We start from the raw sequence: 72,089 nt of genomic DNA, 5'->3' as shown, positions 1-72,089 counted from the left end.
TGATATAAACGCAAAACTGGCTCACTGAGCTGACCTACTAGTCTAATTGCTGGCATAAAAATATCTATGGTTAGAATAATGCGTCGTATCCCTCACTTAAAAAAGAAATATTGGGGGACCCTTAAGGTTATTCGCTTTCAAGAATTGAACTCGATAACGATACCCTGGCCCTATTGCGTACTTCAAGCACTTAGCGCATGAAATCTTTTCGAACTTGGTATGCACTCACTATGTGGTCTGAAGGAAATGTGTGCAGCAAAATGTGTGCGTTTTCTTATGGCTGGCCACCTTATAACTATGAAGTCCTTAAGATAATCACATGTTCTGATGTCTGATTACAATACACACTTGTATCAAGAAATATTACTGTGATATTACATATTGAATTGTGAAGGCAGTGTACAGGACACATATGTGTTTGCAAAGCCTAACATTATTTTCAGTGCATTTTCAAGCAGATGAAATTATTTTCCCTGAATTTCCAAGCAGATGTGTGACTGTGCGGTAAAACGCCTGCTTGCCATGCAAACGGCCTGGGCTCGATTCGATTCACCCGCAAACAGGGAAATTTTTATTACTTTTTTTATTTGCATTTTTCTTGATTTTCCGGTTGCTCACAAAGTTCATCACTCCTAATCAACGATGCTCACGAAATTTTTAAAACTATCACGTTAAAACTGGCATAAAAGGGTAACAATGACTGATTCAATAAGGTTTTACAGTTTATGCAAAATCACATTGGTGTGATGTTGAAATCCCTAGGTCCATTATTAGACTACCAAATGTCATGGCTTTCACTTTTATGTCCGTTTAGAGGTACAGCAATTAACTGGCCAGAAAGTGTAAATAGATCTTTCTTTATTTGAAAACATGCAGAAGTATGATAAAATCGAGCTCCCTTTCCCTTGAGTAATTTGAGTTGTGTAGGTATATTGAAATGGTGTTTGAAAATATCAGCATCTGTGCCATCACACCGCTTCGCGGCAAAAGCTTAGTACAGAGTTTTGGAGAATTTCTGCACGTTGCCTGCTGCAGCTCAGACAATTGTTAATCTGGCTTACCACACCCTAAACTCTGGATTACCTATTCTGGCTTACCACACCTTACAATTGTTAATCTGGCTACCACACCATTAACCGGCTAAAGTGGGCCAGCCAGTGGTGTGGTAGGTTGTTAGTGACGCCAGCTCCATCTGACGACGTCTTTATCGCGTTTCTAATGCTGAGCGACAAGTTATCCAGCACGAAGTTGAAGAAATGCTCACAAAAACGTCATTGAACCTTCCTGCAATCCATGGGCATCGCTAGTCGCGCTAGACAAGAAGAATGATGGCAGCGGGCGCTTCTGCGTAGACTACCGTCACTTAAACAAAGTAACACGTAAGGACGTGCATCCACTGCCGCGGATTAACGATGCTCTCGACTGCCTACATGGGTCTGCCTACTTTTCATCTATCGACTTGCGATCAGGATACTGGCAGATTTCTGTCGATCATCGAGACCGTGAGAAAACCGCATTCATCACACCGGATGGACTTTTTCAGTTCAAGGTTATTTCATTCGGATTGTGTAATGCAGCAGCTACATTTAAAAGGATGATGGACTCTCTCTTGTGTGAAAATGGAACACATGCCTGTGCTATCTCGACGACGTCATCATATTTTCATCTACATTCGAAAGCCCCCTTAGCCGCCTAACGGCTATTCTTGAGGTTTCCCGGAAAGCAGGACTACAACTCAACTCTTCCAAATGTCGCTTTGGCCATCGGGAAATCACTGTGCTGGGCCACCTTGTCACTGCTCGAGGCGTGCAACCTGATCCTGACAAAATTCCAGTTGTCAAAGATTTTCCCATATCACGTTCCGCAAAGGATGTACGGAGTTTTATCGGCCTTTGTTCTTACTTTCGACGTTTCGTGATGAACTTTGGTGACATTGCCCGACCACTTACGGAGCTACTGAAGAAGGACATGCCTTTTTATTTGGGTACTGAACAAGCAACTGCCTTCAGCACCCTTGAAACATTACTTATTTCCCCACCCATCTTGGCCCATTTTGACCCGTCAGCCCATACTGAAGTTTGTACCGATGTCAGTGGACATAGAATTGGCGCTGTTCTCGCCCAGCGGCAACAAGGACAGGATCGCGTCATTGCTTATGCCAGTCGCCTCCTTTCTCCTTCGGAGAGGAAGTTTTCCATGACAGAGGGTGAGTGCCTCGCACTAGTCGGGGCAGTGGGAAAATTTGAACCATACTTGTTTGGCTGCACCTTTTTGGTGATTACAGATCACCATGCCTTATGCTGGCTGTCGTCCCTTAAAGAACCAGCTGGACGACTTGGCCGTTGGGCCTTGAAACTACAAAAATAAAGCTTCGACGTGGCATACAAATCTGGCCTAATGCACCAGGATGCCGACTGTCTATCCCGTCACCCCGTGGACCCACCTGACCTTTGATCACATGATTCTGACCCTTGTGTCTTCACCATGTCGGCTTTTACCGACATACGCAGGGAACAGCTCAGCGATGTCCACTTGCAGTCTATCATGCAGAGTCTACGTTTGCCTCACGTAGACCCGTCGCTACACTTGTTCGTTATACGCGATGACCTTTTTTACCGACGCAACACCAGCGCCGAGGGACCAGAGCTACTACTCGTAGTTCCTGCCACAGTCCGTTCCGCTGCACTTGAACAGCTTCACGACGCCCCAACCGCGAGACATCTCGGGGTCACGCCTACGTACGATCGCGTGTGGCGTAGATTCTTCTGGCCAGGCCTTTACCGTTCTGTGCGCCGATACGTTGCTGCATGTGAGTCCTGCCAGTGCTTCTAACATTCCACCTTGCCACCAGCTGGTCCGCTCCAACCAATAGATATATCCACCGTTCCCTTCTACCGCGTCGGTCTTGATCTCGTTGGACCATATCCTACTTCTCTCACTGGAAACAAGTGGATAGCCGTAGCCACTGATTACGCCACAATATACGCTATCACACGAGCGCTACCGACAAGCTGTGCTACTGACGTCGCGAACTTCTTGCTTCATGACGTATTTCTTCACCATGGCGCTCCTCGACAGCTGCTGACTGATCGTGGTCACTCATTTCTTTCAAAAGTAGTAAGTGACATCCTTCGCTCGTGTTCGACGCGTCACAAGCTCACTACGGCCTATCACCCACAAACAAATGGTCTTGCCGAGCGCCTAAATCGAACATTGACAACAATGCTCTCCATGTAGGTTTCCAAAGATCACCTTGACTGGGAAATTACTTTGCCTTATGTGACATTCGCGTACAATTCGTCACGCCACGACACCACTGGCTTCTGCCCCTTCTATCTGTTGTTCGGCCGCCATCCAGCGTTACCCTTCAAGACTCTTCTCCCATCAACTACGCAAATGGTTACTGAGTACGCCCAGGATGCCACTGCTCAGGCTCAAGTGGCCCGCCAATTTGCACAGGAACGTCTTCTTGATTCACAGCTCTCTAAGAAGGCCCGCTACGATAGCCATCACAGAGTAGTTTCCTACTCTCCAGGTTCATTTGTCCTCCTCTGGACACCATGCCGCCACGTTGGCTTCTCTTCGAACCTCCTGTCTCGCTACTCGAGGCCTTACAAGGTTTTACGCTGGCTTACCGATGTCACATACGAGATTGCTCCGTAGGACAGTCAGTCGTCGTCGTCCGCACCCAGTACTGACGTCGTCCACGTGACCCACCTCAAACCGTACATATCCGCGTATGATCCTACTCTCATTTAGGCGCCGAGACGACGCTGCCAGCGGCGAGGGGTTATATGTCACACGACATGGGCAACGAAAGAGCATCATAGACGACGAAGACGATGAAAAGCGACCGTGCTCGTGTTGTTGTTGCTGCTGTTCTTCCCTTTTGGCTTCAGCTGCCTCTGACTCTCCCTGTATATTTTGTAAATATATTTATTGCATTCGTTGTCTCACACCCGTGACAATATTCTTGAAGCCGTAAGGCCCAGCAAGCCAACCGACCAGCTGGGTCATGTAGTCCGTAAAGCCAACAAAGCGAATGATAATCTGTGACGATCTTGAACTGCCAGCCCTACGAATAAGGTCTCAACTTTTGGACGGCGAAAACAACTGCAAGACATTCCATTTCAGTGACCGTTAAATTCTTCTCCGCCTTAGTCAAAGTACGACTTGCATACGCCAGGACGTGCTGGTGGCTGTCGTGATACTGAACTAGCACGGTACCAACACCGTTACCACTAGCATCTGTATGCAGTTCCGTGAGTGCCTCCGGGTCTAAACGGCGCAAGAGGGGCCCGGAAGTAAGCAAATACTTCAGCTGCTCGAAAGCAGTCTCACACTCAACAGTCAATCGAAATGGGGCGTTTTCGCGGAGTAACACTATCAGGGGATGAGCACGCTGGGCGAAGTATTTGATAAAACGATGAAAATAAGAACACAGGCCCACGAAGCTACGGAGATCCTTCACAGACGTTGGTAGCTTGAAGTCTCGGACAGCGCTGATTTTTTGCGGGTCTGGTCGTATACCGTCCCTGTCGACTAGATATCCAAGCACAAGGGCTTCACGCTCACCAAACTGACACTTCTTTGCGTTTAAAATGAGACCAGCTTGTTTGACGCAATCTAGAACAACGCTAAGCCGATGGTTGTGCTCGTGGAATGTCTTGCGAAAAATAAATACACCATCGAGATAACACATACATATCTCCTATTTGAGACCACGAAAGATGGAGTCTATGAATCACTGGAAGGTAGCTGGGGCATTGCATAAGCCAAACGGCATAACGTTGAATTCAAATAACCCATCAGGCGTTACAAAAGCAGTCTTCTCTTTGTGAGACGGATGCATTGGTATTTGCCAGTATCCAGACCTTAGGTCGACGGACTAAAAGTATGCGGCCGAGTGCAGACAATCAACAGCATCGTCGATGCGTGGTACCGGGTACGCGTCTTTCTTCGTGACGGCGTTGAGATGGCGGTAGTCTACACAAAATGGCCAAGAGTTGTCTTTCATTTTTACCAATATAATATTAGCTGCCCAGGGACTTTTTGACTGTTGAATAACGCCTTTCTGCAGCATGTAGTGGACCTGATTGGCGATCACCTGCCTCTCTGACGGGGATACGCGATAGGGTTTCTGGCGTATCGGTGTAGCATCTCCCGTGTTGATGCGGTGGTGCATACGGGATTCGGGCAACATGGAACAACGCTTGTTTTGAGCGAAATCAAAGACTTTCGCGTAGCGTGTAAGCACCTCCTCGAGGACATTCTGCTCGGAAGAAGGACAAGACTTATTGATCATACGTTTAATCTCGGCTGAGTAGTTGGGTGCAGTCTGACTGATGACTGGAGACTCTGAGACCATTCTGACGTCAATTGTGGCCTGCTCCTCGAACGTTCCCAGTTTGAATCCGCCTAGTAGAACAACAGGCTCTGAGGCTGCGTTGAGCGCCCACAAGCAAGCATATCTGTCGATGGCTCTAAGGACAGACCATGGGACCAGCACATTCTTCTTGATGGTATTTTCATGATCAGGCTCCACAAGCCCAGTGCAGGGTCCCGAGCGGACATGAGAAGAGCATACGGGTACAAACACTGCTGTCTGACCAGGGATTGTCACATCTTCAGGCAATGAAAGCGCTTCCATGGGTATATTCGGAAAATCGTCAACTATTGCAGCGGGCAACGTACTTTGTAGAAGAATCTCTCCAGTTCCACAGTCAAGCGTAGCGCAGCATTCATGAAGGAGGTCTATCCCTAAAATGACGTCATGAGTTGCGCAAGCCAGTACAGTGAATTGAGCTCGGAAATTTTGTCCACCAATCGTGAGTACAACTGAACAAATACCAACAGCGCATAACGCTTCGCCTCCAACTCCACTAAAAGTTTATTTACGATTCCAGACGAACTAACTTTGTGACCCAAGAAGCGATGTTTGAAACCAAGACTCATAACCGAAACAGCAGCACCAGTGTCTACAAGAGCAAAAGTATCTTCACCGTCTATACACACACGCACTTTGTCCATCAACATCACAGCAAAAGGAGGAATTGGCGAAACCGACCATCCCCGCAACCGCACCTCCAACGGTCGCACCAGTTAGTTTCCCAGCTGACGCGGGGAAAGTGACCGACGACGTGGAGACGGCGACCGGCGAGACCATGTCGAAGGCGTCGTCAGGCTTCGCTCGGAGGCAGGAGACTCGCTGCAAAATTTGTTAGGCAATTGCTCTCAGGGAAGGCTGGTTGAGAGGTCCAGTTTTCGTGCATACGAGGCGGGTACATCGAAAAATGTGGCGGCACAGGCGTTTTGTACATACGAGCGAGATACGTCGAAAAACGTGGCGGCGCAGGCGGCCGTCTGGAACGGAAGTGCGAAATATGCCCTCGGAGACCGCATGTGTAGCAAACGGTGACTTGTCGGCTTACATTAGCAGGAGCAGAGGTGGCAGGAGTACGCGGAGACGGGTCATGCTCCGCAGGAACATTTTGTGATCACGCATAGTAATATTTTGGTAGAGACCTGGTTGACGACGGTCGGAGGTCCGCAGCAGCACGTCGAGATGATGACATCCGGTGGTGGCCACGACCCGTCGGGGAAAACGGAATCTGCGGGGTAAAATCTGCAGTTTCTGTGCGTGGTTTGTTTTCGACGTGGCGCTCTCGCAACCAGTAGGGAGGTGGTTCGGGGCACGTAACGAACGAGCATTGGTGGTGAACGTCACCTTCTTGAAGTCATACGAGCTCTTCTCCAACTACACGACGTACGAGGAAGGGAATGTCTTCGCAGGTGGCGACGTTCATACTTGCACCAGTGGGAACATTGTCCAAGCGCCCGAACTTGGGTAAAATTCTCCGGGTGTTCAACGCCTCGAACGCATGACACTGCTGCCCGAAAATAGAAGGAGTAGTCAAGTTTTCTTTCGTTATCAAAAATTGCACACGTCCTCGACGATGCCTTTAACAAGTGACCAACTTTGTCTTCGTCAGACATATTTGCGTTTACAATCCCGCCAAAGCTTCAATAATTCTTCAATGTAGGTTTGCACGTTTCGCCGGGCAACTGAGTCCTACGTGACAGCGTTTCCTCAGCTTTCTTTTTAATAGAACTAGTGTCCCCAAAGCAGGCCTTCAGTTCCTTCACAAATATATCCCAAGCAGGGAGGACATCTTCATGGTTCTCAAACCAAAGCAAGACTGTCCCGTCAAGGAAGAATACTACGTTCACGAGCTTCGCCGGTTCGCCCCATTCGTAGTAGCGGCTCACTCTGTCGAAGTGTTTTAGCCAAGCGTCCACGTCTTCGTCAGTTTTACCTGAGAATATTCGTGGCTCAGGTGCCCAGTAGTCTGGTTGTCGAGGTCAACGGCCACCTTGTGCCGTGTCGGTGGTACTTGTGGATGCAGTAGCGTAGTACGTCAATGGATTGCTGTGTCTTCGTTCATGCTGATGCTCTCCGGGGGTAGGCCAGCTAAGCGTCTGCTTCTTCGAACAACTTCTGCGGCGGGGTGCAGGATGCCAAGTTACCCAGCACCGCTCCACCAAAGCTGTTATGGATGTGATGGGTTTATTTACACTGCAAATTGTCAGCGCTCTACCGTCACTGCCGAATCACCATCGCTCGAGAGCGTCCGATCTCTTCTTCTGCAAGGTTCCTTTTGGCGTTGCATTAATGGTTGCCAGACTGGGAGGGTCGGTGTTGCCAAACTGCCGCTAAATTTGACTGCAAAATTTTTTTCTTGTAGTTGTGGCTTCTCTGTGGGGATTTGGTGCCATGCACGGTGCATTTCACGAACGAGCGACGCTGGCCGTTTTATTTACGGAATGAACCGCGCCAGGCAGTTGTCGAGCGTGGGGCTGCCGTGCAATTAAGAGGCCGTTTTAATAACCGGAATGAACCCCTTCTAGCAGAAGTTAAGTGCGGCGCTGCTGCGCAATTAAGAGGCCGTTTTAATGAACGGAATGAACCGCGCATTACAGAATTCGTTATATTTACGGAATGAACCACGCCTAGCAGAAGTCAAGCGTGGCGCTGCGGTGCAATTAGGGGTCCAATTTAATTAACGGAATAAACCTTGCCTAGCAGAAGTCGAGCGAGCGCTACTGCGCAATTAACAGGCCAATTTAATTAGCGGAATGAACCGCGCCTAGCAGAAGTCGAGCGCGGCACTGCTGTGCAATTAAAAAGTTGATTTAATTAACGGAATGAACCGCGCCTAGCATAAGTCGAGGCGCGTTCTCTTGCTGTGTGCGCAGCTGTGCGATAAAGATATCGCGTCTCAGTATTAGGGATGACGGAGAAAACTGAATAGAGTCGCAGCAGGTGGTGCGCTGCGCCCCTCCCTCCTTACTTTTCTGTTTTTTTTCTCTCAGCTGATCGTGTCGCGTCGACCGCGCGCCACGACGGGGGATGCTACGCTTTCTTTAGCTGTGTCAGCACAAGACATACCATTCGGACTCGTATATACTTGTGATGAATAAGCGTTTCAAGGCTGGTTAATCGGGGTACGTCGGATATGCTACGGCTATGTACGCCTGGAAGGCTGCTTTATCGAAGCAGATGGAGCGAATTAAGCGCGACTTGCGCGTACCTGTAAATGGGACCCGGCCGATGGGCCACCGTCGCTTACAGGGCCCCACCCACAATAAGCACAAATTGTCTCTCAGCTCAAGAGCGCAGAATAAAACAACAGGGTGGGTACATAAGAATAAAATAGCATAATATGTCTCACTACACGCTCATCACTCACGATATGGCAGGGATCCCTAAACGGGATATCGGCGAGCGATCACCTCCATTAATCGAAGGAAAGGATCTTTCACGTTGGGACGTGCAACAACCAAGTACGTCTCGAGAGGCAAAAAAGGAGCTTTGTCCCTGTCTACCCTGCATCGTGAGTGTCCCGCGGAGCTCGGACAGCTAGCTGTTTTCTGCAACCGTATTACCTGAAGTGTGGGTCTGCTCGTTTTTTTTTTTGCCGGGACGATTGTACGTGACGAAATACTGCATCCTGGGTCACCATAATTAAGCCAAGGTCCTTGCGTATTCCCCATTACTCGGATGTCGGCAGCCGCTTCTGTGCTGTTCCCGACTGTCTGCAGGTCAAACTGCCGCTCGAAGCGATGGCGTCTTGGACAGTCCAATAACGCGAAGCCTCCTGAAATGGCGACAATGTACTTTGCACAACCTACGTTACGGCATTTCATAAAGATTACGATCCTGAAGCTTAGAGATGGCGACCGAGATAGGGAGCACCAAATAAGGAAATTTAAGAGGTTTACGTGAGCAAGTTTGGCCATGCCTCGACGCACAATGCACCGAGGTTGAGTACGTGCCCTAGGTGGTGTACTGTTTACGTTATATGTGGGTCACATCATGTAGCATCACATAACGTCGTTCACCCTCCAGCTCAAGTCACCATTGCTGCGGAGAAGGAGAGGCACCGAAGTGGAGTACGTGACCTAGGTTTTGTACGATTCAAGGCATCTTCGCCTCTCCCGTATTTTCACACATATGCTCGAGTCGCGTCGGCGCCGTGACCCACCTTCTCTTTCTCTGCAGACACTCACGTCACATCGGGTCGGTGCCATGTCAACGTTAGAGGTCCAGAAAGGTTTTTTTATAGCCATGCTGATTTGCGGCGTCTTTGCCCATCCCGTTATTCTCTGCAGGTGCTCGCGTGGCGTAAGGGCTGTGGCCCATCCACTCTTTCTCCGCAGATTCTCGCGCCACGTCGGTGCCGTGATCCCCTCCCTCTTTCCCCACTGTAGCTGCATAACGTAGGCGCCCTGTCAAAGTTAGAGCGCGCTATCCCCCTTTCACTTCATGACCCTTATGAAATGCCCTAACGTTATCCATGCAAGCTACACTGTTACCAGTTCAGGAGGCGTATCGTCATGGCCACGCCAAGGATAGACCCCAGCATTGTCGAAATCGCCGACATCATAAGGTACCCTGCCGCGCAAGAGGCCTTCCTTCGCGAAATCGGACTGTTGCCAGCACCATCACTTCGACCGTCAGTTCGACCTCAGGCAGCCGGAACAATTGGGCGTCCACCGACATCTGAGTACAGGGGTATTTGCAAGGATCTCTGGTTTAATCCAGGTGAGTCAGAATGCGGTGAAGAAGTTTGACGTATAATCGCCCGGGAAAGAAAGAAATCAGACCTACATTCAGGTGCTATCGCTGCAGGAAACAGCTCTCCTAGCTCCTCTGGACGCAGGCTTTGCAGGGTAGGCAGGGCCAAGGGTCCTCTTTCGCCTGTCAAGACGTATTTGGTCGTCCAAACGTAAATCTCGCTCGACGCGAAATAATATGGCTCACGTACGCCATGGTGAAAGGGTTCTCATCAAAGAACACGAGAGAGCTTACAGAGAAGGAGTTTAAATTTAGCAACTCCACGCGGTCCTACTGGAGAAATTATATAAGAGAAGTAGCTCTCGAAGAGCTGCGCGCACAGCCGGCGATGAGTGGAGTGGGCGAGGTCGTCCAAATCGACGAATGCTTGTTGAGGAGTCGGCGCAAGGCGAATCGAGGTTGCCTGCTGACTGGCGACAAAGTTCCCTCAAGGCGCCGCAACAATTACGGTGGCATTTCTAACAAGGGCCCGTGGATTTTCGGCCTGCTGCACGTGCCACGAAGGAGTTGAGGCTGTTTCAAGTTTAAGAAGGGCAAGAGCGCACTGAATACGAATGCACAAAGAAAGAACATACACACACACACATAGCGCTACTTTCAACACTCTATTTTTGTGATCACAACTCTACTTATAGGGCACAACGATAAGCACAATTCATGCGCAGAAGTAGCCGCCACATTACTACGCATCATAATGGACACTAAGGAAATCAGATTCCTTCTTTGCCAGCACCATAGAAGGCATACTAACACACCTGTCACCCAACTTTACAATCGCTCCTGCCTCTTTTACTTCGCGTCTAAGGTGATTCCTATTTCTCGATAAAACCGCGCACGTGTTGAACAGGGGCATAAACCTCACTTTTTACAATGTATTTCTAAGAACCCACCTGCCCCGTTTTTTACATTGTTATGATGCTTACGCATCCGGTCATTCAAGCAATGACCGGTTTGTCCGACGTAGCAGTGACCACAAGGTAGCAGCAAGCAATACACCACACACACAGCGCACTCAACAGACTTAATTTTGCGATTATTTTTGCACCCCCAATTTTTGTTTGCATTTCTCGTCGTAATTTTCCACAACCTTTCCAACTTGTTTGGCGCTGAAAAGAACACGCGCACTTTGGCCCACTGGGCAATCTTTTTGAGATTATGTGAAACCGCGTGTACGTAAGGTGCGAACCCTTGCTCAAATAATCTCGCCGCATTTCCGTTTTCTTTTATGCTGAACCTCAAGATACATTCAACTACGGAGACAAGCAAAGCCTGGAGAAACCCGGCAACCAGCAACCTCTTCCTTTGCTGATCAAAACTGCATTGGAACATGTAGTGACCCGACTTCGTTAGGTTATTCTTGAAGCAAAGCTTCGTAATCACCCTCTTAACTAATTTGGATTGTGCTGAGTGGTAGAGAAAAAGAGGTTTACTTGCACGAGGTTCATGGTGCTAACAGGTATGATCGCAGTCGAACGACAGGTGAAGGTGCAGAAACCTTATGGTGCCATTCTGCGAAAGCTCATGCGTCACCTCTAAGCGCTCAAGACGATCCTTGATTACTGGTAATACGCCATTGAACTCAGCAACTATCTGCTCGGCAAGACAATTCACAAAAAAGAAATCATCTACATATCTAAAAGTTCTAACTACCTTAATACCATTCAACCTTTCCGACAGCTTCACACAAAGCTCAGCTAAAAACAAGTCACTCAGTCGGGGAGCCAGGCAAGAACCAATGCAGATACCTCTTTTCTGCAGCTGTGCACAATCCTCCCATAAAATAAAGGTAGTCTTAAGGTATCACGTCAGAAGTTCTAAGAAGTGCCCACATGAAGGTCCAACCTCGTTTCAAAATCCAATTACACCACCTTGCTGTTTAAAATCAAATTACACCTTGCTGTTTGAAGGGGATAAAAGGGATGCTGCCACCCTTAGTTCACTGATAGCCAAGCACATTCTTCCCGGGACGACGGTGTACAGCGACGAGTGGGCCGCAAACCAGTGCATACCCAGACTTGTGGATGCCAACGGAACACAGCTAAACTTTTACTGGCACACCATAAACCACAGTGTCAACTTCGTTGACCCTACGACAGGCGCCAACACGCAAAGGATTGAAAGTGAATGGCAAAAGGCCAAGCGCCGTCTCGTTCGCAACAGCAACAAGACGAATACCTCACTTATGCCGTCTCACCTCGCCTGGCTTTGGTGGAGATCATTTAACGTCCGTCCCAACGTGAAAGACCCTTTTCTTCGATTATTGGAGGTAATTGCTCGCCGATACCCAGTTTAATTGTAATTGGCGCGCTTAATGATGTAAACTAAGCCCTTGAGCTGAGAGACAATACACAATCATTTTTTGGAATTTTGGCAGTTTGTGCTTATTGTGGGTGGGACCCTGTATTCGACGCCATCTCGTCGGTGGGGTCCCATTTATAGATACGCGCAAGTCGCACTTAATTCGCTCCATTTGCTTCGATAAAGCAGTCTTCCAGGCGTACATAGCTGTAGCATTTCTGGGGTACCCCGATTAACCAGCCTTGGAACGCTTATTCATCACATGTATATACGAGTCCGAACGATATGTCTCGTGCTGACACAGCTAGGGGAAGCGTAGCGTTCCCCGTCGTACCGCGTCGCCGACGCGACACGATCACCTGAGAGAAAAAAAAGTAAGGGGGGAGGGGGGCAGTGCATCAACTTCTGCGACTCTATTCAGGTTTCCCGTCATCCCTAATACTGAGACGCGATATCTTAATTGCACAGCTGTGCACACAGCCTGAGAACGCGCCCCGACTTCTGCTAGGCGTGGTTCATTCCGTTAATTAAAAGGGGCTCCTAATTGCACTGCACCGACGCACTTGACTTCTGCTAGGCGCTGTTTATTCCGTTAATAAAATGGCCTCATAATTGCATGGCCGCGCCACGCTCGACTTCTGTAATGCGCGGTTTATTCCGTAAGTATTAACGAATTCTGTAACACGCGGTTCATTCCGTTAATTAAAACGAATTTAACTTCTGCTAGGCGCGGTTCAAATCGTTCATTAAATTGCCTCCTAATTGCACGGCAGCACCGCGCTCGACTTCTGCTAGGCTCGGTTGATTCCGTTAAATAAAACGTATTCTGTAATGCGTGGTTTATTCCGTAAATAAAACGAATTCTGTAACGCGCGGTTCATTCCGGTAATTAAAACGAACTCAGCTTCTGCTAGGCGCGGTTCATTTCGTTAATTAAATTCGCCTCCTAATTGCACGGCAGCGCCTCACTCGGATTCTGCTAGGCTCAGTTCATTCCGTTAACTAAAACGCATTCTGTAATGTGCGGTTTATTTCGTTGATTAAATTGGCCTCCTTAGTGCATGGCAGCACCATGCTCGACTTCTGCTAGGCTCGGTTAATTCCGTTAATAAAAACGAATTATGTAATGCGCGGTTCATTCTGTTAATTAAAACGGAATTAAAACGGCCTCTTAATTGCACGGCAGCACCACGCTCGACTTCTGCTAGGCTCGGTTCATTCCGTTAATTAAAGCGGCCAGCGTCGCTCATGCGCTCGCTAAATGCACCGCGGATGGCACTAGACTCTTACGGAGAAGCCACAACTACAGGAGAAAATTTTTTAGCCAAATTTAGCTGCAGTTGCGCAATAACCACCCCAAAGCCTGGCAACTAATTTATGCAACGCCAAACGGAACCCTACCCTCTTTTTCTTCCTCGCTCTTTCAGTCCGCGTTACAGTATAGTATATATATTGCATTCTCACTTTCAAGTTGACTTATTATGCAGTTTAACTTACCCTTCGTGGGTTCATCGATATGTTTCACATAATTACAGAAATTTACAAAATTTTATGCCTAAACATAGTTTGACACAATCTTCGCTAAAATATAGCCTTAAATTTATGAGAAAGGCAGTTTTTCGGTTCATCCGGTGGCACATTTTGGGACACTCTATGAGTGCGGCACTGCAGTGAGGGCTGTAGTTTTTCGCCAGACTTGCGTTCGCAGACGCCAAAATTGACACGTTATTTTTTATCACTTTTTGCATTGTTTTTGCATTTTAGTTAATACCTCTGTCACTTCGGTAGTCACCACGGTTACGACGACCGCCCTTAGGTCTATGAACTGTTTTTACACGACAACACAAGTTGTAGTTAGTCCGCTAACGACTATTTTCAGAGATGGAGGTAGGCAACCCCTGCTAGTGCTATGAACTGACAACATGGCGGCCCCCATGTCGGACGCAAGCAGCTCGGCTGCCAGCTAAATATCTAGGAAAACGCGTGTCAGCTGGACCTTTGCGATGACGGAGACATTGATACGGATTTTGGAAGATGCATTACGTGTGTAAGCATTGCCACGTAAGACTTGCTATTTTAAAGAGGCATCTACCTTCCCGATGTGGCAGCTACGCCTTGGATTTTCACAGAACGTAACTGCGCAGTTCTTGACCTGACAAGGTTCTCTTTGTCGCTGCTACAGTGTACTAGAAGGGGAAGTGTGTCGTGCGCGGCGCGCTACATTGGAAATAGTGCGAAAACAAATCGACGACACAGAGACAAGAAGGACACGAGTGCTAACTTCCAACTGAGTTCAATGCGCAGAGCGAGAAAATATACAGGGGAGACAGTAAACATGTGAGAAAAACCACATGGCACAAAGAGGAAAACATGAGTAAGACAAAAACAAAAACAACAAACAAAAGCACAGAAAAAAAGGCAAAGTCTATAGGGAAACGAAACGGAAAAGTAAAGATAATATAACTACTTGCGCACACCGAAACCTTCGAGGATGCTTAGTTCTTTCTCGGACAGAGACACGGAGGGCTTGCTAATGCAAAACACCTGTCCGCGTGCCATCTGCGCGGCCTCGACAATGACCCGGGTGCGCTCATCTTTGTGCTTGTACAGCATCGCTGTGTCCTTGAAAAGAGCAACACAATTGCACTTCGTGCAACTCCAGCTCTGTTTGCCCTCCGGCTCTGTTTTAAAATGTTGTACCGACATTCGTCTAGATAGAGTAAAAATGCAAGCCAAAGAAATGTGTCGTAAACTAGAGTTTAAACCGTTAGCACAGCATATCAGCAAAAGTGAGAAAATGGGCTCAGCATGTTTTTTTCTGCCAAAACACTTAAGGTTGACATGCCCTTCCGTATCATTGTGACAGAAAGTGGTACGTGGCAAAAGAGACTCGGCTTGTTTATTCACACCCATCTAAAGTGCCTGAAGATTGATGACCCATTTTGGATCAAAAACTTGCAGGCGCTGATAGAATTTTTCAAACCGTCAAATCAATCTAATCTTTTCGGCTTTTCGACTAACATAAAGGACCTATACTACTCCCTGCCTCACGATGAGGTATTATAAGGTATAAGGGATTACATGTAAATCTTCGGGGAATTGAACTTTCAATTAAAAACTGGCATCAGTGCGCAAGATTTTCTCGACCTCGTTTTGCTGTACCTTACCCCTACCTTCATTCAATGGAATGATTGCATTTATCTGCAGAAAAAGGGTGTTTCAATCGGCTCATGCATAGCACCTCTACTCAGTGATATTCTATTGGCAAAAATGGGCAAAAAACTACAGAAAAAGTTAGAAGGCTCGCATGTTATCAAAGTATTCGGATACGTGAATGATTTCTTGGTTCTTCTGAACTTTAGCCCCTCTATGTACTACTCAATTGCGACTCAGACGATAGGTGTCTTTTGAAGATTGTTTAAAGCCTCTTGTGTTGACACATGAAATATATAAGGAAAGGAAATATATAAAGGCAACAAGGTAGTTATAAAGTGGAAAAAACAGGTATCCAAGCCCACAGAGGTGAAACGGGGGCTTAGGCAGAGGTGTCCTCTGTCACCCTTGTTATTCATTATGTACCTACAAGGCTTAGAGGCCAAATTAGAGGGAAGTGGACTTGGCATCAACCTCTCTTTCATCAAAAAAGGAAAACTCATTGATCAGGCACTACCAGCATTAATGGACGCTGATGATATAGTGCTAATGGCCGTCATCAAGGAAGATTTGCAGAGATTGATGGACATCTGTGGTAATTAGGGAGATAGGTTAGATTTGAGATTCAGTAAGAAGAAATCAGCAGTCATGATTTTCATAATAATCAAGGTTGTTAGCTTAGGACACAGGAAGTCACGCTAGAGGTAACAGATTAACATTTAAACCTTAACAATTAAAATATGATATGGCCTTTTATCACACAACATATCTGTGGAACCAGTGAATAGTGGGTGATTACTAACAAGCTGAATGCATCACACAGATGCTTGCTATCGTTGTACACATTATGCCCAAATTGGATGCTTGCACTCCAGTGCCCACCAATGGCACAAAGTATTAGCTGAATGCGAGCCCATTACATCCTTTGAATTACTGAACACTAAACCTATAAATCATAGTAACTTCACCTTAGGTGAAACTCACCCTCTTGTTCTGTTCATTTGTTATGATTTTGTCCTTGCTTCATTCATGCAGGCTTTGAAGTCAAGCTGCAGCGTTCAGAAGATGGGAACTGCTGCGCAGTGTTAGATGTAACAGCTACCATGAGAAGAATGAAGCAACTCGATTCAGAAAGAGAAATAATCTTCGTTGACTGGACATCACCTTGCGATTCGATGCACAGCACTGTAACGATGATGCTGGCTGCAACAAAAGCTGGTGCTATAGCGATAGCCGTATTGATCCATAATTCCAAATCAGCTCAAGGATATACCGCAGCGTTCAGCCTTCTGAAGGAAACCTACCAACTCTGCTTTGGAGGATTGACAGTAAGTTACATTATCATATTTGTTATTAATAAGATGAAACAGACAATCGTGCCAAGGAAAGTATAGGATATGTCATCAGAAGTTTTTGTAAGGTAAATGTGAAGAAAGAAAAGTGGACGAAAAAATAACTTTCAGTTGGCAGGACCGAACTTGCGACCTTCAAATAACGTATCCGATGCTCTACCCACTGGGCTACCATGGTGGCTATTCACACATGCGCATTATATGTTGGAGCATCAGTCAGCGCTGCAAGTAGCCATGACAGCGAGTGCAGAACACTCTTTATGAGCCTGTTTGGCTTCGCATAGCACGTGATTTTATTGCGAGCAGGCAGCTCACAAATAATCTCTTACACAATACCTAAAGACACAAAGTCTGCCAGAACGAGACCCTCACTACGAACTAAGGCAAGAATTGTAAATTTAAGGACTCAAAGTTCACCCAGAAGTTCACTTAAAATTTAGCATTGCACTGTGACAGAATACGCAAACACGTCGTACATGTGCAAGGGTATAAATAACTAAGTCAAGTACTACTAGGGGAATTAGTAACAAGCAATGCGCTAGACAATGTTCAATGGCGAGTAGCAATTTACAGTTGCACACGAGGCAGAAAGTACACAACCATTGCATACTGGAAGTTTCACATATGGGGCAGTATTTTGGAGGATAACAAAGAAACTCGACAAGATAAGAACCACACAGCATGCAATGGAAGAGAAAATGAAAGGCAAAACATTATAACGAACGAAGGTAGCAAAGCTATTCAGAGAATTCGAATGTGTAGCAAATATCTGTGTTGACATCAGGAAAAAAAGGCTCTGACTGTGTGTTATGCTGCAAATGTCGTCGAAATACAGTATAGCGTTCTGTCTCGAGGCACTGCATGAGATATGGAGGCCATCTGGTAGTAATGTAAAGAAACAAGAGCTTGTGCAGATGCAGAACCCAGGGACACTGGCTGATGGCAGCAACACATAGTCTGCAGAGCGCTTTTTTGTGCAAGGTGAAGCGTAATGAAACACCCGCACTTTCGTGAATAGCGTCACAATTTCAGTGCAGCATAACAAACACTAGGGTCTTTACAATTACGTATCGATGTTTTTTGTAGTAAAGGAGCAAAGAACCTAAAACTTGCTTATTGAGGTTATGCCTCCTAGATGCATATTTGCTTTTTTGATCAACAATTTTCATAGGTATGAGTGCAGCCACCAGATGAAGATGGGTGGGTATTGAAGAAGCACCTAAACTTTCACTGGTTGGATGAATTGCGTGGCAGACTGACAGACCAAAATTTATGTGTTCAAGCATCCCAAGACACACTATAACTTTTTAAAAAATATATCAAGGTACGGAAAATGCAACTAAGACAGATAGTGAGTTACATGGATTACGAGATGGGCTTGGCAGCTGTAACACAATGCAGTTCGCTTATTCGTTCCTCTCAACAATGCAGGTGTTCCTTGTAACTGTCACTCGCCTGCTGATGCCCGGCCTGGCAATCACTTCGTTGGACCCATCATCAAACTGCACCTTCCTACCTGGCAATGGCGAAGCAGGCACTGTCCCGCCGCCCCTCCGCTACCGCTCCGACGCTGTTGCCTGCACCGTGGCTAGACCACTCCTCCCCCACTTCACCTTGGACAGCCCGATCGAAGTCAACATCACCACTACGAGCACCTATATATCGCGAACGGTAACCGGCGTCAGTTTGTGGGCTTGGCAGCTGTGACACAATGCAGTTCGCTTACCCGTTCCTCCCAACAATGCAGGTTAGTAAGCACAGCAGTCTTTACGCAAAAAAAATCAAGTGATTACTTTCTAGTCCAGCTGCCGTGCCCACAGTATCTTGTCGCTATCATTGCCGAGTGTTTATATGCCGTTTACTTCGTACTCTTGTTGTTATCTGGTGACGTTGAAACTAACCCTGGTCTGGAAATGAACGAAATTCTCGCAGAACTCGGAAAGATCAGCGCTGGACGAAACAAACTAATATCCTATATTGAAGAAGTAAAGCAGCAACTCCCCACAACCGACAAAACATTGTCGGATCTAGGAAAGCGTATGACCGAACTAGAACGCCATTACCAAAATATTTTGCCCATACGAGCTGACATTGCCGCAATTCAAGCCGACGCTACCGCAACCACGCACTTAGCTTCCGAACTTGAAAAACGGCTGGATGACGCAGAAAACCGGTCGCGCCACAACAACTTAATCTTCTATAACCTTCCAGATACTAACGCCAAAGAAAAAAAACTGAAACAGAAGAACTTATCATTAACCACTGTCTTGAACACTTGAAAATAAAAATTGAACCAAAAGAAATTGACTGAGTGCATCGCCTCGGCCGCCACACCAATGATCGTTGCCGCCCGATAATTGTCAGGTTCACATTCTACAAAACCAAAGAAAACACCCTTTCCAATGCCAAAAAGATGAAAGGAACAGATTTGAGCATTGTCGAAGATTATTCCCTCTCAGTTCGTGTTTCCCACCGTCATCTCTTTGCTTTCGCTAAGCAGAAATCAGGTAAATTTAAGATCCGTTTCAAAACATTGTATATGGGTTCCAAACGGTACATTTTTGACCACGGATCATAATCGGTTATAGAAGTCACATAGCGATCACCGCGCCCGCAGACTAAACCGCACCCTCGCCAAATCCAAACACGTAAGGAACTTTCTTTTTCTGTTATCTTTACTAATGTTCGTAGTCTCATGCCGAAGTGCCAACTCGTGTCGAACTTTGTGGCGTCTTCTAACAGTAATATTTTTGTACTAACCGAAACTTGGCTAACCGATGAAGTTACTGATGCCGAAGTGCTCTCGGACTCACCCGATTATCAGTTATTCTGCACCGACCACAAACGCGGCCGGGACGGGGGTGTGCTAATCGCTGTTGGCCCAGAAACACCCTGTTCTGCTGTCAAAATAAAATCTACCTTTGAAATTCTGTGGCTGGTTTGCTACGCTTCCCCACAAACATTCCTACTCGGGGAGTGCTACAGGCCACCGAGCACCAGTTCAGGTTTTTCACGTGATCTAAACAATATAATGAGCACACTCACGACCACCTACCCTAGCGCTCGCATTTTACTTTTTGGAGACTTTAATTTCCTGAAAATTGATTGGCATAACCCTGCACCCTTGTCGGCATACGATGTCGAAACAAACGATTCTACAGACGTTTGTTTGACTTTTAACTTATCTCAACTTGTGTCAGAGCCCACGCGCATATCAGGTGGCTGTGCTAACATCCTAGATTTATTACTAACCGACCGCCCAGATTCTTTATCGTCCATTTCATGCCTACCCAAAATTAGTGACCACAAAGTAATACATGCAGAATTTTCCTTCTTTTGAGCGGCGTGACAAACTCAAGAAAACAATTACCTTATACGATAAAGGTAATTTTGAGGCCATTAACAAAGAACTCCAAAACTCCTTTCCAGACTTCGAACATAGCTTTCACTCCCGATCTGTGAGCAATAATTGGGAGATTTTAAGCAATAAGATGAATTAACTAATTAGCAAATTTATCTCCACAACATCATTCTGTAGCACGCCACAGAAACCCTGGTTTACAAACAAACTAAAGAGACTAGCGAATAGAAAAAAGCGCCTTTTTCGAGCAGCAAAAGCGAAAGAGACGCATGAAGCTTGGGTGAAATACAACGCAGCCGAAAAAGAATATACTAGCGCTATTAGTAACGCAAAGTATACGTTTTTGAACCAGCATTTACCAGGCATGCTAACCCATAGCACACGTAAATTCTGACAGATCGTGAACCCTCGGTCTGCCAGCACCATCCACCTTACTAATGATTCTGGTCATATTCTCTCAGATGACCAATGTGCTGATGCTTTTAACAGCGCATTTTCATCTGTATTTACTAACAAATCTAGCGTACCTTCCTCTCCTGCCCCGGTGCTGTTGACATCCTCCATGTGCTCAAATGTTTTTTGCGCAGGTGGTATTTTAAGTATTATTCAAAACATGAAACTGTCTTCATCAGGTGGCGTCGACGATATTAACTCAAAAGTGTTAAAAAAATATTCATGACACAATCGCCCCATTTCTGTGCTTGATGTATGCGCAGTCGCTCTGCACAGGCATTCTTCCAGATGACTTGAACATAGGCAAGGTCGTTCCTATCTACAAATCAGGTGATAAGAACTGTCCATTGAACTACCGTCCCATTTCTTTAACAAGCTTTCCTTGCAAAATCATGGAACATGTCATCTACTCTCACATTGTAAACTTTCTAGATCATAACAACTTTTTTCACCCCAGCCAGCATGGTTTTAGAAAAGGATTCTCATGCGAAACACAACTAGCAATATTTCTTCACGATCTGCATGCTAACCTTGACAACAACTTACAAACTGACGCAATCTTTCTAGATTACGCAAAGGCATTCGACACAGTACCCCACCAAAGACTAATGCTAAAACTATCCCAGTTAAACTTGGACTCAAGTGTACTAAACTGGATCGAAGCATTTCCAACTAACCGTTCTCAGTTTGTGCATGTCAATAATAAATCTTCTGCTTACCTCAAAGTAACATCAGGCGTACCTCAAGGTTCAGTTCTTGGCCCCCTCCTGTTTCTGATATACGTCAACGACTTACCCCTCAGCGTATCCTGCAAAATCCGCATGTTTGCAGATGACTGTGGGATCTATGGGACAGTAACTAACATTCACGACTAAAATCTTTTCCAGAACGATCTTAACCACATTCAAAAATGGTGCGATAAATGGCTTTTGTCTCTTAACCCTAACAAATGCAAACTCGTTACGTTTTATCCGCCGCAAGAATCCTTTCATTTTTTTCATATCATATCGCCAACGTCCCTGTACAATCACATCCATCCTACAAGTATCTAAGTGTCACACTGCGTTACGATCTCACTTGGAATGCGCATATTACTAACGTCATTTCATCAGCAAATAAAACTCTGGGCTTTTTGAAGCGTCACCTACGTGATGCACCAAAACATGTAAAGTTGCTGGCATAATTAGTCCCTCATCAGATTGAAACTCGAATATGCCTCTTCCATACGGAACCCGCCCCAAGCATACCTCATTAACGACCTCGAATCTGTCCGAAATCGTACCGTTCGATTCATTCACTCCCAGTACTCATACGACATCAGCATTTCATCCTTGAAAGCACAATCTGGTTTATCACCCCTCTCTGTTCACCACGGTATCGCCACCCTTTCTCTCTTTCATAAATTTTTTCATTCTTCTCTCAATGCAGCTCCTTACATCCTCCCCCCGACATACATTTTACACCGCAGAAGCCATCCACTTCAAGTGTCCCGTTATCGCAACAGAACTGCCACTTTTTCGGCTTCTATTTTTTCCCGCGCCGTCAAGGATTGGAACGACCTTCCCTGCTCCATTGCTTCAACCATCTGCCCATCATCCTTCGCGACAAATGTTACAAATCACCTGTGCGGCGAAAGCTAACGTGTTCAAATGTTCTCTTTTCCTGTGTATCCACCCCTTATGTAATACCCCCTAGTGGGGTCCTTAAGGAAATAAAAATGAATGAATGAATGAAAAGAGATGAAGGAATACACAGGCATAAAAGGACATCAGCTTCTACTGGACAGGGTAATTTTGAAGACGTTAAGTGAGGCTTTAATTCTGGAATGGGCTTAGATAGACCAATAAGGATATTGACGTAAAATTTTTCACAGAAACTTTAATAAAGAAAAGCACTCTTTCTTTTAGAACAAGCATAAATGAACCACAACACATGAAATAATTATTGCCTTGATATATATTACGAGATAAACCCCAAGCCCTCCTGCCAGTGCAGGTCATCTAATTGCTTTTAAAAATGAGTCGTCAAAGTTTATTTTTCTTCCTATTTGCAGTACTGCCAGACATTAATGACGGACAATTCATCAGCAGAGAAAGCAGCTCTACAGGCTGTTTGGCCGTAAGCAAAGCAGCTTCTCTTTTTTTTTCGTGTTGCCCAAGCAGAGTGGCGTTGGCTAACGTCAAGCCATATTTCCATCCCAAATGATCAAAGGAGAGGCCTTATGGCTGCATTCAGGAAGGTTAGTGCCTCAAGCAAAACTAACACAATTAAATGGGGCTAAATTAGTAAATAAATAAAATAAATAGTTCGGATCAAATAATAGTTCCAATGCATGCGTGAGGTAACCCTTTGTAACTTGCATACAGGAAAACTATATTGCCCGAACAATTATCTCTCATGTAGACCACCATGCATGCCGAACTGGAATGTATCGCCTTCCACGTGGGCACGAGCAGAAAAATTTTGGGTCTATTTTCTTTTTTCGCTTTTCAAATTGTTAGTTGGCACTTTTGATGTCTCTACTTCTCTCCTAAGTTGTTGTTTGCATGCCCTGCCCATGAAAAAGTTGCACACAAGATGTGGTTGGGAAGGTGCGAAAAATGATACCTACAAGTAGCTTGACTGGCTCTACCTTCGACTACTTAGCAGTGGACACTATAGGCAAACTAAATGAAACATGTACACAGAGAATGTTGTAGCTGCAATACTAGCTTGTCAAAAATTAGTGAAACCATGCAAAAATAAATAGCAGTAACATTTAATCACCGCGACAGCACATTGCGCAAACATCTAGCACTGAGCCGCTATCAAAATAAGAGTACTGCAGAAAGCATGTCTTTTGGATCAGCAGCCAAATACAGTAAGCACTGATCCCCTATGGCAACCTTTAACACATCACGTCTTCACATACAAGCAGCACTTTCTCTGGAGCTTTTGCCCACTTTGTACAGTGTACCGCCCAACATTTTGCTTTCATTTCCAGAAAATTAAACTGAATCTCCGCAATATTACTTGCGCTTTCTAAGGAATCATTTAATAAAATTGGCATTTACTGATGAGGTATGTTGAGTTGAAAGAAATGTAAGTGAATCTTTTTCAGATAATGTATGCAGGTAATCATGAGTCCATGCAGGCCGCCATTGAAGACCTAAAGCTGCTGAATTCCGAAGCATACATCCAGCACGTAATGGCCTTCTTAGAGCGAAAAAGGAAAGAATGGTTGCTACTTTACCGCAGTAACTTGACAACACGAGGTCACAACACAAACAATTTCGCTGAATCTTCCACCAGAATACTAAAAGACATTGTGTTGTGGCGGACTGAAGCCTTTAACGCCATAGCCTTGATAGAGTCCATTTCTGAAGTTTGTTAAACGTACTTTCAGACAAATATTCTAAGGCATGCGAAAGACCGCATTTCATCCCATCATATATTATATGACAACCTGTTTAAGAGGATGCCAGAAGGGGCAGGAGAAACCAATATAGATCAGGCGAACCAGTGCTACAAGGTATCAAGCACCCAAAAGGAAGATGTTTATTAAGTTTTGCGGTGACAAGGGTATGTGTACCTGTCCAGCGGGAACCACAGGTGCCCTTTGTATGATCCAGGCGTTAGTCCACCAGAAGTTCGGGGGCATGTTCTCAAACTGCCCAACATTGTCCACAAATGACCGCCACCATCGCATGTCAATCTCTTGGACAAAATTGTCCCAGTATTGAATTTTATTTGTTCGATACCACCGACAGAACCGAACATTGAGCCAGCAGCCATACCATGTGTCAACACTTATGATGCTTATTCAAACAACGAGCACCATTCCCGTGTGCAGCTGCCCTCTACATCCGGCTTAAAGGAAGAAGACACAAAGCTAAGCGCCCACTAACAAGATTCACATTATCAACAAAAACAAGTTAAAATAACGACCTCCATTTCAACATACCTTTCCTTATCAGACATAACCAAAACAGTTGCAATGGTGTGCTTGCATATCAAGTGCCCTCAGCCATGCAGTTGTGCATGTTGCAACTGCAACAAGCACAGACTCAATAATGTTCACATGCCCCCCCCCTCAATCCCTGGGGTGGTTTTCTAAATCACTCTGCTGTCTTGCTAGTATCATCTCGCACCAGTTACCGACTTTTTCTTTTTTAATGCAATGTGTGACAGCCATAGGTCAGCGATCTCACTGACGAGCCGACTCACTTGGACTCGCTGAGACTCAGATTGAACCGCTTGTCCGAGTGAGTCCCGGTGAGTATTATTTTCGCGAGTTTGAGTCCCGGTGAGTCTGGTGGAAGAGTATTTTCGTGAGTGCGAGTCAGTTCGGCTCCCGAAAATTTTGGGGAGTGTGAGTTCGAGTGAGTCCACAGCAAAAAATACTATATCCTTGGTGAGTCTGAGTGAGTTGTGCACTATCTTTTGCCGGCTTAAGGTACTTATAATTGATCTTTAAGCATTATTATCAGCCTTACCCAGATTCGCGTTTATACTAACATCTACTAAGAAGCATTCTAAAGCAGTGTAATCATAAACTATTTCATTATCTAATAACTAGAGGCATCACCCTACTGAAACGCTCCGTAAGATGCAGAGACCTCAAGTACGGAATTATTGGAATATGGAAGACGTATGATGCGGACTCCGCATAAGACGTATGATCTTATGGAAACTCCCCATCTTATGGAAAGACGTATCATGCGGAAACTACTGAAATGTGGGCATGTTACGTCTGAATCTAGTGCAAAGCAATATATTGTGTAAATTGAATAGACGCCCACATCTTGAGTACATGCAATACTGTGTACAAATCACAATATTTCTTAAATGTGCATGATGAGGGATTGAATCATCGGCATCTTTCTAATTGTCGTGATGCGGAAGCAAAACTACCTTTTAAAGAAAATACATTACAAAACTACTAAATTAACATGCTAGCGATCATAAATGGTGGTTACAATGCAACACATTAATGCAGTGTTCTATGCAAGACATAAAGAACTTATAAAGTTATTATTATCAATAGAGAAGCATTATTATACACATCAGCCCTGCTACAGTCAATATATTTTTTATTTGTCTGTATGCTCCATCTGTAAATAGTGACCTTGCAGTGTTGATTGTACACAAAATGAGGTGACTGCACCGTAATTTCACAAGCTCCACCTAAGCCATAGGATGGTGGCACAAAACACAATGTAACAGCAATTTTAGAATGAAATGTTTAAACATAAATAATAATCATAGCACTGTGAAAGTGTGGCGCTGTGTTTATCTCATGAATGCCTTGTGGAGATCAGCGAAATGCTGCTTGAGGCTCCGGCACCACAGTAAATTTCGAAGGTCACTGCCATAGAACCTATGTGTCCTTCATAGGCACCTGGAAATGAAAATAATTGCACAAATAATGTCAGAAACACATGTTAGCACAATAGTTCACATGCACAAGAAATATAACACAAAGAATGAAACTTAAAATGTAAGGCACACAATCCTTCATGTTATGCATATGTGAATAATAGAAGAAATAGGTGTATAAATTAGTTCTGCCACATTAAAGAAAACAGCATGCTTATCATAGTGAAAATAACTAGTTTGTCACGATTTTCAATGGTAGAGATAATCAATTGATATGTCCTTAGGAGAATTATGATTTAAAAGCTTCCTGCACAGTAAATCTTTAGGAACTACCAGTGAAAGCTCTCAATGTACATTTAATAGTGTGAGCATGTACATCTGCTGCCTTTATATTATACATTTTGTGCACGAAATTGTCATCTTGAACAATTTTAGAGGTATACCTATGCAAATTATGAAGGTTAAAATCACCATGAAAGCAAGCAGGATCAGGCAGGTGCCATTAAAAGTCTGTGCAAGCCAGATATCTATAACCGAACTGCACACATATAGGGGAGCAAGAGTAACAGAAATTCGGCTGCTGACCCGCATGTCGCGGTATCAAACCCCGGCTCCATTTCTGATGGAGGCAGAAATGCTGTAGGCACGTGTGCTCAGATTTGGGTGTACGTTAAAGAACCCCAAGTGGTCGAAGTTTCCAGTGCCCTCCACTACGGCGTCTCTCATAATCATATAGTGGTTTTCGGACGTGAAACCCCACATATAAATAAAAAATAACAGACATAAACTGCCAACAGAAAAGTTGGGTGCATGTGCTATCTGTAAGTGCTTACACCTTACTACATACAGCATGCTCATTCCATTTTATATACTGATATTGAAAATAACTGCTCTATTAGGAATGAAAAAGGTAAGGTAGAAATGAACGACTCTACAAAAAGTGACCCTATTATGACATCACGTTTTCTTATAACAAAATTGACTAAGACTCTCAAATATCATTATGCAAGAAAAAAATCTTCAAAAGAACAATGAAGTTTGAAGTCATAATTTTTAATATGGCTACTATGACTATAACCAAGAAATCAACCTCAACATGGCTAATGTTAGTTTTAAGGCCTATGTTCACTAGACAATGAACTATACCACAAAAAGCACAGCGTTCACGCAAAGCACAACACAAAAAAAGCAGTCCTTTTTGTTATTACCTACAATGCCTTTAAAATGGTATTTTTACCTCTACTTTCCGCTTTTTATCTAAATAACTGGTGTGAAACAAGTTAGCTGAAAATGCACTGTGCCTACAAAACCTGTTGGTTGAATCTGAATTTTTAAAAAATGGTGAAGCTTGCACTAAATTAGGCTCCACAAGCCTTGGAACACCGAGACTACATGACTCTTAGGACTACTTTGGTTACTTGTAATTTGTTTCTGGGCCTAAGCAAAAAGACAAGGGCTTAACTGAATTGCTGCTAACAAACAAACGCTTTCGAAATTGCCCGAGCGTCAAAGGATGCTCAGCCATTTGTTGTTTTTCGCCCTGGGCTATTCTACACCAAACATACAAACAATACTGCCTGGCAAACATCACAGATGCATAGTTCAAAAAATTATGGTAATTTACTCTGCTGAAAATAGTTATTTGCAGAAATGTTTTGAAGAGGAAAAAGTAGTGGTCACGTGGGTACCTTCAGAATTTCGCAGAATGTCGTGCGGGTGTTATTTGTGAGAAAAATTTCAAAGTACCGCTTTTTCTTGTCATATCAAATTTGATCTACATAATAAATAAAGTGCTTCCTAAAGTATTTGAAGCCGAGTAACATTAGTGCAATTTTCCCGCTACATAGGCTTTGAAGAATTCAGCCAAACTGTTTATCGTTTGCATTTCTTGTATGGCAATACTGCATTTTGTATGAATATTTGAGCCACAATTACTCAATGCACAGAAGTTATATTTCACTAAAAAAATAATGTTTGGTCCAGATTACAAATATCACTATATAATTGTTCTTGTCCACATTGAGATGCAATTTGAGCTGTATGTTTGTCTAATTGAAAATTACTTTTATGTGTAAGTTGAAAGCAATTAAACAGTTCTTGTTACATGGCAAGTGGTATCATTACAATTTTCGTTTAATTGAGGAAAATGAATTTGGAAGTCTCCAATTGAGGGCCATGGGGAACTTCGGACGGAAGCTGTCTTATATCAAATGCAGAAAACAGCCATCATAAGAAAACTTCAAAAATTCATTTCTACTTTAAGACAAAGTGTAATAATATAACTTGCCTTATAAAGAGAACTGCTTCCTTGCTTTTGATGTGGCGAAAAAATTGCACTAATATTACTGAGCTTCATGCACTACACACAATCACCTTTACTTAATACCTAGACCGAATTTGGTGTAGAAGAGGCAGTATTTTTGAAACACTTTTTACTTTTTACAAACAACACCCAGACGACATCCTGGGAAGTCCAGAAGGCACCAACATGGCCTAATATTTTGTTCTCTGCGATATACTTTAGCATTTTGCTGTTTTCAGAAAAATACAGTAAACGAGCACAATATTTTTTAAACACATTTAGGACGGTTGGCAAAATGGCTGGGATGTTTGATGCATATTTGCCTCACTGCCAGCAATCTTCCGAAGCTCAAGCCATCCCCTCTCTGTTACTGCCTCCCTCACATACAATGCCTGCATAGGAAAGAAAAAGAAAGGCAGGTCCGACAAAGTTCACAAGGCAAGATATTTTCATGTTGGATAAATTCATTACCATAAACAGCAGCAAAATAACATTCATTTTGAGTAGTCCAAGACACAAGCTATATACCAGCATACTAAGAGCAAAGCACAAACTTTTCATTTGAACATGTGTGGTGATAGACAGGAAGCACTTATTGCAAGACTGATCAGTCTGTAATTAACTGAATGAAGTACAATGCACTGTTCAATCCAACACCACATAGGCATGTTTGCTATAGCAAAGCCATGTGTCATTGATTCATGCACTAGATGGGACAATGCAAATGTAAAAAAGGTGAAAAAAGAAAACAAGGGAAAAAAGAAGAAAAGGGGGATGCAAAGTAGGAGCAGTGTAGCACTACTTGAACTTTGCATTCCCCTTTTCTTTCTTCTTTTTTCTTCTTTTCTATCATTTATTTTTTTTGCTTCCCTTATTCCCAACCTCCGACAGGAGAACACTTTGTATCAGCGCAACCTAACTAAAAAGAAGCAAGGGCTGCACTCTTCTGCGTTATAGGTTTTTTTTTCAGACAAACATTTCCAACAGGCACACACGCCTACACCAAAAGATGATGTCATTACTGACCCCATTCAAACTAGCACGCCAAGGATGGCAAGGTGACTTCTAAAAAATAGGTCCTCCTATTGCAACATCGGCCAGCCTGTCTGAGGCACTTCCACTGTTCACCCTGATTACCCCACTAGATGTTTCCATCTGTCGACTCACATCTTCATTTTGGATAACACTAAGACGAGCATGAATACGCACGAAAGTTTAGTGATGTATCATGTATCAGATTAAGCAACTCTGTTAAAAAATAATTGATAGCTTGCTTCCAGGCTTTTTATACTGTAGCCTGAAACTTCGTAATGTCTTCTATGCACATGAACCAGATTGACATCGTAATGCACAACATGCTTAAGAATACTGCGAGGAACAAGATAACGACAAAAGGACCAGCCACCCAAATTTTTCGCTGTACATGTTTATAAAATGTTCATGTACCCCAAATGAGGTACTTATGATACAAGCCGAAAAAACCTACAAGTAGGGCCTTGGAGTCTTCTCGAAGTAGACGTGTTGCATTTTTTCTGTGGAGGGCTTTACACCCATAAGTGAGGAACAAAACTCCTGTATAATGAAGAATGTTGGCAGCTATCAGTTATAAAAAAACCTAATGCAGCTAATCTTCCCCGACACATCTGTACATTTAGAGAGGTGACGTAGCTTCTGTGATTGTGGAGTAACTCCAACAGGATCAGTGCGAAAAATGGCACTACTTGTCTAGACAAATGTCCAAACAGGCCTGCCCGACTCCCTCTAGCCATCCCGGCTGAATCTGACACAAGATTTCTTACCTGCTGGCTGGACAAAAACAAAACCACTGAAGCACTCACAATACACAGCGTGAAGTTCCTCTGGAGTGGTCAACTTCGTCTTCTGCAATGAAAGAGCAGCACAGTGTACTGATAAGGCCCTCCTTGCAATGATTTTCAATGCCACACAGTGACCTTGCTGTTCCTGTCGAAGAGAGCTTCGGGAGCTTGGAGAGTGCTTGCTCTTTTCTGGGGGTTGCTGCCGCTCCTCGTTTTCTGCTCAAGGTCAACCTGCTTGATTGATTGATTGATATGTGGGGTTTAACGTTCCAAAACCACTATATGATTATGAGAGACGCCGTAGTGGAGGGCTCCGGAAATTTAGACCACCTGAGGTTCTTTAACGTGCACCCAAATCTGAGCCAAGGTCAACCTGCACAAAGTTGTAGACGAGGCTTTAAGAGTTGTATATAATGATATACAAATTTTCGCTCAACACACATTTCCTCGTGGCACACTGAAGAATTTCTTATAAAACTTAAGGCCTCACATATGCAAACATTTAAAATCGATCCGAAGATGCACTCGACTATAAAAGAGCAAGTTTGTTTTGTAGTGTATATAAAGAAAGGTCATTCAGCACAACCACAACTACAGTTGCACACGAAAACGACATTTTACACGATTCTGTTTATTTACATGGTCCAATTAATTTTATTTGCACAGTCCATTTTACACGGTCCTGTTTTACATGATCTGGTCTGCACCATAACTGGGCACCATATAGGTTGAAAGACACACAGAGTTTGAGACAGACCTAGTTTCCCGTGGAGCATCCTCTTGCGCTATAACAACACATCTCAATCTAGTTAGTTGGTCAGAACGAGGTGAAAACAGCTTGCACTTGAAAAGCACGGGCAGAAGGAATGACGCCTGCACCCTGTGCTCCCTGTACATTCTTGTTGAGGGTGCAGTTTTCTCCTTATCCTTATGCAATTTCGAATTTATAACATTGTTCGCTGCATAATCTTTGTGGCGTTAAAGTGTGTGATACCATTATGTGTATCCCATGTAATTTATAAAAATAGAATACAAGATAGCTTGATTAAAAAATAACAAATTGCATCCAGCGCCATGTCTTGTAGCCATTCTTTAGGCAAGTGGCAGAATGATTTATTCTTCAAAACATATCTTACTTGTAACCACTACAAAAGCTAACTCGTACACTGGCACATTCTGTTTGCCTCTTCAGATTATAAGGTACCTTTTTTACACCAGAAAATCTTCAAGAAAAATAGAAGTGTTGTAATTGTGAAGAAAGAAAAGTAGAAGAAAAAAAAGATAACCTTCCCTGTACAGGGACCGAGCCTGCGAACTTCGAATAACATGTCCGATGTCTATCAACTGAGCTACCATGGCGGCTATCCCTCTTCCATTTTGTACGGTATATATGCGCATTTATACATGGAAGAGTCAGTCAGCGCTGCCTGTTACCATTATGGCGAGTGTGGGACACCTTTTTTGCCTACTGGCAATTACATTACAATTGCAATTACGTTACGATTACTTCCAATATCCCTATACTTCTTTGGCAGCATTATGCATCTGTCAGTTCAATATCCCTATACTTCTTTGGCAGCATTATGCATCTGTCAGTTCTCAGAAAATCTGCTAGTCACAGGAGGAGGCACTAGTTCACCCTCCCACCTAAATGCATGTACTAGAATACATGCGCAAGTGATAAAAAAAAAACAAGTCACACACCGCTAAGATTACTGAGATTCACTGTTTCAGATTCATGAGTAAAGGAAAGAACTATAAATTGAAGGGTTTGTTGTCTTTGTTGAACACATTTTATTGCGAACTAGCAGAAAATGATGCCAAACAAACTATAGGGGATGTTATCAAAAGTAACTTTAACAAAATTGTGAAAAGAAAAGTGAACAAAAACGTAACTTGGCAACGTTTTTTGACAATTGAATTGACATTACTTTTTATAACATCCCTATATTTTACTGGGTAATGTTGTCGGGTAGTTCTCATTATTTGAGTGGTGAGTAGGCTGACAAAGAAAGTATATGGCATTGATACTTCTTTTGAACAGCTAATAGTTTGAGGACCTTAAAAGAGCAGAAGCTACTTTGAGTAGACCAGAATACTTAGTTCGAGCGAAAAAAAAACGTACACACATTTTTACCAGGCTTTTTAACACATTTTGAGACATAGAAGTGTATGCTGCCACTAATGTTAAGTACCATTACTTTTGTCACACTATGCACTGTAGCAGGTGTAGTTAGAGTGGTGATAGTGAAGGATTAATCAAGCACGCCACCAACCGCGTTCACATCAATGGTTGCGTATTTTAAAAATAAACCTGCTGTATAATAAAAAAAATTTTAGAGCATTTAGGATTTTATCCAAGTCAAGTTAAACCGACTGGGTAAGCAAACCATTTGCATAAAATCAAAAGGCATAAAGTTATTCATGTATTATAACTATGTGAACAATTTCAGCAACGCTGGGCAAATTGACAACAGTTCTATTAAAAACCCCTCTCATTATAACATGCATGAAAAGCACCACACCAGAATATTTTATAGTGCATGTAATATCGAGACTACTAGACTGTGTATTGACCTTTTAGAAGAAGGGTATCTCCTTCACGATCAAGGGGCAACCACTTAGCCTTTTCTGAGCTTTTCTGTGAATATTTCCTGAATTTCAGATATCATTAGGATTGATTTAGAGTGAACAGATTTTGCTTACGCATTGAAACCTAGTTCTGTATGTAACTGCAATTATGGGTGCCAAACCACCTCCAAATAATTTTTAACATTTAACCTATTTTTTAACTGCAGCAGCACAACAAGCTATGGGTGCCCAAAACGTAGCTAGAAACAATACCTTTACCTCTTTGAGCCTTTTGGAAGTGTTCAGCTTCTCAGTGCTCACCTTACAAGATTTTTTTTTAAATACGTGTTTGTGTGCCCACTGCTCTTGCTCCTTGAACAGTGAGGAGGAGCACATGGCAAGAAGAGACAAGAAAGAGGCATAGCGAAAAAAAGCGGAATAAGAGAGGACTTCTTTTGTATCGAACAATGTGTGTAACATTACTTTTGCGACAACATATAGACAAATTATCACGGCTATGCATCCATTGTAGAGTCATACACAGCTGCAACACCATGACTAAATTTCAACCTTGTGTTGGTTTAGGATACCTTTATATTGGCAAGCTAATGATATTTGCATTTGTTTGGCACATATTAAGATGCAGTGAAATGTGATATGGTAATCTCATTTAGAATGCACATCATGTGGCTTCATTGTATATGTAGCCACAAGTAACTCTGGTTGCAAAGCAATATGGCAGAGCCTAAACAGACGTCACCGACCACTCCAATCTGAACTTGCCTTTGCTACTTGCCCATTATCATCCCAGCAAAAAATGAATAATTGAATCTGCTACAGATATGTGCTAGCTCATGCTAAGGACCAAGTATGAAGGGTGTTTTGTCATTATTGAGATCAGTTATTTGTTCAAGAACACTTGATGTCAAACACAAATACATTGCTGTCGAAGAATCAAGACTCAAATATAAAGCAAAAAGAAGTGTCTCTTTAAAAATTACAGGCCACAAGGTGTAAGATAAATATTTGATATACTTGGGATGTAAGGCACGCACAAGAGGTGCTGCCATATTATACTTTTCCTTGTGTTGAAACCTGCTTGCTTTACTCACCCAACACACCTGTAAAGATGCCGTGAAAACACCAAGGAGCTGATGCAGAGGTTGAACACATCTCCAGGGATTCCACCATTCCTAAGCAGCCCTACAGCCTCCACAGTCCTGCAACCATTTGTAAGACAAATGTAGTTCTACCTAAAGTTCTTGGTTTACAGACACACATGCAAGACGCATAACCACTCTATAGGAAGTTTGCATGATAATGCGCTGGGTAGCAAAACGGATGCCAATATCAAGTAGCCCGGCCTGCCGATTCTTTCTTTCCGTTCTTAATTATTCAATCCATGGTTAATAAATGTTCCCCCAATGTTAAGTGTACTGGCAGTCCGGTGAAGAATTGAAATGTATTTCAAACACGGTCCAATTCATGGCAAGTAAGCATGCAATAGCGTTTTGTCAGCTGCTGAAGAAAACAGCAAGAAGTTTAGCTAAAACCTATGCTTTTTATAAACACCATTCAATTTGATATAAAGGTTGTGAGCATTATGTGAAAAAACACGGATTCATGTTTAATCAATGATTACTTATAATGCACTAGTATGAATGCAACTAACTGAATATGAAACGATAATTTTTGCTTGAGCATTTCGAGTTACGAACACTATCGCACTTACCAGCTGCATCTTGTTCAAAACAACAGCAAGCTAGGCCAGTTTCTGTAGGTGAGCAGTAATGATCAGTGCAAAGAAACAACAAGAAACACCAGTAACAACAGTATGGGGCAAGCCTAGACTGCCAACTGTATAATTTATTGCACAAAAGTTCACCTGAATATCAGTCAGACAACTCGTGCAAATGAAGGTCGAGTTGGGAATGAACAAGTTACGAAATCAACAATGCCTGCTTTCACTAACAGGACCCTCATTCACATAAAGTATGCAGCGATAGGCCCCTACCGAGGTACGTCACAGCATGATGTCACTGGCACATGTAAAATGTATGGCTGGAAAAACACTCCCGCTGGTGGCTCAGCCCGGTACAGTCGTGCGGAGTTTGGGGCAAGTTTTAATTTTCCAAAGCTTACACTTCACGTTACAATGTCGAAATTAGCTGTAGTATGTGTCAGCAAACATCTAGCTGTGTGGTAAACTGTGTGGTAAAATATTTGCCACGCTGTCTGTTTATCTTGAAGAAGTGAACACACGTGGTGGCCTGTGCGAGAAACAGCGGCATAGTCTTCAAAATGTGCACTGTTGATTGCGGCATGTAGTGTGCATTGAAAGGTATTGAGAATATCGGTTCAACTGAGAATATTGTGTGTAGTGTGTGCAGTGTCAATAACAATGTGTCTGGTTTGCGAAGACGTTAGCACTCATGACAGGGACCGGTCGATGAAAAAACTTGATTCGACATTTTAGTCAAGGTAAATATGCACTAGACGCGACCATATGCGTGAGGGTACATCTCGGTGTTTGCGCTGTGTCCAGAAAAAAATTGCATGGTAACCGGGCTAGAAGATACCATTTGCTAAAGCTGCATGTATGAATCGCTCCGACGAGTACGCAAGCCCAATAAAGGTATAACTCGTTTTATCGAAGGCCTCATATGTCTTCATGTAATAAGCAGAGATTCTTTTTTCACATATACTCAGTACCTTTACCGCTCGATATTCATGGAGTGACAATGCAAACAACAAGTTTGTGTGTTAGGTCCTAAGGGACCAATGTAAATATGCAAATAAGTTGTAGGTGTCAGATGCAGCGATGTAACTGCACAAAAGATTACGTATATATTAGGCTACAGGTTTAGAATCGCATACATCTCAGTGGTCTATCAGGAACGTCACAAACAACTTCCTTGCCAACCAGCTCTTGCACAGAGCCCGTCCCGCCCGTCCACATCGATCATACTGATGTCTTTTGTTGTTACTTTGTGCTGTGAATCACTAGGCATTTAGTCACCATGATCTTTAAAAGCTAATTTTAGTGTTCTCTCTCATATTGCTGACAACTGTGCCGTTGCATAAATTGGGCAAAAAAGCAACACAGAAAGGCTGTCACAATAAATACACCAACATGGGCATTCTCCTGCAAACAAAAGTCGGCACTGGTCCTGTCATTACCCGTCTTCCTTCTCTCTTTGCCTTGTTTGTGCTGAAACAGCCAAACACCTGATGAGTTAGATGAGAAATATTAACGCATCAAAACTATAAGTGCTTGCATCAGCAACTACACAACAGCGTGATAACCGCACCCCTGCCACATAGCAGCGAAACATATTTTGAACATGCTGGCAGTGTATTATTTTATAAAAAGCAACTCTGGCAGATTACAAAATCTCAATTGTGCATGCAAGTTTTCTTCAAAGTCAGGCGTACAATGTAGGCGCTGGCCGGTACATTATTAGTTACAAGCAAAGGCGTCTTGCAGGTACACATGCAGATTGCACGAACACCTCTCTCTCTCTCCACTAGGCACACACATTATATCTTTTAGCAAGCACACGCCACTGTTTAGGGGCATAATAACACTCTACCGTGAACGTATGCTAATCAACCCACTTAGGCGGTTGGCTAGGTGAATCGAGCCAAGTTACAAATTGTATCGCCTGCGAACGTAAACGAAATGCTGCTTTGCATCAAATGGCACTGCAGGCTTCGTTTAATAAACAACGCAGCAAGCGCCATGTGCGTCTTCCTCGCTACATTGCACATATGAAAAAAATCGATCACCATACACATGCATGTTGCCGCAGTTGTCTCAAATTAGCTCCAGTAAGGCCGCGCCGATGCGCCATGGCTCTGCTGGCGTTAGCATTGTCAAAGCGAATCAGCAACCGCACTCGCAAAGGCGCGTAAGGTTGCCGTTTCACGACGCCTCGTTCGAGTGCAGCAACACACACTTGCACTGAGTGGCAGACTTGGTCTACATAAAAAACTGTCCCCCTTACCTTTAATTTCTTTCACACTGTCCTGAGGGAAGCGACCTCAGTCGTTAGCCGTCACCTCGGAGTCCTTCGAGCGCCCGCCCAACCCGCCGATTCCTTGGACCACTCGCACTTGATCCGCACTCGAACAATCGTGGGAATAGGGCGCAATCTTAGCACATCACACGAACGAGGAACGGCGCTTCCTTGCGTAAATTTAACATTTCGTGCTCTCATGTGTAGCAGCGCGAACACATGACAGACGCACCGACACGGCATGCCCCCGAAAACAAAGAAGACAAACAACATGTGGCTTAGTTGTGAATGGATTTGACTTGGATATCTGTGTGAGGAAAATAAAAAAAAACATCTGTCGCTGCTATAAACCGAAAAAAACTGTATGTTATCTGGCAAAATAACTTTAAACGTGATAAACGGTTATTCAAAAAACAAGTTACAACTTATGAATATTTTCCAGGTCTTTGTTTTGTTTTTGTTCTAGCAGACGACAGCCTCCTACTGCTTCTACGACAGACGTAGTGCGGTTTAACGTTCGGTGCGTGTCGCCGACGCAAAGCTCTACAGTAGTGATATCATAGTTATCAATTCTCAATGAATCATAGAATGGATACAAAGCAGTAACGTTTTGACATAGTGCAGTACGCAATCTTTCAAGGTATGATATTTCTTTGCTGTGAAGCAAATCGAAGCAAGCCGGCCGGCGCAATCAGCTGATGTCGCCACTACGCGAGGCATGGTCATGCGCAATAGCGTCGCGCCCCGCGCTCGATTTGTCATCAAGCGATAGAGCTACTAAGTGGAATACAGCTAGATGCAGGGATTAATGGCGTATCACTCTAATTCCCTGTGGTGGCCGACTCAATCGCAAGAGAGCCCCGGGAAACAACTTTCAACTGCTCAAGCTTGTGTGTGGGTGTAAAAATACTTGTTTTCATCCGCGGCCAGGCAGCAATCTATAGTTGAAAGACATGCGAAAAGCATGTGACGTATATACAATCCCAAAACATATGCACAAAACAATAGATACGATCGCATATTGTACATAAATATGCAAACACATAGCGTGTAAAAAGCAAGTTTATATACATAGCTTAAACTCACGGCATTCTTCAACGCGAATAGCTGAGCAAGCTAACGCACTCAGTTCACGTACGCGAGCACAACTGAGTGGCGCAGGTTCGAGTCCCGCCAAGTCCAATTTTTTTGTTTTTTTTCAACGTTTTTATTGTACTGCTATCTTTTCTAATGCCTTAGGTTTTAAAACAAAATAAAAGCAATATTGCGTTCAAGTACGTATGTGGGACTGTGTTTTTTGAGCAACAGTTATTAGTATTTTTATTTTCATTAATAATTTTTTTATTTATTTGATAATATAACAAAATTAAGGACTAAGGGGAACATTGGGTCTGCTTGATTGTGAAGGGACACGAGAAGTGAGAAAACTCAAACCAAAAAATTTATTTGAGAAAAAACTGAGCATTTCACAGCCGGACCAGTTTCTTCAAGGGTAGGCCCTAGGTATGCGCGAGACTTGCTATATGACTCATCTCAAGCTGTGGCTGTTGAGGGAAGGCAATATCACCGAGAAGCAGTTCCAAAATATATTTTGGTGGATGTTTTTTGATTCCTCCAAAATAAGGGCTGCACAGTTGTGATCGAGCCAAACCAAGAATTGGTGGCACGAAGTGAGACAGAAAATGAATAATGTTGATTGTTTGAAAAATTGCCCTTAATAAAAGGAAATGTTATGAGTGCTACGTAGCTTAACTCGCAGTAGAAATTTTATATATACATAAAGATAGTTTAAAATGGACAATGTTGCACACACAGGCATTGGTTAAATTTCTTTGCAGCACAGTTGAAGCATCTATGTAGAACTGAAGCATCAAGAGAAGCTCATACGTCCTCACTTTATTGCGCTTTACATAGCTTTTATGCGTCCATGCAGCCATGATATGATATATTTTAAAGCATTTGTTTAACCTATAATCTCCTTATTTATTAAAGCTGGCCCATAAGTTGTGCTTTATGTAGCACTACAATTGAAGCGTAATCTGCATGGTGGTCTGAAACAATGCTTTTGAAAATCTCAAAACGACCCAGCTCTATACATGACCATCCGTGCATCAATGATAAGCACCATTATGTGTTTGTACATATCAGTTGTGCTCTCATACTTAATTATTTTTCTGACCACTCCCTCTGCCCTACCTCGTTTCTGTCGTGAAGCTGTGGCAAGTTGTGTATAGCTGTAATAATATTGTAGGAGCACATACTATCAATAAAAAATTATTTTTAGGCTACATGCAATTAGTCTTCATAGATTTTCATTTCTTTTGTCGGTGCTCAGGAGAGCTAAGCTCATGGTCAATATTTTAAAATGACATTTCTCTTTGCCAATGTTAATGAGAACAATTTCATTAATATTGACAAGTTCATTCACATTGAATTTATTTCTCATCATTATTGTTTCTACCAAAAAACAAGCCCTTGAAGTTATGCACTTTTGCTTGATTTGTTTTCGTGTGACAGCATGCAAGTAAAAAGACTGTTATTGTCATTCCTTGTGAATGACACATTTTCCGTGTGACAGACTTTAGCACCTGGTCATCTGCAGAAGTTGTATTCAGTCTGGAAAAGGGCGAACAGCGGTGACTGACAACACAGACTAGCCTGCGTTATTCTTTTGTACTATATATGTCACTGCGCATTCATTTATAACTTTATAGAGCTCGGATTTCCTGCTGAAAATGTGACAACTGTAGAGTTTTCACATTTTTGCAACAATCCACATGCCTTTCATACACTATTGCACATTTTCGTAAGCACCTTACAAAATCTGTAGATTTCCGTAAGACCTTACATTCTGCATTTTCCTTATGAAAGTTTCTGTACACTCCGTACACTTTCCTTATCCTTCCATATCTTCCATCATGAACTCTCCGTACGCTCCATAAGTTTCCTTATATTTCCTTATCCTTCCATATACTCCATAAAAAGCTTTCCATATATGCCATACATTTTCCTTATCTTTCCCTATACTTCATAAAAAGCTTTCCGTATACGCCATAAAATTTTCTTATCCTTCTTTATACTCCATAAAAAGCGTTCCGTAAATGCCATACAACTTCCGTATTTTTCCATAAAACTCCATATTTTTCCGTATGTAGCATAAGGAAATGTTACGGAGTCCATATATTTTCCGTAAGATTTCATACGGAAAGTTTCAGTAAGGCAGTTATGTAAGGGGGTGGTGCTTTGACTTGCCCCCCCCCCCTCCGTCTCTTTCAAGGAAGCTCTAGATTATATTGTTACGTGGAAAATAAGGGCTGTCAGTCCGCAGCCACAATGCAGCTCACCGACAACGTTCACTTCTTCACTCTCAGTTTGAGCCACCTTTTTTAGGTATGCCCCACTATGCCCTCTTTCAGTCAGACGAGATCACGTAACACGACCGCCGGCGGCAAAAGCGGCGACCCGGTGAGTTTACGGGGCCCCAGCAGGAGCAGTGTGGAAGCGCTTGAGCCTTGATACGTGGACGATGTCCTTTGACAGCAGAGCGGAAGAGGTTGATAGATTATCAGGGACAATTTCATATGTAGTGTCAGTCACTCGTCTAAGCACATGGTATGGGCCCGTGAAACGAGAGAGAAGTTTTTCTGAAAGGCCTGCATGTCGCGTAGGGGACCAAAGAAGAACGAGAGAACCTGTTGGAAAGTCTTCGTTGCGATGCCGCTCGTCGTAACGCGGCTTCTGCGAGTCTTGGGACGCCATTAATCTGCTGCGGGCAAGCTGACGAGCCTGGTCAGCTTGGGTAATAGCGTCTTGTGCATATTCAGAAGTAGGATGCGCAGCGGCTGGCAGGAAGATATCCAACGGCAATCTTGGTTCGCGTCCAAACAGAAAGCAAAATGGCGAGTACCCAGCAGTGTTATGCCGGAAGGAATTGTATGCGAACGTCACGTAGGGTAGTGCAAGGTCCCAATCACGATGGTCGGCCGTGACGTATTTCGATAGCATGTCTGTCTGGGTGTAGTTTAAACGTTCTGTAAGCCCGTTTGTCTGGGGGTGGTACGATGTCGTGAGCTTATGTTGGGTAGAGCAGGAACGCAGGATATTGTCAACCACTTTTGAAAGGAACGTACAGCCTAGGTCTGTCAGCAGTTGACGAGGGGCTCCATGCACTAAAGTGAGACTGCGTAGTAGAAAATCAGCGAAGTCTGTAGCGCAGCTTGTTGGCATGGCTCGCGTAACTGCATAACGAATCGCGTAACCCGTAGCCACCGCGACCCACTTGTTTCCGGAGACAGATGTTGGGAAGGGACCAAGAAGGTCCAAACCAACACGGAAGAATGGCTCCGATGGGATGTCGATGGACTGAAGATATCCGGAAGGGAGTCCCGACGGCTTTTTGTGACGCTGGAAAATTTCACAAGCGTTGACATAGCGACGTACACAGCGTGAAAGGCAGGGCCAGTACGAGCGGCGGCGGACACGGTCATATGTGCGACAGACACCAAGGTGACCCGCGGTTGGGGCGTCATGGAGCTCGTGTAGAACTGTAGAACGCAGGTGCTTTGGTATGACCAGAGGTAGGTCGTGACCGTTGGGCGATAAATTATACCGATATAAGGTGCGGTCCTTTGAGGTAAACATGCGAACAGAAAGGTCTTGCAGTAGAATTCGAGCTGTTGTATTAGGCGGCTGATATTCGGATCGCCACGCTGCTTGTCCCCGAGATGAAGCAGCTGGGAGATGGAAAGGATGCAGCCCACAGAATTAGTGCTCGTAGGATCGCAGTCAGCCACAGGGTAGCGTGACAGACAATCCACATCTTTGTGCAGTTTTCCTGATTTATACACTTCGGTGTAAGAATACTCCTGGAGGCGGAGTGCCCAGCGGGCGAGACGACCTGTGGGATCTTTGAGGTAGGCGAGTCAGCAGAGAGCGTGGTGGTCGGTGAGAACTATAAGCGGTCGGCCGTATAAGTAAGGGCTAAAGTTCGCGACTGCCCACACCAGCGCTAGGCATTCGCGCTCTGTGATGGAATAATTATGCTCCGAAGTGGACAGCAGCCTGCTGGCATAAGCTATCACGCGATGCTGCCCACGTGGTCGCTGAGCCAACACAGCGCCTATTCCGTAACCGCTGGCATCTGTGCGGACTTCGGTCGGTGCCGTAGGGTCGAAGTGAGCCAGCACAAGAAAAGAAGTGAGCAAAGTGGTCAGGTCGGAAAATCCTGCTGCTTGCGAGGGACCCCAAGTAAACATCCCATCTGGTTTGAGTAAATCTGTTAGGGGCCGAGCGATTTCCGCGAAGTTCTTGATGAACCGCCGCAAATAGAAACAGAGCCCCACAAAGCTGCGGACATCTTTGGCGGTTTTTGGCACAGGAAAGTCCTTCACAGCTCGAACTTTTTCTGGGTCAGGCTGTACGCTGTAAGCGTCAACAATATGTCCAAGTATTGTAATGCGACGGCGACCAAACCGGCACTTGGATGAATTCAGCTGAAAGCTGGCGAGACGGAATACATCAAGAATTTTCGACAGTCTCTCAAGGTGCGCTTCAAAAGTGGGAGCAAACACAATCACGTCATCCAGATATCAAAGACACGTAGACCACTTGAATCCATGGAGCAGGGAGTCCATCATTCGTTCAAAGGTGGCGGGGGCTTTTTATAAGCCGAAAGGCATGACTTTGAATTGGTAGAGGCCATCGGGTGTTACAAAATCCGTCTTCTCTCGGTCCATGGGGTCCACGGCAATCTGCAAATAACCAGAACGAAGACCGATGGAAGAAAAGTAGGTGGCACCATGGAGGCAATCAAGGGCGTCGTCAATGCGGGGCAGAGGGTATGCGCCTTTCTTGGTGATGTTGTTAAGGTGGCGATAGTCCACACAAAATCGCCACGATCCGTCCTTCTTTTTAACTAATACTACCGGGGATGCCCCGGGACTGGTGGATGGTTCAATAATGTCCTTCGCTAGCATCTTGTTCACCTCCTTCTGAATTATGCTCCGCTCCAAAGCAGACACTTTGTAGGGACGGCGGTGAACAGGGTTGGCATCACCTGTGTGTATGCGATGCTGGACAAAGGAAGTCTGCCCAAGAGGTCGGTCGCCAAAATCGAAAATATCCTGGTAGGCCTCGAAAAGATGTTGCAGGGCTTCAACTTGCGAAGGCGGAAGATCAGTGGCGATCATGTCTACAATATGACAGCTGCCCGAATGTGTTACGAGTAATGTGCACTGCGGTGAAACAAGTGTGTCTAAGGCAAGCACTTCAATTTGTGAATCGAGCAACGGACACAGATGGGCCACAGAAATGCCTTGTGGAAGCACATGATTTATGTAGCCGAAATTTACAAGAGGTAGACAAGTTTTGTTATCTGTGATGCTGAGCACCGTATAGGGCACTGCAACATTGTGCGCAAAGAGTACGTCGGTGAAAGGCATAGCGTAATAGTCACCGTCGGACACAGCCGGTGAGCACAGAAAATCGACGTACGTCAAAGTTTTGGACGGCAGGCGAACAAAGTCGCTGCATTGTAATCGGCATATAGGTTGGTATGGGGTGGCACTGATTTGTGGCAGTTCAAGGTGGAGCACACCATCGGAGCAATCAATCAGAGCAGAATTGGCGGCAAGAAAATAAGGCCTAGTATGAGGTCGTGGGGACATGTTGCAAGCAAGGTAAAAAGGACGACCACTTGATGACCGGCTACGGTAAGTTGAGCTGTGCACATACCGACGACAGGGACTGTTGCACCATCTGCAACTTGGACGACACTGGTCAAGGGGGGCGTGAGGACCTTCTTCATGCGAAGACGAAAACGCGAACTCGTAATAAAGACATCAGCGCCCGTATATATCAAACAGTCAACATGTGTGCCATCAACATATACTTCTAGGGTGTTCCGGTTCAAACGTTAGGGCAACAGAGGATTTTTGGGTAAGGTCGACAGGGCAGCTTCACCTCCAGAAGCTGCACAGCCTAGTTTTCCGGGGACATGCGGCAGTTAAACGATGGCGAGGGAGAGCGGCGACGCGTATTTGAACGAGAAGGGCGGCTTTGAGGCGGTGGCGACGACGAGACAGGGTGGCCGTAGTCCTCAGGGGCAGTAAATGCTGTAGGCTCTGTGCGGGTCGGATAACGGTGGTTTGGTGGACGGAATGAGTACTGTAAGCGGGGTACGAGCCAGAAGACATAGATGGCCATTGGCTGTGGCAGTAACGACCGATGTGTCCTGCGCGACCACAGCGGAAGCAGATTGGCTTATCATCAGCTGTTCGCCATTCAGACGGGTTCCTGGTTCGAATAGAGTACAGACGGCGACGTCTCATGTCCACAGAAGCTATCGAGGGACCAGTATTATCCAGGGTGTGTGCAGTGGACAGGATACCAAGGTTAGCGAATTCCTGGCGGACAACAACCTGGATCAAGGCGACAGCTGGCGTTGAGGCGTCGGGCAACGTCGGTTTGTTGGCAGCCGGGTAAGCGGCCTCGAGGTCACGTCGGACGATGCATGTCACGTCTTCGGTTGTAGACGGATGACAAGGAGTGGCTTCGCAAGACGACGTTGCTGTGGTGTTGGGTAGGCGCTGAAACTGCTGCAAAACGCGTCGACTCTTCGCCTGCTCGAGACGGCGGCATTCTTTGATCACGGCGTCGATGGTCGTTACGTTGGTAAATACAAGCTGGCTGAACGCATCGGTTGCAAAAGAGGTCGCGGAGCTGTTGTTTAAACATTTCTCAGCTTGTGATTTCGTGCTCGTGAGTCTCAAACCAGATGCGAGGGATCTTGTCAAGATAGAAAATGACATTCGCAAGCGTAACAGTTGGGTCCCAGCCATATTCCTTGCTGAGGCACTCGTACATGCTAAGCCACTTGTGCACATTCGTGTTGTCCTCTCCAGTAAAGGTACCGGGATCACGGGGTTGCGTTAGGCGATGTACCGGGTTGCTGTCGTTGCTGAGGTAGGTGGCGAAGCCGTATTCTCACCCGGAGCCATTGTAGCAGACTTAAGGAGGCGTCCACTGCGTAGCTCCGTTGTCAGAAGAGCACCCAGCAATTCCACCAAAATGTTACGTGGAAAATACCAGTTGTCAGTTCACAGCCACAACCTAGCTCACCGTTTGTTTGTTTGTTTGTTTATTTGTATCCTCTAATCCATGGCTCATACCCACTCTGGAGGATTGGCCAAGAGAACATACAGTCTCATTTGGACGATAATTGCAATATTGCTTACAACGAAAAAAAAGGGGGGGGGGGGTTGGGGGAGTTGTATAGTGAAGACAGTATGTTAGAAAAAAAGAAAGAAACCAAAGATTTAGATAGTGAGAAAAAAGAATCAACAACAAAGTAGACACTAATAGCTACAGCTTGATTTTAGGAGCCGACCAGACAGCTGGTTTTGCCAAACCCGATTAATTTGGTATGTCACGGATTTATCCAGAATTGAAAATTACTTTTCGACCCGTTTTTTTTGGGGGGGGGTATCTGTTAACGTGGGCTTTATGTTGAAAAACGTTTAGAGTCTTGAATAAAATTACACACCGCATCGAATGCATCTCTGTGGAAATTTTCCAAAGCAGAGACACCAAAACTAAAAACATTTTCTGTGGTTAACTTTAAACCTAGCTTCGCAAACGGAATATCTAAAAGTCGTTTCCTAATTATTGCATAGTTACGACATGAGCCAAAATAATGTTCAATAGTTTCTGATTCTTCGCAGAACGGACAAAGGGGGGAAAGTGTCAGACCAGCTCTGTGTAAATAAAAAGCTCTCCGACAACGTCCACTTTTTCACTCTCAGTCTGAGGCACCTTTTTAGGGTATGCCCCACTATGCCCTCTTTCAGTCAGACGAAATCACGTAACAATATATTACGCTGTCATTTCTTCCAAGAAAAATAACATTACTGTTTACTGGTTTGGAAGCACTCAGAACTAGTTTTCTAAGATACTATGTCAAACGGCACAAAAAAAATACCGATTATGTGAGATATCATTGTAATGAGCAATAAAACACGGTTGAATAAGCTAATTTTAGGCTGGTGGACTCGCTCGCACTCACTCAGACTCAGATCGAGCCATGAGTCTGAGTGAGTTTGGTTGACGAAAACTTCCGTAATGGTGAGTTCGAGTGAGCTCGGCTGAAGAAAACTTTCATAATGGCGAGTTTAAGTGAGTCCGGTTCAAGAAAAATTCTGCGATGGTGAGTCCGAGCGAGTCCAGCAAAGTGAAATTTTCCCCGAGCCCCAGTCCGAGTGAGTCCAAAGCTCAAAATATGTTTCCCGAGTGAGTCTAAGTGAGGTCTATAAGTTTTGTCGACCCATAGTGACAGTCTAAACTAGGCGTCTAAAATGTAAAATGTTTGAAATATTGGCGTACATGTAATACTTCAGCCTTTCACTTTCTTCAAGACACGGTAATTAATGAAGTTACAAATATTTCAGGCAGTGGATGAGAACCTGGAAGCCTTCATAGCACAGATGAGAAAACTTCATGCAAAGGAGCGCCACAACTACACGTATAAGAGACACTTGGCCAGTGCCACGGCTCGCTTGAAGAGATTACAGCCGTAACAATGTGATGTCAGACCCTAATGGCAATGGCCAGTGCGTTTGGCTTAGAACTGAGGCGTGGGCATTCCATAAAGGTGCAGCCCACAGCTATTGCTAGGCGGCACCCAGGTATGACAAGGTAATCAAAACGGGTGGCAGCTGGACGACCTTCAAATGGTCGTTCACCAAAAAGGACCAGGAAGCGCTGCCATTTATTGAAGCAAAGTGTTGATTCGAATGTACCGCATGCTAAAATACATGGCTATGCACACCGATTTTCTGAGAGTGCATTTGCCAACATGTTTAAGGTATGAGGCCAAGTGACTGCAAATTTTTCTAAAAAGCGATAAACGCCAAATATCATCAGTCTGTAATTTAAAGCACATTATTTTAGGCACAAGTGAACACTATAAAGCAGGTCATATTTTTCTTAATTTTCTATAATGAAAAAAGTCAATATAAAAGTAGGCTATATGCAAACATTTTTTACTTGAAGCCTGCTCTATAAAAAATTGATTTCACAAGGACATAAAAAATGCTTTGGCCTGTTGTCACGGGTCCCGTTAGTTAGGGAGGCGATCGCCGGGCTGATTCCAAGGGCCGAAGTATCGCCCCGAACCGCACCACGTAAGCGTGGACAATTTAGAAGTGGTCCTATTTGGCGCGCCAGCGGACGCCAGCTGTGGCCCAAAGAATAAGTCAGAGCCGAGAGTTGATAAACAAAACAAAATTGTATTCTCAATTACGGCAGATCAAATCGGTACACAAGTATGCACACTCGACAATAGTTGAATACAATATGGCACCAATCAAAAAACGTACTACACAGTACAATCAGCCACCCTCGAAACAACGGTCACAGACAACAATACGCATTACAATGCAGTCACATGCATCGAACAACCAAGACACTTAAAGAATAAAGAGTTGGAAAACTTATTCAGTCCAAAGTTCTTGGAACAAAAGTCTGAATGATACTCTTCCGAGAATCACTCACTCAAAGTCCAGCGTTGTTGTCGTTCCGCTGCCTCCAAAGTTTCTCTTCCAGGAAACCTCGCGTCTTCAATTGGCCGCTCTCCAAGCACCAAACTTCTTCGCCGGTAAGACGTCGGCTTCCCACACGAAGCTGTTGCCACGCGTACTCGCTCGCTAGCGGTAGACACACACTTTTGCCTGTAGCTCGAGTCTTCACCCCTCAGATGGAAAGCCTCTTCTTCTCCTCCTTTGCCACTGAGGACAAAAGTCTTCGTCGAGACGGCGGAACACCCTACGCACTCTGGTGCATACTTTCTTCTTCTCCTGCTGTGTCACTAAGGACAAAACCTTCACCAACCGACGTGGCAGAATAACCCCAAGCACACTGGCGCTGACTTCCTTCTCCTGATCTCCCATCTCTGCTGCTCGGTTAAATACCTTCTGCGTGAGATTCCAGAAACTTCTCGTCATTTCGTCGGCGTGATACGCAGCGAAGGCTGGAGAAAGCGCGAGACGGTACGAGGGCCGTCCGCGACAGACGACGCAACTCTGCATCACCACGCCCCTTTCCATCGAGAACTTTCCAGGGCTGGCTCGGCCGCCGATGTGAGAAGGTTCGTCGGCGAACCTACGACTCCGAGGGGAGAGGGACGCGCGCCCGGGGAGTCTTTGGATGCTTGTTTTCTTTTTTATCGTTGACCTCGAGGCGTCTCTCCGGAGCTTCGTCGCGGGAATTTGGCGGCGCGCCCTTTTTTGAGCGCTCGTTTTGGGACACCTGTAGGTTAAGCCAAAACAAATGAGATCTGATGAATAATAACATTAGTAATTAAATAACGAAAAAAGAATTTACTAGCACATGAGGCACCTTCGTATAGCAGGCATCTTGAGGCATTATTTTGCTCATCGAGGTTCATCGCATGCCTACTAATGTCAGTGCGGGGGCCAAGTTTGATCCAAATTCGCTTAAGTGTGCCTATGTAACTCTTAGTGAAATCACACCCAGCGTCAACGAGAGCAATTTTGATGGTTTATAGGCTCAGATATGTGTCCTTGAGCATGAACAACACGTTTACCACTTTACGCATTCACCTAATAAGAAGTTTATTACATTTATGGTTAAAATGATCTGTAGGCTTTGATTTTAGAGCAATATTCCATCTTTGCACTTGATATGATTTCTGAACAACCAACAAAATACTGCATATCAAGCTAATGTTACGATGCAGACAAAACTGTCAGTTAAGGTTCTGCTTTCATATGAGGTTGGTGGTATAACAATTCTCCTAGCATCTTTTGTAAGAAACTGCACTAACGGAAGTTTTCTGTAGCAATATGGCGGGCAATAAATTGCACATTTAACATTATGATAACCGCAAATTGACATATAGAAATATGTTCAGCTTTTTCACTTGGCCTCATACCTTAAAACAAAACTTACAATTTTTTGTTAGGCCCGCAAAAGTATTCGTCCCTTTCTTTTCTTCTCCCATAATTTAGCCTTCACTCCCGAACACTATTCTGTGTTCCTTAATATTGTTGCTATGTTTTTTCATAGTTTTTACACTATTCTAGTTAAATAGTAGTGTCACATGTGAAAGTGACACGCCGTGAGGAAGAACTTTTACAGAGAAGCCTAAATTGAAGATGGGAAACTAAGATCGATTGTCGGTAATTGTCATCACTGTGTTGGGGAGCACATGTGCATCAAGGCAAGGTCAGAAATCAGGGCAACATGACCACCATCTGCTACTGTTGGCGATGACAAAAGCTGGACTTGAACTGCGACTTGCTGCGAAAGTTCTTTCTACATGAAAACAAGAAATTTCGTGACTTTGAAAAGGAGCACCGACGAGGAAATGAGCGGTTTACTGCGCGGTACAACAGACTACGCATGAAGAGCAGCATTTTTCGCTATGACGCTGTTTTAGATCGTGTCACCGGTGTCGATGCTCGAGCAGAGCGAACCACGAAGTGACATTATGAAAAACAAGGCAAAAAAGCTGCCAGTTCAGCTCCAATTTGCTTGCTCTTGGCAAATTTCCACAGTATATTTCATAACCTTGATATCCCAAAAACCAATATGCACACTTATTTAACCAACATCTTCGTCGGAACTAAAACTTGGCTTTCCGACGGCATCACAGGTAGCGAGCTAGTGTTCCATTCGAATTTTGTGCTCTTTCGTCGAGATAGGATCGGATCTAGAAAAGGAGATGTCGTCCCCCCCCCTGCCATAGCAGTAAAACAGAAATTTCAGCCACCACTCCTAAACATTGAGTCACTCTGAAATAATTGAATATCTGTTGATTTCTGTCATGTTCATTGCATCATTTGTGTTTGTTAGCGGCCGCCAGATAGTCGACCTGACTTCATTGATTGTTTTAAAGATTCTACTTAACAGGTCATGAGGTTTCACGACTTTTGTTATTATACGCGATGGTTTTAACTACGCAGGTATAGACTGGAAGACGTTATCAATCACTACTCAGAATTATCGCGTGGGGCACCTATGTTTTCTTCAGTGCCTTCACTATAATTATCTCACTCACGTAATGCTTGAGTCCACTCGCGGTAGTCATGCATTGGAGCTCATCTTGACTAACGACCCGGATTCGGCACGCGCTCATGCCTTGGAAGAGATAAGTGATTACAGAGCCGTACATTGTTCGTTCGCTGTTCCACGGATTGACAAAAGAAAAATAATAATAGAGATACTTCACTAGGCGAAGCTAGACACAAAAAAATGAATTGTATGTTACTACAATTTTTCGTTATACTTCAGTCAAACTTGGCAAGACGTACTACAAATGAGAACTGGTGCATATTCCTCGATCACCTTTGTCAAATAACAAATTCATTTGTGCCCAGACCCACGATAAGCACAGGTGTTTGTGATTCATTGTTCACTCACAATGTTAAGGTGTGCATCAACAAGAAAAAAGGGCGTATCAAAAAGCAAGTCAGGTATATAAGCCAGATGACTGGCAGAAATATAAATAAATCTCGAAACAAACAAAAAAATCAAACAAAAATAACTATTTAAACTGCACTCTACCAAATTTGCTAAAAACAGTTCCTAATAAGTTTCGGAATACAGTTAACTCTATGCAAAATTAGTTGGTGCCACCTATTCTAAATGCCGACGGCGACATGCTATCTCTAGATGAGTGTGCCAAGCAATTTAATGAGCACTTTGCCGGAGTGTATACAGATGAAGATACTAATAATAGTTCCTTGATCTTTTTGCAACAACATATTTTGTTCAGGTTCCCATCAATCATCATAACCACCAACAGTGTTAAACGCACTATTGACCGCTTACCATTCAAGACCAGTCCAGGTCCGGATGGCAACCAGCGCTTAGCTTTTAAAAAATAACCAGTCACTTCGCAGGAGTTATGCTTTCTTTAACATTCCTATACTCACTCGACTCTGTATGTGTACCCGAAGACTAGGAAATAGCTCATGTTCTGCCTATACCTAACAATGGGGATCACACTGTCTTCAAAAATTATTGCTCTATATTACTGACCTCTATTAGTTGCAAACTGCTTGAACACATAATCAACACACACATAATGGCGCATATCAATCAAAATAATTTACTCATAAACAATCAGCATTGCTTTGAGCCGAAACTCATGTGAAACGAAGCTCTAATCACAGGTAACAGTCAGCATGGCTTTCAACCGAAACTCGTGTGAAACGCTGCTCTATGCATAGGTAACAGACATTCAAACCTTACTTCACCTGTCCCAATCTGTTGATGGAATTTTTATTGTTTTTTCTAGGGCCTTTGACCGTGTACCTCACGAATGACTAACACTAAAAATAGGTAATCTTGAACTCGACAGCGAAACAACACGAGGCCTTGAGTAATTTCTAGAGGATCGTTCCCAGGTGGTTAAATTAAATGATAACATCTCCAGTCCAACACTTGCAAGTCTGGTGTTCCTCAAGTTACAGTAATAGGTCTGCTTTTTTCCTACTTATAATAATGACATAGCTATAACTGTTAATTCAACAGTTCGCGTTTTCACAAACAATTGCGTTACGCACAGAGAAATAGGTGGTGACCATATGCACAGTCCCTGCAAAGTGACCATATGCACAGTCCTAAAAGTCTGGGGGCCGTCTCGTAGGATTGAAAGAAGGGTAGTGGAGGCCAACTGTATGATGAAGGGTATGGGCCGGCAACTCGGATACAGCGTAATAACCAAGACGTGTACGAGCCCGGCGCTCGCCCCTTTGCACAGGATGACATTCAATACGGTGGTGCGATGAGAAGGAGGGTCGGTAATAGAAAAGGTTGTCAAGGCCCAACTTTTTCAGGGGGACCGAGCGCCCTGAGGCCAACAGTGTAGCCAAAGACGGTTCTAAAGGGGCACAAATATTTCAGCCACACGGATTCCGTGGGAGAAGAAATTGATGTAAGCACAAGGGCCAAGCTAAGTCAGACGTAGGCCATATTAACATGCAGGGTGGCAGAAATAGGTTCAACTGGGAAGAGATAGAAGAGCTGTTGAGGCAGGAGGAGCTGATGGTATGTAGGTTTGTGGAAACACATCTTCGAGGCATGGAGCAACCACCTTGCAATCCGGACTACGTACGGGAATATTGCACCAGAACAGAAGGCAGCAAAAAGGGGGGTGGAATTGGTGCATTCATACAAAAGTATGGGTTGGCAATTAATCAAGCAGGGATGCAAGGAACATTTGATGTTAAAAAGGAAAGTAGCTGGGCAGATGACACTCCTTGGTTTGGTGTACTTGTGGACGAGAGCAAAAGCCAGAGAGGAAAACCAGCCGATGCTGGAGCGTATATCAAAGACATTGAGGAATTAGTAGGAGAGTGCAAGATAATTATACTAGGAGATATGAATGCGCACATAGACGATATTGATGGGTTTACTGACCCAACAGGCAAATGGATCATGGCTATGTGTGAAAGGCATTAATTGATCATTTGCAACAATACTGAAAAGTGTGAAGGGCAAGTAAAATGGGAGGTAGGAAGGCTTCAGTCAACGATAGATTATGCACTGATGTCGCATAGGATGTATGAAAGGCTCAGGGGAATGCTGTCACACCAGTCCCGGTAATTAGGGAGGCGATCGCCGGGCTAATTCTAAGGGCCGAAGTATTGGCCCCCCGAACCGCGCCACGAAAGCGTGGACAATTTAGAAGTGGTCCTTTTTGGCGCGCCAGCGGACGCCGGCTGTGGCCCAAAGAACAAGTCAGAGCCGAGAGTTAATAAACAAAACAAATATTATATTCTCAAAAATGGCAGATCGCAAAACAATACACAAGAATGCACACTCCACAATAGTTATATACAATACGTCACCAATCCAACAACGTACTACACAGTACAATCAGCCACACTCAAAACAATGGACACAGACAACGATACGCACTACAATGCAGTCGCATGCATTGAACAACCAAGACACTTAAAGACTAAAGAGATAGAAAACCTATCCAGTCCAAAGTTCTTGGAACAAAAGTCTGGGTGATACTCTTCCGAGAATCACTCACTCAAAGTCCAGCGTTGTTGTCGTTCCGCGCCCTCGAAATTACTCTTCAAGGAAACCTCGCGTCTTCAATTGTCCACTCTCCAAGCTTCAAACTTCTTCGCCCGAAACACGTCGGCTTCACACACGCAGCTGTTGCCACGCGTCTTCGCTCGATAGCGGAAAACACACGCTCTTGCCTGTAGCTCGAGCCTTCGCCCCTCAGGTGGAAATCTTCTTCATCTCCCGCTTTGTCTCTACAGACAAAACCTTCGCCGACTACACGGCGGTATACCCTACGCGCTCTTGCGCTAACTTCCGCCTTCTCCTGATCTCTCGTCTCCGCTGCTCGGTTAAATACCTTCCGCACGACATTCCAGAAGGTTCTCGTCATTTCGTCGGCGCGATACGCAGCGAAAGCTGGGGAGAGGCGCGAGACTGTACGAATGCGCTCCGCGATGGATGACTCAACCCGGCGTGACCACGCCCTTTTCGTTCTAGAAATTTCGCGGCCTTGCCCGGCCGCCGATATGGGGTGAGGAGGTTCGTCGGCGAAGCCACGCATCCTAGGGGAGAGCGCGTGCCTGGGGAGCCTTTAGATGTTTGTTTTCTTTTTCTTTTGACCTCGCGGCGTCACTCCGGTGTTTCGTCGCGACAATTTGGCGGCGCGCCCATTTTTAGCGCTCAATCTGTGACACTGCCCCCAACTTTAAGAATATTATCTCATAATATTCAAAACCACACAAACGAGCGCGAACAGTCACCACACACTCTCACAGATTGTAACACAATCCGTCGCTCATGACACTTCACATTCACAATAGATCACTCAATACAACTGGACATTGTAATTCAATTCCACGACACATGAAATATAGCCACAGGTACATGACTACAACACTTCATCACACATTCCAAACAATACAAACGTACAAAGTTCTGTCTTTACAACAATTATACAACACTATACATCACAGCACAAACACTTCGACACTTTTGACACAGGATAACAAAACATTAACACAACATATGGCACTCAGCACTGCCAAACACATTCTGATTCGACCTAAGAACTTATCCTGTGTACTTTGAGCGGCGCTTGCGCCCTTTCTTGCAGTGGTCGCTCGATCTCTTTTTGTGTTTCCACGTTCTTTTTCGGCGAGCCCTTTTCAACGACGATATCTGAGGCGGCGTCTCAGCCATCGTTGTCACTTCCGACACCGTTAACGGGTCATGATGCTCAACCGATCCTGCCCGGTTATTCACCCGCTTGTTCACGTCCCGACATTTGGCCTGGCTGGCCAACTCCGTCTCCTTTACACTGTCGGTCAGTTGAGTTCGTGCCGACGTAAGTCCAGTTGCTCGGTCCGCGAACTCATTCAACACGATCAACTTTTCACTCACTGTCTCTTGCACCGCGGCTTCTCCTTGGGCTCTAGTGAGATCCGTCACGGGATGCTCCTCCACTGTATCTCGTGGTCGCTGGGTTGACGAGGGCTCTATCTTCGGGTCTTCCCCCAAACGTTCTGGATCATTTGGCCCTCGCGCCTCGTCGATGTTTCCGATGACGAGGTCGTAAAGGGGGGTCGTCATGCATAAAGCAGTAATTTTCCCGCTGAAGTACGGGGTTTCAACCTCAATCTCTGCTTCGGGAAGCATCCGAACCGTACGGTCAATTAGGCAGACCGGTTTCGTTCTGCCTGTCAACTCACTTTCCCGTACCAAATTTCTCCGCACGATAACCGTGGAGCTACCGGTTTCTCTTAGAACCGTAATCTTCTTGCCTGCAACCTTACCGGGCAGCGTTGGCATTCCCTTCGTGACACTGGTTGGCTGTTTTGACATTACCGCACCCGCATTAGGAATTTTCTCCCCATTCTTCAACTCTACGAATCCATCGGTGACGGCATTATTATCAGATTTCGGTGCCGCTTGCACACAGGATACCTGGTGAGTTTGACTCACTCCGTTTCGACATGCGTCTGCTTTGCGCCCAGTCTGACCACACTTAAAACATTTTACTGCCGTAGGTCTCGTAAAGATCGTTCGACAGTTTTTCGCGCGATGACCCACTCGGTTGCACAGAAAACATCGCGGAATGCTCTCTGGTGCACGCTTCTTTTCTTCGGGAGCCAATTTCTTCGAATCATCGAGACAATCCTTTTTGACCTTGGCCAAATTAGTTCCACCTTGCGCTTCCGAGAATTGATCAGCCAATTCAAGCATTCCTTCAAGTGACTCAGCCTTCCTCTCTTTCAAGTACAGCGACAGGTTCGGGTGGCAACTAGTAAGAAATTGTTCTCTAATTAGGAGCTCTCTAAGCCCATCGTACTACTGCGCTGTCCCTGAAAGTTCATTCCATCTGTCGAAATAATGGCAAAGTCGGGCGGCATACTGCGTAGCCGTCTCACCATCAGCTGGCTTTCCTGTCCGAAATCTGTCCCGGAAACCTTCTACAGTAAATCTAAATCGCTTCAGCAAAGCAGCTTTAACCTTTGCATAGTTGGCTGCATCGGTCGGCGTCAGCCTACCGTACACACTGAGCGCTTCACCACTCAAGCAAGTACTCAAAGCAGTTGCCCATTGATGTTCCGGCCAATTCTGGCTCTTCGCAATCGTCTCAAATCGGTGAAGGTACGCGTCAAGGTCGTCCTTTCTTTCATCAAACGCCACGAGCAGCTTGCTTGGGTTCAAGCGGAAGCGGTGGTCCTCCCGTTCACTGCTTTCAACTCTAGCTTTGACCGGAGTTTCGCTTCGCTGTTGCAAACGGAGCCGCTCGAGTTCCATCTCGTGCTGTCGCTGCCGTTCCTATTCCTCACTTTCTTCTTTCAGCTGTCGCTCCTTTGCCTCTCTTTCTTCTCTCGCCCTCTCAGCTGCCAACCTCTCTCGTTCCAACTCAGCTGTGTTTTCTTCCTTGGCTCTCTCAGCTTCCAACCTCTCTCTCTCCAACTCAGCTTCTTTTTCCGCTTTGGCTCTTTCGACCGCCAGCCTTTCTTTTTCCAGCTCAGCTGCCTTTTCTTATTTGGCCCTCTCTTTTTCTTCTTTTTCCTTCTGGGTGACCCACTTCCGTAGTTCGACGCCAGAAAGACCCATCTTCTCACCAAGAGCTACTAACTTTTCGAGATCCATGGTGTCTCGCAAATAAAGTCTTGCCGCGTGTAAAAAGTATCTGCCTAAATCAGTCTATTGGAACACTCTCCTGCACTCGTTAACGAGAACACTGAGCAACACACAAAATCGTTCCGATAGCACTATCAACAACTCGAGGCTCTTTCTCACTTCTTTGGACACACTGCGCACCAAAGGGTCCTGTGTCGCGGACGCCAGATTAATTGTCACACCGGTCCAGTTAATTAGGGAGGCGATCGCCGGACTAATTCCAAGGGCCGAAGTATTGGCCCCACGAACCGCACCACGAAAGCGTGGACAATTTCGAAGTGGTCTTTTTTGGCACGCCAGCGGACGCCGGCTGTGGCCCAAAGAACAAGTCAGAGCCGAGAGTTGATAAACAAAACAAATATTATATTTTCAAAAATGGCAGATCAAAAACAATACAAAAGAATGCACACTCCACAATAGTTACATACAATACGTCACCAATCCAACAACGTACTACACAGTACAATCAGCCACACTGAAAACAACAGACACAGACAACGATACGCACTACAATGCAGTCGCATGCATTGAACAACCAAGACACTTAAAGACTAAAGAGATAGAAAACCTATCCAGTCCAAAGTTCTTGGAACAAAAGTCTGGATGATACTCTTCCGAGAATCACTCACTCAAAGTCCAGGGTTGTTGTCGTTCCGCGCCCTCGAAGTTTCTCTTCCAGGAAACCTCCCGACTTCAACTGTCCACTCTTCAAGCTTCAAACTTCTTCGCCCGAAACACGTCGGCTTCACACACGCAGCTGTTGCCACGCGTCTTCGCTTGATAGCGGAAAACACACGCTCTTGCCTGTAGCTCGAGCCTTCACCCCTCAGGTGGAAGTCTTCTTCATCTCCCGCTTTGTCTCTACGGACAAAACCTTCGCCGACTACACAACGGTATACCCTACGCGCTCTTGCGCTAACTTCCGTCTACTCCTGATCTCTCGTCTCCGCTGCTCGGTTAAATACCTTCCGCACGACATTCCAGAAGGTTCTCGTCATTTCGTCGGCGCGATACGCAGCGAAGGCTGGGGAGAGGCGAGAGACTGTACGAATGCCCTCCGCGATGGATGACTCAACCCGGCGTGACCACGCCCCTTTCGTTCTAGAAATTTCGCGGCCTTGCCCGGCCGCCGATGTGGGGTGAGGAGGTTCGTCAGCGAAGCCACGCTTCCGGAGGGAGAGCGCGCTCCCGGGGAGCCTTTAGATGTTTGTTTTCTTTTTCTTTTGACCTCGCGGCGTCACTCCGGTGTTTCGTCGCGACAATTTGGCGGCGCGCCCATTTTTAGCGCTCGTTCTGTGACAAATGCACATAGATGAATGTGGCTCCAGAAGTCTGGGTAGTGGTCACAAACGTATCAAGCTAAGTTTTGGAAGAGCAGAGAAATAGGGAAGCAGACAACATGAGCAACTACAGAAAAATTTTTATTCAGAAAGGCAAATAGAAATAGAAATAGCTACTAAACAAATCGAGAAAGTAATCACTGAGGATAATAAAACAGTGTGGACATACACGAATCTAATATGACTGTTTAAGCTACAGCTTGCTAAGGCACGTGAAAAGTAACCCTGGAAAAGAAGAAACAAGACCAAGAGTTGGTGGATGAGGAAGTTAAGAGAGCCATAGCAAAACGTCAGGGAGCCTCTAGGGAACACAGAGATGCTAGGCAGCAAGGTGAACTGACAGACGATGTTGAAAGAAAATGGGACATTTTTCTAAGCTTCAGAAGGAAAGCATCCCTTCTGATCAACTAAAAGATTAGAAGAAACAGAGGTCAGTGGCTGGCAGAAGTACCTAAAAAGATAGAAAGACAGCTGCAAAACTTTCGAACCATCTAAACTCTCTGAGAAAGGAGACAAGCCTTGAGCAGAGGTTTATAACTACAGCCCAAGGTGCTAGGCTAGAAGGTGCAAAGCTATTGAATATATAAGAACAGGCTTGACAGAAAAATTTCAACAAAGAAGTGCCTTATGCACCACAATAGACAAGGATGGATCAAGTGGCGCAATGGCCCCATTTTCACAACGAAAATGGAAAAGGGCTGAGAAGAAGGTTCCAAATTGTACGTCAACAGGCCCAGATGGCATTCTAAATATGCTGATAAAGACATTGAATCCGAAGTCTGAACAGACTTTGAGAGAAGCAGTAAGTAGAACAATAATCAATGGTGAAGTCCCCGATTGATGGAAGCTAAGCAGGATGAGCATGATATATAAAGGAAAGGGGGACAAAGCTGACATATGCAACTACCGTCTTATAACAGTGACACCAAGGTCTACAGGTTGGCGATACAGAATACAAAGGGAACACTGCAGGCATAGATAGAGGTTGCTGAGGTGCTGAGAGAACTGCAGAATGGGTTTCGGAAACCCAGGAAGTTGGAAGAAATTCTGTTCTCACTGACGCAGTGCATCCGAATAGCAGAAAAGGAACTAAGACCCTCTGGCTAGAATTTTTGGATATGAAGGAAGCGTACGGTAGCGTGGTTCAAGATGCCTTAAGGGCATACTGGACACACTAGGTGTGGAATATGAGGTCACTAATCTTTGAATGGATATCTCTAAAGGTAACAAGGTAGGTATAAAGTGGGGCAAACAGGTATCCAAGCCTGCAGAGGTCAAACGGGGGCTTAGGCAGGGGTTTCCTTTGTCACCTTTGTTATTCATGACGTACCTACAAGGATTAGAAGCCAAATTAGAGGGAAGTGGACTTGGCTTCAACCTATCTTTCGTCAAACAAGGAAAACTCATTGATCAGGCACTACCAGCATTAATGTAGTCAGATGATAGAGTGCTAATTACTGACGACAAGAAAGATTTGCAGAGATTGATGGACGTCTGCGGTGATGAGGGAGATGGGTTAGGCTTCAAATTCTGGGAAGAAAAATCAGCAGTCAGAATTTTTAATGATAATGAAGGTTTCGAGCTTAGGACACAGGAAGTCGCGCTAGAGATAACAAATAAATACAAATATCTGGGCATATGGATAACCAACGGGACCGTGTACCTAAGGGAACACGAAATATACGCGAACACTAAAGCTAACAGAAATACTGCCGTGATGAAAAATAAAGTACTGTGTAATTAATAGGTATGATGTTGTGAGAGGATTATGGAAAGGGGTCATGGTTCCTGGTCTGATGTTCGGCATTGCGGTCTTGTGCATGAGATCAGAAGTTCAAGCAAGATTAGAAATTAAGCAACGTGGGATATTTAGGCTTGCTTTAGGAGCTCACGGGAATAGACCAAATCAGGGAGTACAAGGTGATATGGAATTGACATCATTTGAGAGCACGGAAAGTAGCAGCAAGATGAAAATTGAGAAGTGTTTTGGAGAAACGGGGGAGGAGCGTTGGGCTTGGAATGTTTTCAGCTACTTGTACATGAAGAGTGTCGATACAAAATTGAGGAAGCGAACTAAAAAATTCACTGATAAATCCTCAGAAAACAGCAGGTGGCCAAACCAAAAAGAACTATCGGTTGAGAAGAAAGTGAAGGAAACGGAGACTGACAAGTGGAGAGTTGTCATCATTAAGAAGTCCGCAATGGAGATCTATCAAACTTTTATGCAGACAATTGCCAAGTAAAGGATCGATGATATTACTCTGGATAGTTCTCTATTGTTTTAGGCCAGGACAGGTGTATTGCGAATTAAGACATATCGGGCCAAATATGAAAGGGTAGACACGGTATGCAGCGCATGCGGAGAGGAGGAGGAAACTGCCGAACACTTGATAATGTTGTGGAAAGAGCTTCACCTTACCACTCAGAATGATGGCGCACAGTTTTTTAAAGAGCTCGGGTTTAAAGACAGGGAGGGAAAAATAGGCTTTCAGTGGGTAGAATTAACTTGAAGGAGGTTATTTGATAGGTGGCTAAATTCAAGGAACGAGTCAAAATTAAACCATTCACTGCAAAGTACTTGTCCTATACTTCACGATTTAAAGAGAAAAAATGATAAATCTAGTTGGTGGCTCACTATGTATTATGGCTAGGTGGCGTTTGCCAGCGCCCGATCTAAAGGGTTCAGCCACATCAATCCATCCATCTATCCAGCAACGGTGCTGGATTTTAATGTTGCGCCCCGGTGGCCGCGTTTTACGTCGTCTTATGTCTCCCACCTCTCACATTACAAGGCAATGCCGTGGTCGCAACTCTTTGTGGGGACGCTGGCAAAAAAAAAGCAAGCGGTTGCAGCTGACGCGTCCAGCATGCCAAGAGCATTCTCGTCTCCACGCGCATCACGAGCCACGCGGCTCTCTTCTTCTGTCGCGTCTGCCATGGTGCTACAACCCCAAGTTGATGGGTGGTCCAGACAGCATCACACAGAGGCGACTGGAGAGATAGATAATTAAATCAACGGCAATTGTGTTTCCAGTACGCAAAGAAATGCTTCACGTTTAATAAATAAAATCCTCTAACGATTTGTCCTGTTGGGGTTTTCTTCACCGTGGCCGTAAATAAATGATTCAAATATACAGTTGTTCGGTTATGCCCCATTCGATTTCTTAATAAAAAATTGTGAATATTTGCACACCACCAATGTTTACAGAGCTCTCTGCAAACGAACCTTGTTCTTGATGAGTGCGGAAAACTGAACGCTTTTCTAACAACCCCACCTGCCCCAAGTTATTGAATCAAACAGCAAACGCTTTTCTTTTTCTTTATATGCATGTTCGGCGTAGTTGCGCGAAAAAAACACCATTTGATAGTTGTTTAACCAAAGTAGATATTAAATGTAAGATAGCAGACCTGCCAGTAATTTCGTTGTAATCCCGGAATAAGCCTAGAAATGCTTGAAGAAGTTACTTAGCTTGTTTAGCTCCTTGCTGGATTTTTTTATCTACTTCCAGCTGCTTTTATGCTGCCATCTAGCCATATTTGCTCTCCGGCAATAGGCAACGCTGATATATGCATAGACGGGGCCTGACGGCATGGACAAATGGTGCTGATAAACGAGGATGCCAACGGAAGAAATCGGCCGAGTGTCCATATATTTGCTGTCCTAATAGAATGCCATGTTCCATCCACAGATTGTTGGCGATATTATATTTGTCCCATCCTTCCCACGTGAATCTTAATTTTTTTTCCCTTGAGTTGGTTTCGTTCATGCTGTGCAGTTCATAGTGGCAAGATTTGTTTTACCTGGTATCGTGTGTTAAATGTATACCTATGTGACTTACTCGAAAAATCTGCACTCTGCTACTCTATACGGTTGTTCAGTTATGCCCATTTCAATTTTTTGTTCAAAAAGTTTCAAATATTCACACACCCCTAATGTCTACAGAGCTCTGTGCGCACGCACCTTGTTTATTATTAGTGCAGTAGATTGGACGCAGAGGTTTTAGGGCCGGTCAAGTGGTTATAAGTCGTCCATAATGAATTGAATGGGGCAGTGTTAGGACAAATACATGAACGAGAACGCTGCCCTATTCAAGTCGTTATGAACCCTATTCCACAAGCCCACCTTTAGGTAGAGGCGCATTGTTCCCATTTGCCCTTTGCAAATCTGTATTCGATGTTTTGTGGAAAATAAAGCATAATATATACATAACTATACATATATACTTAATTTAGGCACGCAATTTGATGGCTGTCTCCGTATCAGGCTAAATTGGGGTGCTGGAGCACAGTACAGTGCTGATGAACAAGTATCCATGGTGCAATAGGGGCGGTTCAGCGCGCAATGGAGCAGGTAAACAAGTTTGGTGCACAATGGTGTATATGGTGCAGCTGTTCCACCCTTGATCGAGGAAGAAAACGTGCAGGCGGAGAAGAGTGTCGCTACTTTAGAGACTCTACAGGAGCAGGCTCATGACGCTATTTGCCCAGGTGATTGCTTTGACCAGGTTTGAGTAGTCGATTCGGACGCTGCCTTTTTTTCTTAAATTGACAAGCAAACGTACGTGATGACGCACACGTAAAAATTTAAAAAGAAAAAAAACGCTTTAACAGGAACAACGACCTCGGTAACCTTATTCTAGGAGTCATCGTGCACGTCTGCATGCTCGAACAAAACATGGCGATTCAGCCAGAATTGTTGCCTATACGAGTACGATTCGATTGTAGCACTAGACTGCTTCACTGTAAATAGGTCACCAACCCAACAACAAAAACTGTGCTGTCGCAAGCACGAGCGGTAGCATATCCCACGAAAAGCCAACGAGAAGTGAAATGCTTTGTGGCGCCTGAGCACGAGGTCACGCCGCACAAGGGATATGCTATTAAAACCAGAACTTGCACAAATGTGCTTTTTAATAATAAATGTACCTTGCAGTGGTGGAGATACTCACTGGCACTACTATTGTGGTACCAAGAAAAGCAACTAGCTATCGTGGCAGAAAGAAAATGCTGCTAACACAGGCTGACAGACAATTGACCTTAATTTTCCCCCAAGAATGTTATTTTATTTGGCACAAAAAATCAAGAATGTACAAAACTTCCATTCCTGTTTCACTGAAAATACTGAAGAAAAAAAAGGACACTTTGGTAGATGCAAGGCTACTGCAGACTCGATCGGGCCACGATGTTTTTGAAATCACGGGTGGCGAGGCTCAGTTCAAGGAAGGATAGAATTCAAGGTCTGACAGATGGCGTCATGCATACATTTCATTTGCCGCTTAGCCGTAGTCAGAAGGTCCCTGTAAAGAAAAAGCCACCACAACAAGAGCTGCATATAATTGTTTCTAAAACACTACTTGCATTTGATAGGGCTCTTATACCCAGTCACCTAATCATTCTGATGTTCCAGCTACTGCTCAAAGAGACACTAAAGTCAAGTAACGATTTATGTCAGAGTGAAACCTCAATGTATGACAACGTCTAAAAGGACATTAATATTAACAGCAGTGCCCAACTTACCGAGAAATTAAGGCAAATGCACAAGAACAAATGCTTCACAGTAGCACCTTTGCAAAAAGATGCCCGTGATGCCAGACAAACTGCCTGCACTTATTCACTAGTAATCAATCTAGCTGCACTAAATAAAGAGCCTTCCGTACATCAAGAGGTGTAAAAAAATGCTGTTCGTTCGTTTTTCTTGGATTCGTGTAAAAAACAACTGCCAGACATTACAATGGGAAATGGCCCAAGTGCTTCAAAAATTCAATTTTCGCCTGGTTAAACTGGACTGGTCATGCCATCTAGCAGGACCCTGTAGAACCAAGCGTGCCTCAATCTTTAGGTTATGGCTAAAAATTGTTCATTGGCCGTTTTCGCTGCCGTGGCTCCCGCTACTTTTCTTCTGCTGCTGCTATAATGTCGGCGAGCGCGAATGAAAGCTGGGAAACGTTGTGCATGGCAACAGTGACTTGAGATGTACCACTGAGGTAGGTAATTTGAAGAGTGCTAACCAAATGCAGACCACAAAAACACAATTTTATTTCAAAACTATTCCTTCCTTGACACATAACTATGAGGTTTCTGGAGCACTATAATTCAACAATCATTGTGAAGTAAAGAGTTACCTTTAGTGAAATCCCTAAAGACTGACGCCGTGTTTACGTTCACTGTTCGTAATAAACGTGCTATGTAACAGCATCGGCACTAATAAGAGAACACTCTTTGGTGTCGCGTCAAAATGAGACGGTCCTTGCACCTTGTAATTGCAGGCAGAGAGGAACCAAATTTCTGTATGATCAAGTTTCAAAGCTGCAATAATAGTATCTGGGGTTGAACGCTTCAAAACAACGATTTGATTATGAGAGACGCCCTTGTTGAAGGCTCCGAAAATTTCAACAATGTGGTGTTCTTTACCATGCACTCACATCACAGAGCACATGGGCCTCTACCGTTTCAACTCCACGGAAATACGACCGCAGCGGCTGGGATCAAATTTGCGACCCTTGGGCCAGCAGCCTACCATCGTTACCGCTACACAACGGCGACGGCCACTTCAAAGCTGCATCCTTCTGTTTCATTACAATACTATGCTTACTACATAAAAATCAGATGTTTGTGGGAGCTCATGCGTGTTATCGATTCTTAACAACCGGCTGATGGAGCGTGTTTCTAGCCTGTTTCAGATTAGAGAGTAGGTAGCCTTTGGTCGGATAATCTGCAAGGATTGCTTCCCCATTAATATTTTCGAAGCATTCATGTGCTATGATGGCGCAAATGGCCTACATTCTCCCTCTCTGTACCTAAGTTTATGACCCTTGAAGAGCACATTTTCCTAGAAGCTGCTCCCTATTCAGAAAAAAACTGTATTCACATGCATGTAACATGCTTGTGAGGCGCTTTGCGTATGGTACTGAACGAAATAATGCTGTTCCAGTAAACGAGTTACATTCGATAATACGTGAACTGATTACGCACTAAGATGGTTTCACAGGCGTTCAATCGGTGAAGTATGACTACGTCGCTGCAAAAGGTTGAAATTATAAGGTGTTAGTAGGCCCCAAAGCAAAGAAGCGTAAACACAAATATGCGAACCATGGCATGCATATATCACGCGATCACCGCATGAAAACCTTGAAGATGCGATTGCACAATTCAAGTGCCCTGTCACGTCCAACTTTGCTCGTGATCAAGATAAACCTAAGTTCAGATGAGGTAACTAAATCAAGCTATTGCAGGTGCACTTTAATTTTTTTTGCTTACATTCTTGTAACGTTATAGCACACGTTGCTGGGATTACGAGCGGTGATGATGCAAGCGTGCCATTTTTACTGCTTTCTGTATTTGATTGATTCTAGTGAAGATTCCTGGTCACGTTTTACGACAATGCTAGTCACGCAGCCGAAACAACCTACTGAATAAGTGAACATGTATTTTGCATTTATTTTACGTATAACGTTACTTTGCATACACTTCGGAATGCTGATATTACAGTACAATAATAATGTTTCTTGCTTATTGAAGACACTACAACAATTTTATGGCAACACCTGTTTCAAAGAAAGTGATTACTGAGCGACTGCATAGAAACAAAGTGCGGCTGGTGCTATACAGTTAATTTCACATTATTTATAGCATGTGGCCAAGAAAATGGCTGTCTGGTTTTATCCCATGTAACCATACGGGTACTCCCGACGCACACACCTCCGGAGTCGGTGGTGTGTGAAAGATTTAGCTCGCGACACCATCACTGGCGCTATCACAGTTCAGTGCGCAACATCTCGTAAGGGCTGCTGAAATGTGTTTTCACATATTCTGTTCATTTGATGTGCATTGTGAAAAGCACCATGGGTCCCAAATTACCCTCTACTGTCCTTACGAAGATCATGGTGCCAGTGGCTTCCCCCGGTGTGCTTGTCACTTCGAACTCCGTAGTATTTTCAGTTGCAGCCACCGTGTTGTCAAGTCTTTACTTAGAAGGTCATTGACTCTGGCATGTATTATATTTCACACTGTGTGTTGAGAAACGCGTGTGCGGAGTATTATTGACAGAAAACAAGTTTGAAACGTCCGGTACTTCGTTTGCTGAGGAGTGAAGAAGTGCACGTACAGCTTTGTGAACACTAACCAAGAACTGTGCCTGCTTACTTGACGAGCGCACAAATACTTGCACGAGCCATGATTCGCATTCAGGAGAAACGAAACAAAAAAGCCGATTTTACGTACTGCACTGACACATTTACTTTTGTAAGAGCGGAGGGTGTATCTTTCTTTAATGGCATATTCTCACTGACTGCGTGTGTGACCGGCACCTATGGAATTGTAGTTATTTCTTTACCCACAAGTAGTACAGAAACACCTGTTGCTCAGTAGGGCCAAACGTTGCGCACGAATGAAGCACGTGCTGCTTATGCGAGTGAAAGGAGTATATAAACACAGTCGCTCACTCTCAGCAAGGTGATGCGAGCGGCTGCGCTCTTCAGAGGCTTAGTGCATCAGAGGCATCTCACACGAAAGCAAAAGTGGCACAGGTATAGAGCAAGCTGACACTCCAGCTTCGTGTCCTATGTAGTTTAGCTTCGATGGACGACTCGAAAAGTAGAAGTGGTTTTCTTAAGAGTGAAACCATCAACCATCTAACACTGAGACGTGACGTCAGTGTACAAACCCTATTATCGTTTTGCACGACAAAATTGCTGCTTTATTGCGCCTCCAAACAAAAGCCACTTGGTTGTATTAACGTGCTGAAGCGTGATCAGTGAGGCACAAGACTAAAGTTAAAGCACATTTACAAGCTGATTACGTCACCATAGATCTAATTATTTCAAACGAAACATTTATTTTTGTCAGATATACTCTCACAGCTAAAGGTCAACAACAAAAAATTTGCCGATAGGCTTAGTTAACTAAAAAGCCACAAAATATCGAAAGAAAAAAAGCAGAGCAGCAGAAACAGAGAAAAGAGATGTGGCACTAAACACTGGCCTTTATTTTGGAAAAAAACCAAGATCCATATAATGTATGCGCAGCTGACAAACCAAAAACCAAGCAAGCTAATCTAAGCAAATAACTTCTGCGCTAGAAACATTCTCTCCTAGTGAGATAAACTGAAGCTGCACCAAGACATTTGTCTTGACCCAATCTCCAGATATAGAATGCCTTAATACTTTCCCATTCACTCTGCATTTTGCCTTACCTAAAATTGTCACCTTATCAAAGAAAGGTGTACACCCCAACGTCTTGCAGTAATGGCAAGTTACCACCAGTGTCTGAGGGTAGAAGATTTTCATGCTCCCCCAGCCGAACACACTCATCAACTAGATTGTCCAACGTAAAACGTCTCAACTTAACAGAATGCCATACACCACACATATCCTACACGCGCAGTCTTTCCTCACATATTTTATGTCACACACACTGCTTATCGTGTCGAGCTGCACAACCCTTATGCAAAGACCCGTGGGTTTGCTGGGTGCAGAACAGACCAGTTTGACGTCGATCCTGGCGACAACTGTGCAAAACGAAAAGTAGACCCGGACTTGATCGTCTGGCTTCATCCAAGATGAATGGAACAACTGAGCTCGTGCTCACCGCCCTTTTTTTCTAGTTCATTTGCAACACACCCCCGCGTCTGCCAAACTCGCGGCAATGTTCTGGTGCACAGAGGCAGAAGCTCAGGCGGACATGTGCGAACAAGATGCCAACGAGTGAAGGGGGGAGGGGCTACGCGAAAACAATGAAGTGCTTCCCAATGACGATGAAGCTTGGGGAGGCACCGGCTTGTCTTATGGAGGGAGCCGTCCATTCAAGCTATACTGGTGTTGTTTGATATCTTTAATGTTTCGTCTCGATACCCGTTGCGCTTGCTTCCCTGCTTAGTGCTGCAGGTCACGTCGACACGATGCCACAACTCACGCTGGTGGCTTTTGCGCTTCTTGCGTCGCTTCCCAATGAGCCTTGAAACTCCCTCGGACATGCGGCAGATGTCCATGGGACATCCGAAGGATACTAATGTCGGATTGAATTTTTACATTCGCTTGGCTTTCTCTAGCAGACGTCCCCGGGACATAACGAGAAGGACGTATTGTAAATTATATATATATATATATATATATATATATATATATATATATGCGCACACATCGCGTCCTGCATCGTCTACTTTGCATTTTGTATTTGTTTGATATAAAGCCATATCAGTGCTTCCAAGCTGAATGAAGACTCCGTAATCCACGACGATTGCTCTTCCTCGCTCAACGAGGAAATGATGATGCTGATGAATCCTGGTTCCTTTGGGTGGCGACTTCGTCAAAGATGAGAATCTCGGCAACATTCAAGGGCAGCAGAGGTTCGTCCACGTGTTCTGTTGCTTGGAGTACATTGTTGGTGTCCATTACGGCAGCTCGATCGACAGCGTGCAAAGAGCTTACGCTTACGCGTTCGAGGTTCTCAGACAAGGCGGCGTATTTGGTGGCATAATTGTAGGAGTCTCCCGACAGCTTGTCGATCACACTATGTCCCGCTTTGCGAGAGTCCTTGTTTGCGTTGAATCCCTGCATGATGCGCATGGCGTAGTTCTAGATATGTGCAAAGCGGCACTCATACATCAAGCGCAGGCATGAGGCACTATCTCTTTGTAGTATTTGGGGGCGTCGTAAATGGTCATGGGGTCCATGTACTCGGTTGAGTGAAGCTCCTAGCAGCGCTCTGCTCACCGTACCAATCATCGACTTGCTTGGACTGGGTCAAGACGCTACCGCCAGGATCGGCTTTGAAGAGCATGTAGAATAAGGAGTATGGTTCCGCGCGTTGTACCTGAAGCTCACAGTGAGCAAACAATGAAGAGTATATTATTTCTACTACAACTTGCAGTAGCTGTCTGACTTCGGTAGTTCACAACCAAATTCAGAACAACCGCAGTATAAATTGCCAGCGACTAAATAAGGGTGTCTACCAATTTGATATTCCTTAATTCCTTGACTTCTCCAGGTTTTCAATGATGACTAAAAGCAAAATCCATGACCGCCACGTCTGCTTGGAAAACTCTGTGCACGGAAAACAAACCCTAAAGTGCTAAAAAAATCAGGCGCTCGATATAAATAAGTGAACATATTTACCAGACGCACTCAGAATGTTCCGAGCTCGTGCGGTAAATGCAAAAAAATAAGTACACAGTGGACTCATAATAAAAGAAACTCGGTTAAACAAAAAAGCCGCATAAACGAAACTATCTAGGCACATTTGTTTGGTCTCATGCATATTTAGTGATAAGAAGTTTCAGGTAATCAGAACTTTTTTTTCACTTACAATGTTAAATGAAACTAAAACAGGCAAAATTTAACAACGGCAGAAACGGCCACGACAGTCTAAAAACAATGAAACAAATACCAAAGCTAGCCGAGCAAATCCAGTGATTTCACGTGTCCACGCACACCGAGCAGCAATCGACCTTTCGTTATGGTGGCTAGAAGGGGAGTTGTCAGCATCGTGTCAGCCATGCCTTCAAAGAAGGCGTGCTAGTATTTCATTCCGCAGCGAGCTGGCACGCAGGTCGGTTCTGAGATTGGTCGAGAGCACCCACCAGCCGCTAGCGCGGCACAATTAGTCACTTGTTCGTGTTCTAGCAACGTCTGCGGTGTGCCTATTTTAATGTTCGGGACAATACGCACCAATGTGAACATGCCACAGTGATGTGTAAGCAGCAAAGAAACTGCTTTGCACATGGAAGCAATGTGGGGTAGGTTTCGGCCAGCAAACATGGGAAGAAAGCGTCTTTCTTAGCTGCTCTCATTGTCAATGAACGGCGCAAGACCTGTCAGAGTGCGATTCTTCGCGCTGACAAGCCACCGGAAAAGAACTGCATCGTGTGCGAGGCTTAATTCGACAAAATATCGATCGTTCAAAGCTACAATAGCCATGTGGAACATTGCTATGGCCCTGGCTTTACCAAGGCTACTTCTGCATTTGTCGCTATAATCATAGACATCATAGATGTCATGACATTAGGATACTCAAAGCGAGGTTTAAGAGCAGAAAGTTAAGAAATAGCAAGCAGCTTTTTGGAGTTCTTAGCAACTTGGGAAAAAGCTGTTGCAAAGCAGGGTGGGTTCCTGCACGAATCTATTGCCGAAGGACACCATGCTACTCTTACCAGCACACTTTCTATCCTGCACTCTATCACGAAAACCTTGGGCTATAAGTATTTGATGACATCTAGCCTCTGCCCAGACACGCTTGGAAATCTTTTCGTTATCTTGAGTCAAATGTCTGGCTCGAATGACCACCTTACACCGACATGGTTTTTTGTCTCAGTTTTTACACCTTGTCACGGTTACCCTCCAGTGTAAACATACCATCTGGAGCTCTGAGCAGCCTTTTATGTCCGGGTGCCCACAATAATTTTTAGAAACTGCAGAATGAGCTGGATGAGCCCCTAGATGTGGGGCGTTTTAATGAGGTTCGTGAAATGATTGTTGCTTGTGAAGTGTTGCTTTTGAAGTGAAATGACTGTTGCTTGTGACTGTTGCTCTGACCACACTGATCGCATCTGACAAAAAACGACTCGCACATCACTAATTACGTCAGTGGTATGTGGCCTGGAAGATGTTGAAAAAGACGAAGTGCAACGAATGTAGCAGGCTGTTGCTTCGCTCAGAGGACAACAGCTTGCTTCAAGCAGAATGATGTCTTGCTTGTTGAGGTAAAAACACACTGTCAGCTCACGGCACTGCCACGTGCCTCTCACTGTTTCCGAGACGCCGCTTTTCTCTTTCTGCCGCCGAGCGTCGTAGAATTTCTACCGCCGACCGAATCGCTTGCTGGGCTATTTTTGCTGCTGCCACCGGCTCCCGTGCAAGAAAACCATCGATGATCACCTATTTTTCCTCCCTTTTTTCTCGCATCAGCGGCGCCTGCTCACTCATGCCTTTTACTCACTTCGTCATGTCCGTTCTTATCTTGCGTTTCTAGCGGCGCCCCCAATATGGACGGCGTGCCGCTGGATGCCGAGCGGAGGCACCGACGGGCGGGAAGCCACCGCAGCATGCTTTCCGCCAGTGTGTTCGTACCCTTACATAGACAGAGGGGCTCCTATAGCCGTCCAAGTCCTTAACAGACCTTGTCAAAGCTATGAAAGATGCATTCACAAGCTTTATTCACAAGAAGTTGAAAGGGGATAGCATAACAGACCCTATCCCTTGACTGTCTGGGAATACATCAAATATGGTAAGCTGCGAACACCACAAACTGGAAGTGACAAATCGGATCATCCGATTCCTTACACCAACCGGAATGTATCTTCACATTGTTGAAGCAAATGCCTCCAACCAAGAACAAAATAAAAAAGATGAAGTTATTGAAGTGGAGACGTACGCGACTTAATTGTCATAACATAAACGTACACCAAACAAGGTTTTATTTTATGGGCTTGTGCATTACTCACACTGTGTTGTCTTTCGTGATTTTAGTATTATCTTGTTCACATTGTTACAAAGTTCCCATCAGCAAATTTGATGTCACTGTCTGGCTGTGTTTCACGTATGCAGAAACAAATTAATTTGTGAACTGGTTTGTGGCTGTATTTATGTTTGCCGAGCAAATCTTACTCTCATTTGTATATGTATGCCCAATGTGGCAATGTATATTTGCTGTTTTTTGGTTCGCCTATTCACTAGCTTTAGCTGATTTTTCTATGCTGATACATTTACCTGCATTGAAATGTCATGGAGAACCATGTGGCATCAAAGTAAAAACAGCATGGACATTGTTTTCGTGTCAAGCTAACGGCAAGTTATTTCATTTCCTTCTTCCAAGCTTCGAGCGGCGGGTGGCAAACGTAGCTGATATACAAGGAAGTGAATTGAAAACATCAGCTTTAGGTGTCAATACATGCTTTGCAGCAAGCCGCCAGAATTGTGCAAAGTAGACTTCAATAATGCTGCAAAGAAAAGCAACTGCTACGCACAAATATGTTACTCTGACGTGCGCACGCACGAGGGGGAGCATGTCAGAGTCGACCGCAGTGCCACCACATCTGGATGAATTCTCGCTCGCTCTCCGGCGTGCAGATGCTGACACCTCTCCTTCTAGCCACAGTAGACTCATCGTGAATTCGAAGACAACCTTGAGGAACCTATGGCTGAAGTTCAAGATGACGACTCGTGCTTAAGTGGTGACGAGATAGTGTGTATGATCCCGAGCCCATTTCAATGGCTGACGTTGCAGCAAAAGATGCTGTCATCCTGTTGCATTGCTATTTTGAAAGATATGATGGCACAAAGTTCCTGCCCAGCCTTTCAGCAATGCATATCTAATATGCAAGAAAATGCTTGAAAAAGGCCAAGCAAATTGTTATCACCTCCTTTTTTCCGAATCAGCAATATTAGCGACATTTTTCTTTCTAATCAACTATAGTAGTATTATTTACTTCAAAATGTTTTGTCCACTTGCCACAGTTGCTGCGTATTAAATAGTCATATTTCATTTGTTTTGTGAGCTTTGCTTTAATGAGACTTCTCATAAATAAAACAAATTTTCTTGCCCCTTTAAGTTTCGTGTAAGAGCTAGGAGACCACTGTATTTGGCCAAACTAAAACCCCTGAGCCAGGCAGTGAGCAAGTCAGCTGTTTGATGTACAGAAGAACCACGAACCAAACACATCCCTTGAAAGTAACCACAGATGGAAGTTTGAAGGAGCCTGCGATAGTCCAATGCCCCGCCGCGGTGGTCTAGTGGTTA

At 44.5% G+C, this 72,089-nt stretch overlaps 1 protein-coding gene and 1 long non-coding RNA gene across 4 annotated transcripts; one reads left to right on the top strand and one right to left on the bottom strand.

Moving 5' to 3' along the window:
- Positions 1 to 14,351: 14,351 nt before the first annotated feature.
- Positions 14,352 to 19,991, top strand: LOC142776645 (uncharacterized). Of its 3 annotated transcripts, none has more exons than XM_075880633.1 (3): positions 14,352 to 14,483; positions 16,625 to 16,917; positions 18,373 to 19,987. In XM_075880633.1, exons 1-3 carry the CDS (start codon positions 14,471 to 14,473, stop codon positions 18,646 to 18,648), a joined length of 582 nt encoding a protein of 193 aa, XP_075736748.1. In that variant the 5' UTR covers positions 14,352 to 14,470; the 3' UTR covers positions 18,649 to 19,987. The 3 variants fall into 3 exon arrangements, with proteins under 3 accessions (XP_075736748.1, XP_075736747.1, XP_075736749.1); XM_075880632.1 differs by having other exon boundaries at positions 14,360 to 14,479; positions 18,373 to 19,991; XM_075880634.1 differs by having other exon boundaries at positions 14,361 to 14,497.
- Positions 19,992 to 29,238: 9,247 nt separating this feature from the next.
- Positions 29,239 to 37,990, bottom strand: LOC142776644 (uncharacterized). Its single transcript, XR_012887701.1, has 3 exons — positions 36,811 to 37,990; positions 33,916 to 34,023; positions 29,239 to 30,605 (listed from the first exon to the last, which is right to left on the bottom strand). It is a non-coding gene; the product is annotated as an uncharacterized LOC142776644 (long non-coding RNA).
- Positions 37,991 to 72,089: the final 34,099 nt, after the last annotated feature.

The sequence above is a fragment of the Rhipicephalus microplus genome, chromosome X (genome assembly GCF_043290135.1).
Source record: "Rhipicephalus microplus isolate Deutch F79 chromosome X, USDA_Rmic, whole genome shotgun sequence".
Classification (NCBI taxonomy): domain Eukaryota; kingdom Metazoa; phylum Arthropoda; class Arachnida; order Ixodida; family Ixodidae; genus Rhipicephalus; species Rhipicephalus microplus.
The sequence above is the reverse complement of the archived record's forward strand: the minus strand, read 5'-3'. Positions and strand labels throughout refer to the sequence as shown.

Excerpts from the sequence above, each read along its gene's own strand:
- LOC142776645 (XM_075880632.1), top strand. The coding sequence starts at position 14,440 with ATGACGGAGACATTGATACGGATTTTGGAAGATGCATTAC. Across the intron at positions 14,480-16,624 it reads GATTTTGGAAGATGCATTAC|GCTTTGAAGTCAAGCTGCAG; the intron begins GTGTGTAAGCAT and ends TCATTCATGCAG. Across the intron at positions 16,918-18,372 it reads TCTGCTTTGGAGGATTGACA|GTGTTCCTTGTAACTGTCAC; the intron begins GTAAGTTACATT and ends TCAACAATGCAG.